Here is a 68,829-nt window from a genome sequence, read left to right as displayed (position 1 = left end):
AGGGGCAAGGGGAGCAGGCGGTGCCGTGACTCAGCCGGGGGCGGCAGCGGGTGAGGTGTTTGTGTTTAGTTTCTAACGTTACGGTTTCCACAGCACCGGGAAGCAGCCCTGGGGGGCCGTGGGGGCCCGGCGACACTGAGGGCGGGATGGGGCAGCAGCTGGACCGGAGAGGCTGTTCTGTCACTGAGGCCACAACAGCTAAAAATACTGCAGGCCATTGTCACCGGCAACAAAGCCACTGGCGTGTTTTCAGCATTATCTTGGTTGCCATCAGCTCTGCCGCCCTCCCGGGAAGTGCTGTGCCCACTCCACCCGGGCACTGCTCTCCAAAGAGTTGGACAGGGCCTCCCACCTGCCCCTGGGTGTGCCTCAGTTTCCCTCCTGCACACTGGGCTATGATGCCACCTCCTCATCCCACTGCTGTCATCTAATTTCCACCCCACAAAGAGCCGGGAGCTGCCACCCTCATCCCGTTCACGTCCACAATGTCCCCTGCCCCCAGTGAGTGCCTGGGGACACATGGCTTGCAGGACAGCCATCTCCATCTAGGCAGCTCCAGTCCGGCCCAGGCAGCTGGAAGGGAACAGAAGAGACTGGAAGCAATGAGTTGGCCAAGTGTCACCAGGAGATTGGTGACAGCCCCTCCTCCCTGCTGGGGCACCAGCCCTCCTCCTCTGCTCGTTCCAGCAGGCAAAGCCAACAAGGCTGCCAGGCTGCCCGGTCCAGCCACGCTCAGCAGGGAGCTGTCATTGCTCGCCCTGGGTGAAGCGAGTTGGCGCGGTCTCAGCGCAGCGACCGGGTGGCCAGGGAGGGCTGTGCCACGCTGTGCAGGCACTGCCAGCAGCTGGGCACTGCCCCAGCCCCAAACCACCAGGATAACACTGGATTTGTGCAGATTTCCCCACTAAAGCAAGGAGTGAGAGGGGTTTAACTTGCCTTTCCCTTGCCAGAGCAGCTCAGCTTTCCTTCCTTCCAGAGTCATTCTCCACCACGGAGAGAGCAGATCAGCTTCAGCTCGTCTGCAGCAGCTTGGGGAAGGGACAGGGTGGTGGCAGTGACCCAGGACTGGGCTCGGGAGGTGGGTGGCCAGAGACAGGTTGGATCTGTGGGTGGCCTGTGGCTGCCCACAGGCACTTTGCCGGGTGGGGGGCACAGCCAAGGCAAGTAAAGAGTCCGTCTGGTGGCGCTTGAATTTCTCAGCACAGTCCTAAGCTGGGACTGCTGTGGCCCTGCTGGGATCCCTCCCCAGCCAGCTGGCTGTGTCCCTCTGTCGCTGTATGGGAAGCTCGAGACCAGGGCCAAGCAGGAGGGACTGGTCACCCCTTTCCTCAAGTACCTGCTGCACCTCCCTGTCCTCATAACAGCCCCAGCACGTCTCAGCTCACACGGGGAGACCCTTTTGGTTTGCATGGCGGGTGGCTCTGCACCCCTCTGCCCTACCCCATGCCCCCTTGACATCCTCCCTCACTCTCATCTTGGGGTCTTGCTTGCTCCAGATGCAGATCCTTGAGCAGCCTCTCCCCACAGCACAGATGATCCCTATGGCAAGGGAAAAGGGAGGTGAGCCCTGCTTTGTGAGGGGCAGGGAGCCCCACTTCCCTGGGGGAAGACACACGGATAGGGCTGTGTCTGTGGTGGGACTGAATGCTGCTGCTGGGCCTGTGGCCGGGGGGGACAGGTGCCACCCCAGAAATGGGACATCTGTGGGCCACCGCACCAGCAGCACCCCTGGAAGTAGAGATTGAAGCATGGGTGGAGGAAAGGGGTCTGGTACGAGCAGAACTCTTCACATAGCTAGAGGGAGATGCTGGGGAGCAGAGACCAGAAATATGGGGATGGCGTTATTGTGGGGGGCGGTGTGGGGGCCAGGCAGAGCTTGCAGATATTTGGGGCGGGGAGGGAGGGAGACCTACAGTGAAGTGGGGTGCGTGAGACCAGATCCGCCACTGCAGTGGGGATTGAAGGGCGGGGGGAATCGGGGTCCTTGCTCAGCCTTAGTCCCGTTCCCCGTTCCCCGTTCCCCGGCAGCGGGGCGGGGAGCTCGCAGCCCCCCCGGCCGGGCCCCGCGGTGGCGGCCCGGGGGAGCGGGAGGCAGCGGCGCGGGGCGGGGAGCGGCGGAGGAGAGCGGCGGCACCGAGACCGGTCCCGGCGGCTCGGGCACCGCGGTGGGTCGGTACCCGGCAGGCTCCGACGACCCCGGCTCCGCGGTGGCTCCGGTACCTTTGGGCGGCTCGGCACCTCCGGTACCCGCGGGCGGCTCCGGTACTCCTGGCAGGCTCCGGTGCCCCGGGTGGCTCCGGTACCGCTGGAAGGCTCCGCTGCCCCGTGGCGGCTGCGCACCCCGGCAGCTCCGGTGTCCCGGGTGTCTCCGGGCAGAGGCGAAGGAGGCAGCGGCCGCAGCCAGGCGAGCGGACGGGGGCGGCCGGGCCGGAGCTCGGCCCCCCGAGTCCCGGGACCCCCGCCCGCGCCCCCTCCGAGGGCAGCGGGGCCCCCGGGGGAGATTCGCTGGAGGGTGAATCCGGGGAGGGTAGGGGGTATGTGCAACCCCCGTGCCGAGAGCGGGCCGGATCCGGGATTTGCGCAGAACAAAGGACCATGGAGGGTGTGTATGGAAAAGTACCCGCGGGAGGGGAGCGTTTTTCGTCTGCAAACCGGGCTGGGGGCGACGGTGCGTGGTGCGAGGGCTGGGTGTGCCAGGACAGCGTTCCCCCCTCGCCGGGCTGGGGGCTGCTCAGGGCTGGGGGCTCTGCAGGGAACAGGGATTGCAGCCAACCCCACGGCTGAGGGGTCTCTGCCCCCTCAGTCATCCTACCGCAGGTTTAATGGTGCAGAGGGGCTGCAGGGTTTGTCATGGGCCAGGGGGTGCAGAGTGCCCGGAGTGCGGCAGGGAGGGGTGAATGTGTAGGGGGGCGTGGGGGTCTCATGCAGGGCATTTGTGGTACTGTATGAGGTGGCCTTAGGGGTGTTGTGCTTGTTAAAGGAGGGTTGGGGGTGGCTGGGGGGCAGATGGGAGATCCGTGGAGCTGGCATTTGCCACTCTCTGTGCTGGTGACAGGAATGTCGCCTGCGCTTGCCCACATGATCCACCCACTGCTGTGCCGGCCACCTCTGGGCTCTGCACCCCAGTGCCCTGGCCGTGAACCAGGACATGGGGGGACCTGAGGCAACAGGGCTGTGCTGCTGGGCACCGAGGCTCGGAGAGCTGCAGGAGGGCAGCGCTTCCCCTTACGTGATCTCGGCTGCGTGACCGGGTCTCGCAAGGGGAGATATTTATAGCACTGCTCCACTAGCCCGAGGTTTGCACGGCCTGGAACGGGGCTGGCAGCGGCTGCCCCCCCATCCAGAAGCCTCTGGATGCAGCTGAGCCGTTTCCCCGGCAGGGCTGGGGTGGGTGGGAGCCCCCGCAAGGCTGAACGGGCTGCATGGAACGTGCTGGGGCTCGCAGCCAGGCTCCAGGTTGCTGCCTGCAATGCTGCCTGCAATGCTGCCTGCAATGCTGCCTGCATGCTGGGTGCTGCGGAGGCCTCACAGGGAGGGTGCAGGGAGCAGCTTTTGCTTTTGCTTGGGCCAGCCAAGCTCTGGCAAAGGAATACACCTCTGTGCAAGGATGGGGACAAGAGGGAGAGTTCATGTTTTGGCTTTGCCGTGAGACCCCGATTGGCCAGAGGTATTGTGGAGGAAGGTGAGAAGACAGGTGGGACTGCATATCCAGGAGTGTTTTCCACATGCTTTATCCCTGTGACTCCAATCACCACGTGTTCCCAGACCCCAGCAAAGGGAAATGAGAGGTCTGGGAACTGCCCTGAGTCAATCCATGCTGCTCCATACCCTATGCATGGAGTAGCCTTCTCTTGGGTCCTGCTGGAGCCACCAGCACGTGGTGACAGCCAGTGCCAGAGCCATGTTCCCTCTTTGTGTCAGATGGTCCCACAGACATGGTCCATTCCTGACCAGACATCTGCTCTGCTGATGTCTCCAGGCTCTGGCTTCCCTGGCACAAAGCCTCGCAGTATGTGGGGACGCCTCTGTGCATGCCCCGGCTCCTCTCCCAGTCTCCTGATCCTCCCCGTTTGCACGTGCCAGCCAGATGCCCTTGCTGTGCTGCTGTCACCACCCCATTCCAGACCCCCTCTCCATCTTTTTTACCCCCTCCACCCAGAAATGCCAGGCCAGCAGCTGTGTTGTGCCCTCCTGCCGTGCTCACTGCTGCGTGGCATCTGCTCGCTGTTGAGTGGGGGGAAGGAGTGGGGCAGGGAGAGGCAGGAGTTGGAGATCAGGGCGAGGGATAAAGCCAGGCCTATTTTTATACTGCAAAGTAATTACCAGAGCTTTCCAATCCTTAATCTGCCGAGAGCACCCTGGTGTGATTGGATCCTTTCCCCAAGCCTGGCAACAATTCCCCCATCACACATCTCCTGCGTCAAAGCCCCGTAAACTCCCACACTTGGGCTCACACTGGGATACATGTGCTGCAGAGCTGCCAGCACGTCTGCCCCCCACTTCCAGCAGCCCCTGGCCCAGGAACAGGGATGGGGACCCTGGCTGGGACCCTGGTTTACAGCTGGGAGCATCTCACCACCAGGCCAGCGGAGTAGGATGCAGCCTTGACCACCTGGCTCAGCTGCTGGCTAAATTTGGGTCCCAGCACTGTCAACACACTAAATCCATGTTATCCCCATCAGCTGCCTCCCAAGGTGTTTTGGTCGAGATCAGTGGCCCACACAGCACCCTCCAGCCCTCATCCAGCTTGGCCTCCTGCTGGCACAGACAGGGTCTGGGTGCGTCTTTCCCAACGGCACACAGGGCGGTTCTGGATGGCAGTGCCAAGTCTCTGCTGGCTCCTTTCCCAGCCTCTCCCTGTCCTGTTGCTGAGCCAGGGGCTTGCTGAAGAACCTGTTCCATAGCTCCCGCCATGGAGGAGGAAATGAAGGGTGATGTTTGCGGGAACACCTTTCATCCTGGGGCTGGGGGACTGCCTCACCTCTGCCTCTGTGCAGAGGCTCCAGGGTAGAGCATGGGATCTCAACAGCCCAGGGATGGAGGCGAGGACTCGCCTTCCTCCGCCCACCCTGTGCCCATCAAGTCTCCAACACCTCACCCCAAAGTCTGACTGGGCTGTTCAGCCCTGTTCCATAACAGGGAAAGGGGCTTTTTGTGCCACAAATCCTCCACTGTGGAGTTTGCAACACCCTTGCCAAGTATTTGGGACTAGCCCTCGATCCATCTGTCTCAGTGCACGGCAGCAGGCACAAAGTAAACCTGGAAGTGTACAGGATGCAGTGCCCCCACAAATGCTGCTGTTCTGCAGAAGGACCTAGTGCCAGGGATTGCAGAGGGTGAGCTGCCTTCATGGCATCTCCAGGTGACCCTACCAGTGTCCCTTCCCCCTGCCTGGCAGGGACCCAGCACCCTGCCTGAGGCAATGGCCATAAAAGGCCCTGAAATGGAGAAGATGGGCGGGAGGCTGGGCTGCTTCTCGAGCCTGAATGGGATCTTCCCGTCTGCCCACGCAGGTCAGGCTTGCCAGGAAGTGGGAACGGGAGGCTGGATGGAGGGGAGCAGCCCTAGCAGCCTGGAGCGGGTTCAGGAGGCTGCGGCACACGGTGCTCCCCTCCACCCCCCTCTGCTTCCCCAGGGAGCACGTTTGGACCACGGCCCGGGATGTTCGGGATCTGCATCACCTCCCACAAAGGGCTCAGGGGGATAAAGCTGCCTTTTCATCGGCACCTGAGCTGTGGGGGCTGGGGGCGAGGGGCACTCAGCGGGCTCCCCCGCCGACCCCCCACTGCCTCTCCCCAGACAATGGCCGCCCTTTGTTGGGGTTTTACGCGTCCGACCCCCTTCCCCGCGGCCCAGCTGGTGACATTTTACCACCTCCACATTCTCATGGGGATTCAAAGGGCACAGATGCACCGTGAAACCACAAAGCGCAGCCCTCAGCGCTCCCCCTCCCCTGTGCCTCAGCATCCCCAGGGAAGCAGAGCCGGGATGCACAGGGGGGATGCTCACACTGGGAATCTTCCTTTGGAGCTATTTCAAGGGTGACCTGCCAGCCCTTGGGAGCTCCCTCCATCTTCCCGCCCTTCCCTTGTCATCAGCCCTTCATTCCTTTGTGACTCTGTTGAGAGCTTTCCCTTCATCCCTGTCCCAAGAGGGCTTGGCATGCCTGACCCCCACTGATGGGAGGTGGTGGGAGGCGGCGTAGGCACCATTTCCAGGCTGTTCACACTTGACCTTTTGGAGCTGGAGCCGTGTGTGTGGTACCCACCCCTGCCCTGCAGGCTGCCAGGGCAATGCCAGACGAGGCTGGTGGTGCCAGATCCCGCGTTGCCCTGGGCTCCTGGGTGTAGCCAGTTTGTGGGTGCAGCCAGGTTGTGGGATACACAATGGCCTCTGTCCTTTCAAGAGAGGTCCCAGCGTGCAGGCGTGCAGCCCCTGCCCCTTCCCTCCTGCTCCCAGACTTCTGGGGGCTTTCCCTCAAGGATCTGGGCAAATAGCCCAGTTCCTCCCAGCCAGTCGTTGCCTCCGCAGGGACCTTGGGAAAACAGCCTGTAAACAGGCAGATGGAGAGCGTGAGTCACAGTGACCGAGAGGGAAATAAATGCATGAGGGGAATTTGCAGCATGCACTGGGTCATGGGGATGAATCCAGCCTCTCCCAGTGATGGTGAATGGCTGGCACGTGGGTGCTCTTCTGTGGAGCCAGCTGTCCCAGGAGGGGTGTTTATCCCACTGACGGGAATGTGTCCAGATGAGCTGCAAAACAGATCCAGTCCTCTTCCCCCACCAAAAGCATCCCCTGATCCTTGCCACTTTCATCCCAAAGGATGAGCAGCCACTGCCCTGGAGGCAGCAGCATTTCAGCACGCAGCACCCTGCCCGTAGAGCCATGCAGATCATTTCCCCGCTGAAAGTCACCCCGCCGTGGTTATTTTTGGCTGCCGGCGGGGCCGGAGGAGCTGGCTCTCTCCCAGCCACTGCAGCGCGTCCCGTTTGGAATTGCGTGGTGGGTAGCGCTTGGGTGAGCAGGCTGCCTCCAGCATCCCGCTCCCTGCTGCCAAGTACCTGCCAGCTCCCTCGCCCGTGCGCAAAGCAAGAGTGCAATCTAGTGGCTAATCCCTCTGGGGACACCGCTGACGCTGGGGATTAACTTCTGCAAAAGCCTCCAGGTGACACCGGGCGCCTCTCTGAGCGTCACTTCACCATCCCAGCTCGGGCAGTGGTAGCCCAGGGTGGTGAGACCTTTACCGAGGGTCCAAACCCGCAGTCCTTTGAGGCTGTGCGGACACGCAGGGCTGGGAGCCAGGGCAGAGTGAGTGCAGGGCCTGGGGGGTGTTTGCCAAGGTGAGAGGTGCCCTCGGCGGGGGAAGGATGCAGCTCCCGAGGATGAAGGGTGCACTGAGGGCAGGAAGCAGCTCACTTCAGGCGCTTCGCCCAGGACATGCACTCACCCGGCTGCACCCAGGAGCACCCAGCCCAAACCTTTCCGTCCTTCTCCATCAAAAGCCGCTATTGCCGTGTGCCCCACAGTACATCAGCTCCGTCCCCTGCCCGGCATGGGGGGGACCCGGGGCGGGGCTGGTGCTCCCGGGCGGGGTTGAGGCGCTGCAGAGCGATGCCGAGAGTTTTGGGGGCGAGGGGTGTGCGTTACCTCTTTCTGCCCCCCGAGGCCCCCGTGAGGTCCGGCTGGGGCTCATTTCCCGCTCTGCCCCCCACGCCGTTGGCTGCACCGGGGTGACGTCCCTAAGATATGCTGATTTATTCACATTAACCCTTTTCCCGCGGGGCTCGGGGCATCTCGGGGAGGCGGTGGCAGTGGGGTGGGGGGACCTCTTCTCTGCCCCGGCCCCTCCGGCCCGGGGTCCCCCCGAGAACGGCCCCTGCCTCCCTCCCTGCCCCGCGGGTTGCCGTGGGAACCGCACCGGGCTTCTGATGTCACCGGGGCTGTTGCTACGCGACCGGTCCATCCCCGTGTGAGGTCACTGTCGCCAAGGCGACGGCCGGTGCGGCGGGGGGGATGCGGGGCCTCCCCCGGGGCCGGGGGGCGGTCCCGGGGCCGGAGCCGCGGAGCTCCCTCCACGCACCCCCGGGCGGGGGGCGGGCACGAAGGCGGGGAGGGTGTTGTCCTCCCAGGGGAACAGCAAAAGCTTCGCTGGAAAAGAGTGAAAAAAGGAAAATAAAGCGCTTTTTTTTTTTTTTTTTTTTTTTTTTTGGCTTGTCCCGAGTTATTATTTTTAGAAATCCTGGCGGAAAAGCTGCCCGCGTCGGGAACGTCCTCTCGTTCCACGGGAAACGCGCTTCCCCGTGGAAACAGGCAGAGGTGGGGCTGGGCTCTGTGGGGAGTGGGCAAGGGGGAAATGGGGGTGATGGGGGGGCTCAGCCCATTTTCTGCTCTGGTCCCAGTCCCTGCGGGGAGTGGGGGACTGTGGGTTTTACATCTCCCCAGCTCACATTCCTGCTGGATGTGATTTATTTCTAAACCCTGGCATCTGCTCCATGGAAATCGATGGAGCTGCTCCTTCTGAAGCACAAATCCCTGCTCCGGTGCTGCCACTGGCTTTGGCACCCTGGCCAGGCTAGGCACCATCACAGCTGGTGCCTTTGCTCATGCTCCTGTGGGCATGTCCCCTCACTGCCCCTTTTTGCTGGGGACCTGCCCCATGCCTCCACCCTGCTGCCCCCAAGGCTGCTGCCCACTCTGGTGATCCTGCTGGCCCTGGAGCCACGGGGATAAGCAGCTTCCTCTGGACGGGGATTTAGCCAAAGCTCCTTAGTGCCAGAGCGGGCAGGCAGCAGCCAGCTTGGTTGGAGAGAGGGAGACAGGGAAAGGCAGGACATGTGGCCTGAGCCCTGCTAAGGATGCTCTGAGTAGGAAAGGCGTTTCCTGGGGCTGATAGCGCAGCATCTCTTGGTGAAACCCTGCTTTGGCCAAACCATGTGCTCTCCAGTTCTTCCCTTGCCCTGGTGAGCCTTCAGCCTCTGTGTTATTTCCAAAGCTTTGTGGAGATCTTTGAGCCAAATGTCCATCCTGTGCAGGGAGGCTGGCGAGGACAGAGGCACGGGAAGGGGCAGATGCGGCTCATATGGCACTGCCAGCCAAGATGCAGGACAAGAGCTGGCAGATGGAGGCGGGCACACAGAGGAGTGGGAGGCTGTACCGAGACGCTCTTTGCTGCGACGGGATCTTGGCTCACTGCTGGTTCAACAGCTGCTGAGCCTCCCGGGGCTGGGGGCGCTGCGGGGACAGAGGACGTGGGAATGGGGAGCTCGGGTGGCTCCCCAGGGAAAGGGGCAGCTGGGGAAAGAGCAGGCAAAGCCTTTCTGCTGAAGCTGTGGAGATGAGGGGTCTGGCTGGAGCTGTGGCTGGGGGATGGAGCGGGGGGAGGGGGCTCACAGCCCATCTGGGACACGTTCCTGTCCTGGATGGCATGGGGAGCACCATGTGCATTGCTGCTCTGATGGACCTCCTGGATCACTGCAGAGACCACAAGGAAAGCTCCACACCAAGCCTGTGTAAACTTTGCAGCAGGTGAAGCTGAGAGCAGTGGAAAGCCCCCACCCACCTGCCACAGCACCTGGGCAAAGCAGAAGCTCCATCTCAGGGACCCTGGGCCAACTCTAGGCTCTTCAAAGTCCCCTCTGGTGGCCTTACCCTCTGCCAATAGGATCCTCCTTATGGGGAGAGGCTCAGGGGAAAATCCGGCTGCAATGAAGGGACAGGAAGGAAATCCTGTTTTCCTAGGGAAGAGGTCATCAGGTAAAGTAACCAAGGGAATCCTGTCCTACAGCAGCCAGAGCAGAGCAAAGGGTTGCACCGGTGTTGAGAAGAGCCTGACTGCCTATGGAGAGGTCTGGGGTTAGTCCTGCTGGCACTGAGCCTGTGCAGGACCTACTGGGACCCTGTGGTTTAAAGAGGTATTTGCAGGGTCACCATTATTGCAGTCCTTACACTGCCAAGCCCGCTGTGATGGCTCCAGCCTAGCTCCTGCTCCTCACTCAGACTATTATGGGACAGAACAGGATGGTCAAAGCCCTCATCTGCCAGACCCCAAGCAAGGAATCCTGGTCCCCACTGAGCAGCCCCCAGGTGCCCTGTCAGCTGCTGGAGGACAAGGCAGGACCCTCAAGCTCCAGCTCCCCTGCATCCACCTCTTCCACCCACTGCCTTCCCCTCTCCCTCCCAGGGGAGGGGCTGTGGTTTGTCTGGAGGGCAGAGAGATGGGAAGCTCTGTCCCTGGCAGAGGAATTCCCTGCTAGGCAGGGCAGCTCTGTGCACACCTGAGCCAGGTGAGGCTTTGAGAAAGGGGGCAGAAGATGAAACTGTGGGATGAGGCAGAGAAACAAGGATCAAGTTTTAGATACTTCTCCTCTGTTTTACACCTGGAGCAAAAGCAGGAACATCCAAAGCTGGAGGGATGCTGAGAGGAGCTTCTGGTGGGGAGCTGTGGCACAGCTCTTACCCTCGAGTGAGGCACAGCCAAAAAAGCCATCATCGCTCCCAGATGCAGCAGCACGCAGCTCTGAGGCTGGGGACAGGGTCCTGCCGTGCCACCGTGGCTGGGGACACTGCTCCGGGTCTGGTGCCATCGTGTGGACACACGACACTTGCACGAACCCCTTGTCCCCTTCCCTGGTGGAGAGACCAAGCTTGGCAGCATTGCTCCCCCAGGCTGTACCGAACACCAAAATGTTTTCTGTCCCACTCCCACCACCCCAAGCCTCCCAAAATCTTGCCCACTCTCTGGATCTCCCGCTCAGCCATCAGTGCTGTGCCTTCCCTCCCCAGCCCAACAGCCCCATTGCTGTACCACACCTGCTCTGGCCATCCCCAAATTGTGACTGCATTGAGGGGTCAAGTACCTGCTGAGCTGGGAATGAATCCCCCAAGCCCCCTGGGCAAGGGAAGGAGGGAAAATAAATTACCACAAGTGGCCAGACATGGAAAGATATGATGGGACTGGGGGGAATCTGCTCTGCCCCCGGAGTCTCAAGACTCTCTGCCACATGCAAATTTTCTCTCCAGATTTTACATCCCTTCTCCCCCCATTTAACATTCTTTTTTGCCCATTTCCCAGGAAATCCCGCACCCCTCTCCACGGACAACCCCAGATGTGCTCCCCCTTTTCCCCAGGGTCACCGTGCCAGCACATCCCCGGGGTGCCCCATCACCGCGCCCCGCCGTGGGGCTCCCGGGGCTGCAGGGAGCGGGCACAGCGCAGTCCCCACCGCCCTGCCCGGTGCCTGCCCTGCCCGGAGCCCCGTCCCGGCGGGGCCCGGAGGTGGCCCGCGGTGGCCCCGGGGCTGCGGGACACGCGGGAGCGGCCGCGCGTTCCCAGCAGAGGGAGCCCAAAGGACGCGAACCGGAGCCGCCGCAGCCCGGGAGGCAGACGGGGACTGTCACCCCTGCGGGCGGCACACGGGGACTGTCACCCCTCGGGGCGGTTCGCTGATGTCCCGACACCTCCTTCCAGCCGCCGCACAGCCCGGGGAGAGATCCCGCGGGTCTGTCCCTCCGGGAGCCATCCCTGTCCCGGGGGGCTGCACCCCCTGCCAGAGCTCTCGTCCAGCCAGGGCGCCTGTGCAGGGAATTTGAGACCGGACACATCGGAAAACAGCGGCTGTGGATGTTCCCACACCTCGAGGCAGCCCCGAATCATCGCTCGGACACGTGGATTTCCCCCAGTTCAAACCATCACCCGACACCAAACTCAGAACACAGTGAAGCATCTCTGCTCTAATCACTTTATGGTGGATGTAGTTAGCCTAAATTAATGCAAAGCACCAGAACGGGAGGGTTTGAAATGATGCTCGTGGTGCTTTTGGAATGTCGGCTCGTGGCGCTGCACCAGATGATTTCCCGTTCACACCTCGTCGTTCCCCAGGTTTGGGTACTGTTGGACACATTGTTGGTGGGAAAAGAGAGCAGGATGGAAATAACCTGCCAGATGGGGATGGGAGATGGGTGGAGTGAGAGAAAAGAAATATCTCAGGCAGTGCTTCATGATGTCAGAGGAAAGTCCCTCCCATTTGCCCAGCATTTGCTCGTTTATTTAAAGCTTATCATTAGTGGAAGGGGATTTAAACCAGTCCTGAGTGAATTAAGTGCCACGTTTTGACCATGTGTCTAATCTACCAGAGTCCTCTCCAATTCCTGCTTTCCAATGAAAATTGCTGCTTTCTTCATCAGCCAGGAGGTCTGGGGGCTCCAGCCCTTCCCCTGCATGAGGGAAATTTTGGCCACATTAGAGGCTGGGGCTGAAAGCAGGAGGCTGCCACAGTGCCAACAAGAAGTAGGGAGGCTGTGGGCCAGGGAAAATCATGGAATAAATGGGATCTGGGCCAAACCCAGGCAGACAGTGCCAAGCTGCTACTCAGCACTGCTGCCAGAGCAGTCTGGCACAGACAAGGAGAGGAAATCCCAGCCAGACCTGGCATTTAATCCTGACTTCCTGGTGAAGTGGCTGAAAATGTTCAGCTCTTGGGGACTTTGGGGAACAGAAGCAACCAGAGGCCAAGACACTTGTGGAAGGCTGTCAAGCCTGGCTGGGAAACCCCAATGTGGCCATCAGGAAGAAAACACTTCTGTGGTTGAGTTTGTGCCCCAGATTCTTCACAGCAGTCCCAGAGATGCTGGAAGCAGGGCATGCATGTCCCAAACCTTGTGGTGAGACAGCTGAGATGGGGAAAGTTGCCTGTTCATCTGGGAAACAGCTCAGGAAGGGGAGAGAGGAGAAAACAGGAATTTCCTCAGAACTGCTGTGGCAGGCAGGAACACAAAGGGGAACTGAGGCATAGGAGGGGCTGGTGGGACAGGGCAGTTGAAATGTGTGGATGCAGAGCTGTCCCCAACCCTCTATAGAGCTGCTGGTGAGGGTGGCATTAGGTACTGGCATGTGTAGGGTTAACCCAGCCCATCCCTCCACAGGTGTCAGGAGTATAAAAGGGCTGGGGGCAGGGTGGAGGAAGGGCTAATGGGGCAGAAGGGAAGTGCTGCTGGCTTCAGGCTTGAAAGCTGTGGCAGCAGAGCTGTGCTGCCACACCAGGGCCCGTTCCCTGGCTTGAGAGTGTTGTACTGGACAGCACTGGGAGTTTTCCTGTGGTGTGACTGTGCCAGCCTGATGGCTTTCACCCACTCACCACCATCCTGCTGGAGAGGGGAACTGGACTGGCTGGACCTGTTGTGCTTGTGAGATGTGGGGTTGGGTAATTATCCTTAGTGGCTGCAGGTGGGATGCTTAATTATTCCTTCCAGTTTCCTTCAGTGTGTGAAAATCAGGCTGAGAGTCCTTGAACTTAGAAAAAAAATGTCATCCCTTTTTATCTTCCATCCCCTGGCCTCTATTAAGGGCAGGATGACTCTGGCATCTGGCTGTGGTCCCCAGGGGTGGCTGTCATTTGAACCTGCCACCCTGTATCTGTCTGTTTAACCTGTCAGTGCCTGTGTCCCCATCTCTGCTTCCCTCCATCCCTGTGCATGTCACACCACAGCCAGGCTGATGGAACTTGGCTTCTTGTTCAGCCCATCCCGAGCCACACTGAGTGACCTCTGCTTGCTGCTGGAGGGGGTGAGGTGATGCTGACAGCCCTGAGAGGTGCAGGTGAGTCCTCTGGAGATGCCAGGCCATGACATTTCTCACAATTCTGCTTCTTGCCCATGCTGGTGTCGTATATCTGATCCATTCCAGAGCAAAAATCAGACTCCTGGATGCTTCAGTGTCACTGGCCTCTGCGATGATCCCTTCCCCCTGAACCAAAGGGATGTTCAGGCAGGTTACGCAAAGAGCTGGGAGCTCACTGTGGAGCTCTCCTCACATCCAGCTCCAATTTGCTGGCACCAAAACACAACAAGTTTCTGAAGGGCTGGATCCACTGGAGCCTGAGTGTGCCCTGTTCTCTGGCACAGCACTGCTGGCAGCTGTCTCAGAAATTTAGGTGCTATTTGCTGCCTGTGTTTGGAGATGAACCTTGCCACCAATTTGCTGGGTTTCTTCTCTCAGTGGACAGAGTATTTCAGGCTGTTTATTAACATTTGTGGAGTGTTTTCTTCCTCCTGGGGCTCAGGAAACTTTCATTCATGCTGAAGTTTCCATGTTACTATCTCTGAGAGCTCATGAAGTTATTTGAGCTTTAATTCTCTCTATATGCAACATAAACTTTCTGATGGAAAAAAATGAACATCAGCACGTGTCCCACTTTTTTTTTAGTTGAATTTCTTTTGGATGCAAAACAAGAGTGGAAAAGTACAGCCCTGAAGTTTATTGGTACCTGGAAATTGAGGCTCAGAGTAAAATCCTGTCACAGGGCATGGAGCAGAGGGTGGTATTCTTGCATAGGGAAGGTCCACCCCAGCCCTTTTTTCTTCCAGTGCAGCAGCAAAAGTGCCAATGACTGGTGTAAGATGCTCCCACCCTTCCCAGTTGCACTGCAAAGAACAAAGGAATAAGGAAAACTGTGGTGTCATTAGTGTGATGAGTAAATTGGCATCTGGGGGTGTTCACATGAAGAACAATGCTCTCACATCCTCATCCCTGCCACCCCCATGGTCCTGCCTCAGCCCTGTCCCATGCCAGACCTGGTATTTGCAAATAAATTCACGTGAAAGTGCTGCAGGCCCTGTGATGAGTTTCCCTCTCTATCCTGCATCTCTATTTGCTGCCATGCTTGTGTTTCCCTGGGATGTAGTTGTGGCTGATTGGGGTTTCTTTATGACTGGAGGTTTCGATCTTGACTTGGAGAGTGAGTCACTACGTGGCAAATGGGATCCCATCCCAGAAATGTCATTTCCTCACCCGGTGTTCTTTGCAAATGAGGTTTTGCAGAGCTTGAGCAGCTGTTTTTCCTTCCAGCTGAAAGCCTCTTCCCAGGCACATTTAAAGACATGAACTGGGTGCTGAGAGCTGTGCATAGGCAGGGAATTAATATCTACCATGGCCAGTGGGAGATGTAACAAGTCCTGGCAATCAATCCTGGGAGGCCTGGGGGCCACCATAAATCAACCTGTGAGTGCCAAGTGGCTCTGAGCCAAGGGGAGGGGAGAGAGGCCATCCCTGTGCTGTGCCATGCAGTTACATATTTCTGATAACCCAAAAAGGAGGAGACTTGGAGAGTAACAAAGCCATGAAGTGACTTCTTGGTGCCTGGTCAAATGCCCTAGACCCGTGCTCCATTTAAATGTATTTTGGAGGTGGGCTTGGTGTAGAGGAGGTGGTCCCAAGCTCATTATGTGTTGGCCAGGGTGTTTTCAGCTGGCAAAATGCTCCTTTGGCTGTCCCCTGTCTTGGCTGTGCTGCTGAGGAAAGGCAGGGCTGCTGAGTCCCTCCTGCCCACCGAGTGTGCCACAGCTTTGCCACAGAGCAGATTCCAGCCAGGATGAGGGATTTCCATCACAGCTTGCTTGCTGCTTCTGGGGCTGGCAGAGCACCCTGCTGCAGCCCTGGGACCTGCCATGGGCTACCTCTCATCCTCCCCAAGCTTGGCTTTTCAGGTTAAGGAAAATGTGGTGGTGGCTCTGCCCTTGGTATGGGACAGAGGCCCACAGGACACCCCCTTCTTCCTGCAGCTGCATCTGTCATATCCAGGTACAAAATGCCATTTCCATTACTGGTTGCAATCCCAGTGTTGCCTCTGCCACCTCTGATGACCCTGCATGGTGCCATGGAGCAGCATCAAACAGGAGCCAAAAGAGGTGACAAGGGGGAGACAGCAAAACAATGTGCTATTAGCAAAGCCCTGGCAACAGGCACATCCACATTCATTGGGGTGAAATAATCTGATCCTTTTGTGATCCTGGGTGGTTTGTTCTGACCTCAGTAAAAAAACATGGTCCCCAGCCTGGTGATGGATGGAGGGCACAGAGTTGGAATTGTGCAGATTCTTGTCAGGATGCCTTGGCCTGCAGCCAGCCCTCATCCAGTTCCATCACTGCCCAGGGGCCACGGCCAGGGCAGTGCCCCTGGGCAACTCAGCCTTAATGGCAAAAGCCCAGGGCTCCTGCCAGGTGAAAAAGCACTTCAAGTCTGTGCCGGCCCTGATTAGCAAAACTATGGTTGCCATGGAGCCTGAATACCTGCTCACAGAGTGCCTGCCTTCCCTGTCCCTCAGCAGACCCAGGGGACACAAGCTGTGGAGCAGAGGCCAATTTTGCTGTTCCTTAGGAAGCTGATTACTTTTATCCCAGTGAATATTGAAATGGTCTTTTTTTTTTTTTTTCCAGCCTCGTTTGTGTCAGAGGAGAAACGTCCCTCCCCAGCTATTCCTCAGATGAGCTGTAGGGCTCTACGTGCAGAAGTTGTTGCAGGGAGAAACGCCAGGCTGTGAGCAGGGCACCAGCCCTGCATCCCATAGAAACGTGGCTAGCTGTCCCAGTTTCCCTCTTGGCTGCAATGTCACTCTGTGCTTGGTGGCTTTTCACGTTCAGAACCAAAAGGTGTTAATTAAATCTGCAAATGGGACAGAGAGATCTGCTACCACCTGGAATTCTGGATCTGACAGCCTGGAGGGACTAGTGGTTCATTTTGGAGGGAACCAAGTTTTGTCTTGTCCTTGCTCCTTGCAAACCATCCTTCCTACATGCCTGTTGTCCTCAGGAAGGAAAGGAGGCTTTAGGGAAACAGATGTTGAAGTTTGTCAAAAGCTCAGCAACATCTCCACTGCTTTGTTCCAATCCAAGCAGCCTCCAAACATCCCAGTCCCAGGAGACATCCCCTCATCCTCCTGGGAGTACAGGACACATGAGCCGTGGGGGTTCTTGCAGGGACAAGGACAGAGGTGCAGAGCTCAGAGGCTCCCCTGAGCCTTGAGGCAAAGCCTGGACAGAGATGAGGAACAAGACTGATGAAGGCATTGTGGCTGCGTACAGGGAACAGCCTCTGCCCCCAGGATGGGGAGATGGCTGCACAGGGCTCAGGAGCACCTGGGACTGTGCTGGGAGCTGACTGCATGTCACTGTGCTCACCAGGGCACTCAGAAAACAGAGGGAGACAGATGAGGGATGGAAGGGAGTGAGATTTCCTGGAATGCTTCTCTCCATGTAGCATTCCCTGAAGTGAGCTCATGCTGAGGCTCCTTGTGCCTCTGCACTGGCACAGATCTGTTCCCTGCCTCGGGCGTCCCCCAGGGAAGACAGCCTGTGCACAATCTGGAGGCAGGGAAAGAAATCCCTGCCTCATCACTTACTGTTTGTAGCTCTGCCACCCAGGGGGTGTGACCCGCAACGTGCCAGTTCCCTGGCACTGTCACCCATCCTGGCATCTGCCGAAACAGCCCTGCTGAGCCCTTGCCAGCATCACCCGGCTGCTGTCCCTGTGTCCTGTCCCAGCTGTCACCAGCACTATGCCATAACCCCGTTTCACTGTGTCTCCATCCCCGGAGGGGATGAAGTTTCATTTCCTCACTTCCATAGGAGCAGGCAGCAACTCTTCTCCCTCCCAGTTTCAGACACTGTTCCCAGCTTGTTGATTTCTTCCCTTGAGTAGTGTCTTGTTTACACTCATTTACCCTCCAGGCTTTTGGCTTCAGCAATTCCTCTACTCTGGGGGAAAAGATGGTTTCCTGAGGAAAGTCAAGGTTCAGGGCAGCCACAGACCCTTCCTGGCCCTGGTCTGTTTGCTGTGCCAGCTCCCCTCTGCTTGGTGCTTTTTTGCTGCAGGGAGCAGAGGTAGGGCCAGGTCAGGGCTACCACGACAACCCAGGGCTTTGCTGGTCATGTCCTGTCATCCCTCACCTGCTCTGGAATTTCTTTGAGCAAAACCAACGAGGAGCGAGTGGTGCTTCTCCATCTGCTCCGTGCTCTGGCATCAGGAGGAGGAGGATTGGGCTGTGCAGGACCCCAGGGGCTGTGTCCTGGTGCTGGAGGCTACCAGATCTGGGTAGGTGCTCACGTCCTGGCCACAAGCACCAGGCTCGGCAGGGCAGAGAGCCGTGCTGGGGCTCAGCCCGTGAGGGAGGAGGGGCGTGGGGCTGGCAGCAGGTCTCTCCTGGCAGGTCTCTCCAGGTTCCTTCCCCAAGATCCCTGTACTGCCTGCTAAATTCAGCCCTGCTGGGGCTCTGTTAGCTCAGCCTCTGTGCACGGTGGGATGGTGCTGGGGCGGGCAGAAGGAGTTAAGTCCCGGGATGCCAGAGCCCTTCAAGGTGTCATCCCGGGGGGGATCGGGTCCACTTGAGGGGATGCAGGGACCGGAGCGTGTCCCGTGCCCAGGGGTGCCTCCCCGTCCCGGGGGGCGGCAGTGCCCGGGGCCGGCGCACGGAGCTGCGGAACGATGCGCTGCCGACCCCGCATCCCCCGCCCCCTCCTCTCACCTGCGGGGCTGGGGCGAGCTGGAGAGCCCGGGGCCGCGGAGCCCCCACCCGCAGCCGTCAGCCCGTGGGCTTCTCCGGCTCCGGGCGGTCTCGGACCGGTCCAGCACGTGGAGGAGAGAGGAGCCGCGGGCGGAGCGGGGACGCGCAGCCCCGACACGCGTCCGTGGGGCTCAGGAGCCGGGAGCGGGTCTGTGTGTGCACACGTGTGCGTGCGGGTCTGTATGTGTGCACATGTGTGTGTGCGGGTCGGTGTATGTGCACACGTGTGCGTGCGGGTCTGTGTATGTGCACACGTGTGCGTGCGGGTCTGTGTATGTGCACACGTGTGTGTGGGTCTGTGTGTGTGCACACGTGTGTGTGGGTCTGTGTATGTGCACACGTGTGTGCGGGTCTGTGTATGTGCACACGGGTGTGTGGGTCTGTGTGTGTGCACACGTCTGTGTGTGTGCGCACACGTGTGTGTGTGCACACGTGTGTGTGGGTCTGTGTGTGTGCACACGTGTGTGTGCGGGTCTGTGTGTGTGCACACGTGTGTGTGCGGGTCTGCGCTCCTGGCACGGGGCGTGCACGGAGGACAGGCGGGAGCGCGGACACAGCGGGCACGGCCGGGGAGCGCAGCCGGACTCGGAGCACGGCGCGATGCTGCGAGCGCAGCAACTTCCTCGCACCCAAGTGTGACAGGAGCGGCTGGATTCACCTGCCTCACGGGAGAGTGATTCGGGTGACCCAGGCATTGCACATGTGGAAGTGGGAGACCTCAGGAAGCCGCTGGGTCCATCTGCATTTCCCGAGATGAGCCCGGACAAGCGGTGCTGCCCAGGCTCCCTTGCCGGACGGTGCCAGGGCGCCCGCGGGGCTGATCGATGCTTTCCTCACCACCGAGGCCACGCGAATGATAAATGCCGGCGTTGCGGAGGCTGCCGGAGGGGCAGGAGACGCCTGTGCCGCCCCTCCCGGGGACTCTCAGAGTCAATGGGGTTTATTACCTTAACGTTATTTCCTCTCTCTGAAGGGCAGATTTTTGGCAGTGCTGCTTTGCAGATAACGAGCCAGCCCCTGGCAGGGGCAGGGTCTCGGCACCGCGATTTGTTTGGCCAGCGGTGGGAAAGGAAGCCCCCGGCACAGCCCCCAGCCTCTCAGCTGACGGCGGACAAGAGGGAGAAGGTGGATAAGGGCAGGCGGCTTCTCCGAGCTGAGCTCCGAGGGGAAAGCAGCGGCAGGATTTCATTTGCCTGCCTCTTAAGGCAGTGAAGACTCCATCCCCTCCCACGCTCCCTCCCCAGCCCTGACCCTGTCCGGCGCAGGGGTGGTGGGACCTCAGCGTTCATCTGGAGTTTCCCAGCAAGCCGTAAGTCCTTATCATGTTGGAAAATCAATTTTCCCTCTGGCTATTTTATTGGTTGCCCTGCCAGCCGTTCTACATCTCCGGCAGAATTGCGGCCAGGAGAGATTTTTGGGGCTGGCTTTTTGGGGCTGTATCCTGCTCTGCTTACAGAGCAGGAAAAGAGGACAGCCCTGCTGACATTCCCTGATGGGGCAAAGGGGCTGAGGTAGACTGGGGAACTGCCAGGGTTGTGTGCAGATGGGAAATGGGACAGAAAGCACTTGGGAAGCCCGAGGGAGTTGAGGTGGAGGTTTTGTGTGGTTTCCCAAAGAAAAGGCTGTGTCTGGGGCAGGATGGGCATGCGAGTGCAGAGCCCTGGTGGTCAGCAGAATCCCGGCACCCTGACACCAGTGGGGAGACGGACAGTGGGAACAGGGGGAGCAGAGAAGTTGGGAAAGCATCCCGCAAACCTCTCCATCTCTCCACAGCCATGAATCCCTATGTCAACTGCTCCAGTTCCGAGTTCCCCCTGCCCCAGCAAGACTTCCCTGTGGAGCCCATCAGCCCTGATCTTAGCAACAGTACTCACCCAGAGACCTTGTTCGACCCTAAGGATGCCAACCTGACAGAGGAGCAGCTGCGGGACAAGTACCTGGGACCTCGACGCTCCAACTTCTTTGTCCCAGTCTGTGTCATTTACCTGCTGATCTTCTTGGTGGGGGCTGTGGGCAACACCCTCACCTGCATCGTCATCCTCCGGCACCGCTTCATGAGGACGCCCACCAACTACTACCTGTTCAGCCTGGCCGTGTCCGACCTGCTGGTGCTGCTGCTGGGGATGCCACTGGAGCTGTACGACCTGTGGAGCAACTACCCCTTCCTGCTGGGGGCCAGCGGCTGCTATTTCAAGACACTGCTCTTTGAGGCCGTCTGCTTCGCCTCCATCCTCAACGTCACGGCCCTGAGCGTGGAGCGCTACATCGCCGTGGTGCACCCGCTCAAAGCCAAGTACGTGGTGACCAGGAACCACGCCAAGAGGGTCATTGTCACCATCTGGGTCTTTTCGGTCATCTGCTCCATCCCCAATACCAGCGTCCACGGGCTGCAGCCTCTCTACGTGCCAGGACGGGGGCGGGTGCCCGATTCAGAGATCTGCACCCTGGTGAAACCACGCTTGACCTACAATCTCATCATCCAGGTCACCACCATCATCTTCTTCTTCCTGCCCATGGGCACCATCAGTGTTCTCTACCTTCTTATTGGCCTGCAGCTCAAGAAAGAAAAGATGCTGGAAGCCTTGGGAGCCAAGAACGGCAGCAGCCGCAACTGCCACAACTCCCAGGGGCAGAAGAAAGTCAAGAGGAGGCAGGTCACAAAGATGCTGTGTGAGTCGGTGCTGGGGATGGCAGAGCCAGGGAGTATCCCCCCAGGCTGTGTTGGGAGGGTGCTGGGGGGAAACTGAGTCATGGACAGTCCAGAGAACCTAGGCTGGGTCATCCCAGATGAAGGTTGTGGATCTGACTTGCAGAGTGTTGGGGCAAAGGCAGATCTGGTAATTCTAGTCCAGCAGTAAGGACTGCTTGGGCCAGCTCCCTCCAAGCCATATTATATCCCCTCTTTGAGGGAAGTGCAGGGTGAGGAAGGAGCTGGGTTGGGACGGGGTAACCTGGGCCCCATCCCTCCACCCAGATGCTGGTGGCAGTGTGTGATTTCCCAGAAGGGCAGCACTTCTGCCCAGCCCCACAGCCTCTGTGACTCTAACGGGGCAATGACCCAAGGCTGGATTGAAACATCCTCTTTCCCTCTGCTCTTCACTCTTGCTCCCCTCCCAGCCCGGCTCCCAGAGCCTCTGGCCCCCTTCCCAGTAGCGGGAGCTGCCTGTCCTTGGGTGGCTGCCTCTCCCCAGCATGGTGACCTCCACACGCTCCCAGTCCCGTGATGGCACAGCCGTGGCAGATTGCCCAGCCCAGAGGCTGCTTCTCTGCCACCTCCCAGGCAAGGGGTAACTCTGCTTCCCAAGGCACTTGGGCTGGGGACAAAGAGGGACCTGTCCCCACATGCCACAGAGATATGTTGTGGCATGGGTATGGCAGAGGACCCCAGGACTGCTTGTGCATATACATACCTACACCCTGTCCTTTCCATCAGCAGAGCTGGGTTATAAAACAAAAAAAAAAACCCCAAAATCAAAACCGGAGCACAAGGAAAGGTCTCAAATAGCTCGTGCTCCTTGGACTTTGCGGGTGAAGGTGGCAGGTTCTGGAGCTGGATGCCAATAGGGGAGTGAGTCCCCCAGCTGTGCTGCATGGCTATGACAAGGCCAGCTGCCTGCCAGTGAGGAGTGAAGTGTAGCACAGAAGGGCCTGAAGTAGCACTGGCAGGAGATGGAGGGAGAAGATCCTGTCCAGACCTCCAGGCCAGCCATGACAAGTCTAGAAGGCACTGAGAGGACCTTTCCCCTCTCCTTCTTCCTCTCTCTCATTCTTCTTTGCTATGGCCAAAGCTGAAACGGGGCAGTGCTTGGCCAGAGACTGGAGATCTCTGTGGGGTTGGTGATCCCCATCCCCCCAGTAACACCGGCTCTTTGTCTCCCCACAGTCGTGCTGGTGGTGGTGTTTGGGATCTGCTGGGCTCCCTTCCACACCGACCGCCTCGTCTGGAGTTTTGTCTCCACCTGGACCAGCAACATGCTCCACATGTTCCAGTACGTCCACATCATCTCAGGCGTCTTCTTCTACCTGAGCTCGGCAGCCAACCCCATCCTGTACAACCTGATGTCCAGCCGCTTCCGGGAGATGTTCAGGGAGGTGATGTGCCGCCCCGGGCGCCGCCCGCGCTGGGCACAGAAGCGCTCGCCCAGCGTCACCCGCGCCACCACCCGCAGCACCGAGTGTGAGCCCGCGCCCGCCTCCGCGCTGCCCCTCGCCGACGCCGAGGAGTACGAGCTGGAGGACATGGACAGGGGCCAGGCTGCCACCCACGCAATGTCCCTGTGCTAGAGTGGGAGGAGAGGGAAGGACTCTGGGACCAGCTTTCCTCACCGCCAGCATCCAGCTGACTGTGGCACTTGTCCTGCGGTGGGGAGCGGGGCAGGAGTGATGGAGGGATCCCAGCCCCTCTGTGCTGTCCCACTGGGTGGAAAGGCTGGTTGTATCAGCAGCACTGCTCCAGGGACATGTGGCAGTGGCCTTGCTGTGCCCTGGGTGCATTGCAATGCATCCCACTGTCCTCAGCACCAGGCCTGGCCAAGGCCAGGGCATCCCTTGTGTGGGGACAGTTGATTTCTACATCAGGGATATGTCAGCAGTCCCTAAAAATGTTCCATCCCTTCTGGCCCGGTGGGGTGAACCCGCAGGTACTGGAGCGGGGGACTTGGGCATCCCACGCTGTTTTGGGACACAGGGATGGATGGGTGCCCCCAGAGGTGCTTGCACCTGGGAAGAGATCCAAGGGGGTGTAAGAGTTTTGCATGGGACTACAGAAAAATCACATGGGGAGAAATGGTCTGTGGGTGCCTTCTCCCTTGGGACCTCTTCAGGGCTGTCTGGTACCAATGTGACCCTGATTTTCTGGCACATCTCTTCAGTGGTGCCAGCTGGTGCCTGGCTGCAGGGTGCTGGTACAGCTACTTGCTCCCAGCCTTCCTCGTGCCCTGCATTCCCAGCCCTTTGAGGGCAAGGGAAGGAGCACGGCTGTTCCCTCCAGAGCTGGAGTCCATGGGGGAAAAATATGAGACAAAGGGATCTCCAGGCTGTCTGTAGTGCCAAGGCAGAGCTCCATGACTGTCTGTTTCACATGAATATGCTCCCCTCTCCCCCCTCTGACCAGCCTGTGGTGGGTGCCAATCTCCTCCTCCTCTGCCCACCATGGCCACCTGAACTGCAGGGAATGCGGGGAGCCCTCCTCCATCCCTGCCCTGTATGGGCTTAGCCTCACTGAGAATTAAAAAAGCCACTGGCCTGATTTGTGCCCTGTTTGTGTCCCCCAGCACCCAGCTCTGCTCCCAGCATGGGACTGAACCCAGGCCATGCTCCTGGGGAGGGTGACACATGGGCCACATGCCAGGGTGATGGACACCAGGGGTGTCTCACCAGATCTCCCTGGGGGCTCTGCTGCTGTGGTGGGTCTCAGGTCCAGGGGCACTGAGGGCATGGCAGGGAGGGCACAAGTGGGACACCTGCACCCTCCCTGGTCTCTCAGGCTGAGCTGAGGCTGGGGCCTTTGCAGAGGGACAGCTGCCTCTGGAGCCATGGCCATCAGTCCTTCCCCAGACACACGGCTTGGAAATGTCACGAAAATGCCAGGGAGCGTGGGCTGGCTGGTCATGCTCTCCCAGGCTGGAAGGACCCATCGATTTCCTGTCTGAGATCAATGCTGCCTCCCCCATGTACACCAGGTCCTGCAGGATGAAATATTGAGGATCTGAAATGGGAGCTGAGGGACCGCCCAAGCAGTTTGAGCTCTTGTTTTGCACTGCTTACTCAACCCCTACTCCCTCACGGCCAGCTCTGGAGGCTCCCCTGGCTCAGCATCACTTGGCTGTGCCTCTGGTCAGTGTGGGCTAGCCTGGGGCTTGCTTGAGCAGAAATACTGGGTGAGCAAGCTGCAGACAGAGCACTGGTAGCTGCTGTTCTGCTTCCAGCCCCTCCTAAGCACATTCCACGGGACCACAGCCAGGCCAGTGACCAAGAAGAGGTGGGGTTTAGGGCTTGCACACTCCCTCCAGCCCCCATCTACTCCATCTCTAGTTCAGAGGCAGTGCAGCTGGCTTCCCCTGCTCCCTATCCCACAGCCAGATCTGCCATGGGCAAAGCCCTTCCTTGGCCCTTGAGGGGTCCTGATGGGTGCTGCTGGGTGAGGGGGAGCATTAGGCTGCAGTGATTTTGCCTTTCAGGGCCCTGCAGCCTCTCTCTGGAAGATGTCAGTGTGGCTGAGAGCATTGAGATCCTTTTATTTCATCCTCTCCCTCCTGTTGGTGACAGTCCTGGCAGGGGACAGCACCCTGGCAGCCGTGTGGGGCCCTTGTTGCTGCTGCGTGGGTGGATGTGACTGATGCCTCCTTGATGGCCATTATTGCCCCATCTCACTTCACCCAGCTGCTTCCTCAGCCACAGATCCCCAGGGAATGGCTTTTTAATAGATAGTATTTTATAATGCAGTGACAGACGCCTGTGTGGAGCTTTGGGGTCCCTCATGCTGCACATCGGGCAAACTCGTCCTGCTGCTCCTGGACAGCCAGGCTGTGCAGGGATACAGCTGTGGCTGCTGCAGCTCAAGCTCCTTGGTCAGTGGCAGAGTGTGTTTTTCCCAGGGTTTTTTTTACAGGATCCTTGGTTGCAGCACAGCTGGGATGGAGTCCAGAGCAGCCAGAAAGGTGAGGCACTGGCTTTGCCTTTGGCTTTGCCTTTATCCAGCCTTGCCTTCCCAGCTGCCCAGACATCTCCTGACGTGGGACTCCCCATCCTCCTTGGTGATCCTAAATTCTCCTCTCTGAGATGCACGAGGGGAATACGCAGCTCAAGCCCTGATATTTTGGTGATGCTGGGGCTGCCCCACCACCCGTTCCACACGCACAGCTGGGCTAGGATCACCCTGGAGAGCATCCCAAAACTGGCAGAGATGTAACTGCAGCATGGCTGGTGGCAATTCCTGAGTGGAGATATATGGGCACACTTTGCTCCCCTGGCTGGGTTTTGATGATGTGGAGACTTCCTGGGTACCACATATCAGCCGGGCTCCCAAGAGATGCTGTAATCAAAGGCTGCCGGGCAAGTCTTTTAATCCTATAATTAATAGTAAAATCTGCATGAAACCTAATAAAAAAGGAACTGATCTCCTCAGGGGTTTCATGAAGATCATTTTACACCTCTCCACCACTGGGAAGGCAGTGGTTGATGACTCCTTCCTGCCTCAGGCTCATTGCAGCCCCCAGGAAGGGAATTACAGAGCTCTTTGCTCCAAGAATGATGCTCCTCACTGCTCTGAGCCCTCAGGATCAGCCTGGCCCCTGCCACCTTCCCAGTATAAATTATAGAGATTATTCCTGCCAGGGAGGTGGTGTAGAAACAAAAGGACCTGTGGGACAAGGAAATGCAGCAGCAAGGATGGGCAAGTTGTTCCCACTGCTCCCACCCGTGTACGTGGCCGGGGGAATGTCTGGTGCCTCAGGACAGCTGGGCAGAAGGAACATTCCAAAACACTGCCTGGCAGTCAAGTAAATATGTCAGAGCCCAAGGAACCCCAGATGGGTCAGAGTAGGGGTAAATTGAGGAGCCGGGAGATGCAAGGAGTGTGTGGATGCCGTTGCTCTGTGTCTTTGCTCAGGGCAGGCAGAACCATCTCTCTGTCCCTGCAATATGGAGCACACGGTCAGGTTGGGCTCCATGCCACCACCTCCTCTCCAAACGCTTTGTTTCTGAAGAGCTGTTCCCCAAAACTTGTCCATTTGTCCTCCCAGACTTCCAGCAGCTCCTGCCTAATCACCTGCTCCCAGCTGCAGGAGAACCTTCCTGCCCCCAGCCCGTGCCTGCTCAGCCCTGGAACTGCTTTCCCCCCACGCTGCTGCATGCCCTGAGTGACACAGTATCTCCAGAGTTTCCAGTGAAAAGATTTATCACCATAGCTTTGGGGATTAAAAAGCAATCCATCTATGAGGCTGCCCCAGCCTTGTAAGGCTTTTTTTTTTGTGCTGTGATTGTTTGCAACAAGCATGGGGTGGGGTTTTTTTTCCTTTACAGAGCCAAACTCAAGTTTTACAGCAATTGCCTTGTATATTTGTAGCCATGATAAATGGCTCCAGAGTGTGCCAGCGGATTTTTTGCTGCCCCTTCTCAAGGCAAAATGGTTTCAAGGGAAGGGTTGTTTTTTCCTTTCCTTCACACAGCCATGGGATGGGGAAAACTTGCACAGTGTGAGTTTGGCAAAGCCTTTGTGGGCCTGGGAATGAGCAGCCCCTGTCTAGGGCTGGACAGGGGGGCAACTTTGGGCAGCTCAGCCATGGATGCAGCACAGCAGCCTTTGCCACCAAGATCACAGCCTTTGTTAGGGGAGGAAGGAAGCAGGAAAATGCAGATGTCAGGAAATGGTGCTGCGTTTGAGCTCAGGCTGCTGTTCAAACCATATTTAATTTATTCTCCTTATTCCAGGCTAGTGGTGGTGATGAAAAGACAACACATAGTCCCTACAGATGGTGATGGGCAGCACGAGATAGGCAGGGGGGCAAACAGAAAAGAAGAAATCACACAATCATGGAATAGTTCAGGTTGGAAGGGACCTTTGAATGTTTTCTAGTCCAGCCCCTAGTGTATATATGTAGAATTCTATTCTGCTCCTCAGGGACACTTCTGGGCTCAGTTTTTAGGCCCATACCAGAGGCAGCCCATCTTCCTGCCTGGCTCCTCAGTGACTTCCCCAGAAGCCAGGATTCTCACAAAAATCATCTTCGAGGCACTGCAGGGAGGCTGGGAAAGGGCAGCGTGGGGAGCACAGCCCCGCCAAGGGCTTGGATGGAGCAGCTCAGGTGCAGCTCTGGATGCTCAGGCTGACTCAGCAGTGATGCACTGTGACTGTCACCTGCACTAGGGACAGTCTCCTCTGTGTCACAGCAAACCCAGCAGCCCCAGAGGGATGAGGCGATGTGCAAGGAAGTGATGAGCTCCTTGTACCCCACCTCTCCCCACCTTAGGGCACACAGGGAGGGAAAACACCAGAGCTAGAGGGACAAAGGGCATCTCTAGGAAGTGAAGGACTTTGTACTGTCCCGTGTCTGAAATCCCACAGTCCTGCTGGCAGGGTGAGGGAAGGACAGAGGTGCAGTGCACAGTGCCCTTCACCACAGTCTAGCAGGGACAACCCCTTAAAGCCACTGGGGCACCTTCACAGCTGGGGCAGGGTTAAAGCCCCACCACGAGGGATTAGGAGAGAGGGACTGGTTAGCCCACACCTTCTCCCATAGCAACTCTGTGGTTGCTAAAGATGGCAGAATTTATGTCAGAGAAGCCTGTGTGTGATGCTTAATTTTGTTCATGGGGACACTTTGGTTAAGAAATGAAAGTGAGGAAAGATAATTAGCACTGCAGTAAGTGGATTAAAGTCGGCTGGATGGCTGAGCTCTGAGGCAAGTGGGGACTGCTAACAACTGGCTGTGATTGCTGGCAGGACTGGGGGATTGGGCTCAGGGCCCTGAGACTGACCTGGAGGACAACAAAGTCTGCAAAGGGCTTTCCTACAGCCCTCCAAGCTGTACTGAGGGTCTCCAACATACACATCCCAGGGTCTGTCCTGGTCCCTGGGTGGGATGTGGTGGATGAGGGGGCACCAGCCCTCTGGGTCTCATTGAGATGGAGCAAATTCCAGCATGAAGAGGAAGGCTGAGAAGCCCAGACTGGAAAAACCTAACTTTTATCTAGTGTTATATGTATTTAAGACCAGTGAAACTGGTCCCTGACTAGTCCCTGTTGTCCCTGACCAGTCCCTATTGCCCCTGGCCAGGCTCCTGAGGGCAGTGGTGTAGTACCTCAAGGGGGAATGCCTCCCTTTGAACCATGTGCTTTTCTATAAGGTCAGGTCCTCTTCAAATATGGTTTCAAGGGTATTAGCTTCTGCTAAGGACTTCCCTGTGTTACAGCCAGGAAGGGAACTGCAGCCCTTGCTCCTCCACTCCACCATGCCCAGGTGGCATTTCCCCCTCCCTCCTGGCACCCGGCAGTGCTTGGGCTGAAAATCTCCAAAGAAGTTTGAATGAAAACAAGTAAAACCCAAGGTATGGACCCAGGCTCAGGGCTAGACTCCAGCTGTCTCTGGTGCAAAGTTATTACAGTGGCAGACTTTAATTACGTGGGTTTATCACTCTTTGTGCTTATCATGGCAGCCAGGGCGAGTTTGTCTTCTCAGTTCAGGACTATTTAATGTGGCACATTGGAGAAAGCTGTCTGAGAGGATTCAGAGGCCAAATTCATCTTTCTTGTTATCTTTCCTGGGCGGGTGGAGTGACTGTGATGCATTAATGACCATCTCACATTAAGGATGCTGAGACATGCCCTCCCCCCGGAGCTAGCATCAGGCACAGGACAGTTCCAGATGGCCCTGGGGCTACAAGCCAGGTCAAAAGCTGTGTATTTCACACAGGAATGGGGCTGCCAGGATGGAAGGACACAGGTTCCCAGCAGGTATTTGGCAGGGACTGATGGACGGGTTCTCCATAACCCTCTCCATGACCTGGCAGGGCAGGCAGTGCCTCAGGGGCAAGAGCTGCCAACAGGCGGCAGAAAATGGAGACACAGACATAGATCTGTTTTTCCTCAGTTCCTGTGCCTGGCCTCTTCCAGGACAGCTGATAAAAACTCCTTGCTGCCTGACACTTGCTTGTACTGGCTTGCAAAGAAGCTCAGCAGCACTGCCCTCCTTCATTCCCAGGCAGGGAATGTTCCTCTGACGAGGAAATCCCTGAGGGGCTTCCATGCGTCCTCTTGCATGGCAGCAGCCTCAGCACACACAAGACTGTTCTCTCCCCAGACAGACCTCACTGTGGCAGGCACCTGCTTTTCAGTGTCCTGCTTGCAGTGAGAAGCATGAGCCCTGAGCCCATTTCTTTCTTCCTGGCATTTCCCACTACCCCTATGACAGCATCCCATCCCATCCCATCCCATCCCATCCCATCCCATCCCATCCCATCCCATCCCATCCCATCCCATCCCATCCCATCCCATCCCATCCCATCCCATCCCATCCCATCCCATCCCATCCCATCCCATCCCACCCCCCCCTTCCTTGGCATCTCTGGCCCAAAGCACCCCCTTCCCTGCACACCAACCCCTCCAGCACTCAGCTTGTTTAATTCCTTTTAATTTGTCATCCCTTGCTCAGAACAGCTGGGACCAATTTGCTGCTGCTGTCATCAGAAAGAAATCAAGTTAATGACAAGAAAGATTATAATTTAGGAGACCCATCAAGCCTCACTGCTGTATTAATAAGGAGCAGGGAGGATATTGCTGCTGCCTGCTCTGCTCTCCCACACCTACAGCCCCAAGCCATCCTGGGAGCCTGTTAGCAGTGCCAGGCTCAAGCTGACTTATTGCATCGTGGTTCGCGAGCTTTTCGCTCCTCTGGTGTTTTCCAGTGATTTCTGCTCTGGCTAAAGGAAGATCCAGCTCCTTCTGCAGCTCTCCACTTCTCCAAACTTCTTCTGGCGTCAGCTCCAACCCTCTCTAGCAGCGCTGATTTAAACAACTGCCTTGCACAGATGGAAAAGCAAATGGTTTGAGCTGGGGTTTGTTCCTATTTTTCTGTGGCAATCCCGACTGACAGGCGGTGAGTCCATCTGGCAGGAACCTGAAACACAGCAGCAAGTGCTGTGCTCAAGCATCGTCTGCAAGATGAGGGCTGGGTGAGGACTCCTTCAGGCCCTTCCCATGGAAGGAGGGAGGTAGATAAGATGCATTTCTGCTGATTCAGTTAAGGATGGTTGAATGAGATATACAGCAGCAAAAAGCTAAAAGAAAGAAGACACAGTAAGTGTTGCTAATTGGACTGAAAAGCACCCATTTGCATTTATTCTGCAGGCGTGTCTAGGGAGAGGCTGGGGTCAGCAGTGAGGCACCCTCTGCATCGCCCATGGTTTCCTCTCCAAACCTACTAGAAATGGGTTTGGGGATCTTCAGCCCCATTCAGGATGTCCCAACACTCAGCTTCTCTGTCACAGTGATGATTTTGGTCACTGTGTGGAGCTAGGAATTGGGAGAACACTTAAGAAAACAGGAAAGATCAAGTTAAGCAATCTGATATCCTTTAGTTTAATACCCAGAGGGAGCCAGAGCATCCCCAAGCACAGACTGCAGGTCCCACTGCAGTCCTGCTGTGCCAAGGGACTTGCTTCAGCTGTGTCCCCTCCTGGGTGGTGAGGGCAGGTCCCCTCCTGTGCTGCAGCACCAGAGGGTGCAAATTCAGTCACCCCAGTGCCTGCTTTTGGCAGTTGGGACACTCATGAGTGTGATGTGGCCAGAGGGCACTTGTTGGCATCTTGAGGACCTTCTGCTCTAATTTTCCCTCCTCCAAGAGGCTGCTCTGTACCCCACAAAACCAGACTTATCCCACAGGAGAAGGATTTAACTCTTTTTTCCAGAAAACAACCAGGCATTTGGCTGTTAGCCCCAGGTTGCTGCTGTACCTCTGAACCTCTGTGTTCACTGCCTTCACTCCAGACTCAGTGGTGGGAGGAGCAGGATCTCATTTCTGCAGATGAGAACAAGGGCAGCAGAGGTAGAAAAATGGGTCCAGATATGTGCCTCTTTGGTCTGAGGCACTGGGCAAAAGAGAGGTGACTAAATAAGAGTAAGCTAAGTGTGACTATTCCTGCTTGGTGCATTTCTGCACCCTCCAGTAATTTCTGTGCTAAATGCACCTTTCAATACCAAGAGGGTGAGGCTCAGGCTGTGCAGCCCTGCACTAACCCTGCAGTCAGGACAGTGCAAGGACAGCTTGGTGCTCTTTTAGACTCACCTAGGTCTGCCTGTATCTGTTTTTCCAGCAGAGCTGGTGTCAGGGCAGGGACCTGGGGATGCACTCCCCTTTCTGTGTTAGAAGTGGGAACAGCTCTTGGTTCCCTACACTTGGCCAGTCTGCAGGACCTTTTCTATTGCCCCAGCCTGGTTTTTTGGCCAAGGCTTTGGCAGGAGATGGTTGTGAGACCAAGCTCTGTGTAAAGCCCTGCACTGCTGCAGGTGTTCCTGAGGGCCTAGGGCAGCCCTGGACAGAAATTGCCTTTCTCCTCTCTGCACAGGCAGCCTTCACCCACAGTGTGATGGGGCCAAAGACAACCCAATAAACTAGAGAAATCTGGCACCAATGTGGCTGGAAATGTCTAGACTTTCCCTTAAATTTCCCCTTTTCCTTCTAGACCTTTCTCCCAGCGAGATCTCCTTTTGCAAACAGGTTTACTCCCTCCCAGGCTGTGGCTTGTCCACTGGGGATCTTTTATCACCTTCACGTGGTCGATGCTGGCCCTGCACTTTGTGTGGAGCTGTTTCCCTGCAGTGATACCTGGAGCCAGGGTGAGGATGCAGGCACAGGATGAGCCCCAGCAAGGCAGCAGGACCAGTTTGGGCACTCCTCAGCCCAAAGGCACGGGGTGATGCCACCTGCACCACTTTCAGCAAGTTTAGGCACGAGGCTCTGAGGCTCCCAGCCCGGAGGGTGCAGGATTTGGCACCCACAGTGGTGATGATTCATTCTGCTCCTGGAAAAGGGTGCAGAGCAAGCACAGCCCCCAGCCTCTGCACATCCTGAAGCCTCAGAGCAAAGGAGTGTGGAGACAGAGAAATGTGTTCCCTTACCCTCACAGCATCCTCAGGAAGTGTTTCTTTCCTAATAACCCAGCAAACCCTTATTGAGGCTGTTGTACATACATAGGTACCAACGTAGGTGTGTATTCTCAGCCTCAGAAAGGCTTTTTTAGAGTAAATGCAGCAGCTCACCCAGTCAGGGCTGCCTTTCCTGGGGAGGTGGGACACTGAGAGCACCAGTGCTCCTTCTCCCCTGGCTCAGTGTTCCCCTTCAGGTATATCCAAAGCACCAGAAGCACCTTCTTCCTCATCCCTGGGGCTGTAAGAAAGCACCTTCCCATCTCCTTCTTTCCAGACTTGTTTTTTTTTTTTAAGACTCTGTAAAGAAATATACTTAAAGAGGTTCAATTTCAAGCCATGAATCAAATGTTTGGGAGAATTGCAACCTCACGAAGATAAATCAAGCTACAAACAGTGCTCAGAGGTTATTTACCCCACTGAGAACGACTGTAAAATCCACACTTTTTCCAATTGACAGTGTACCCAGGGAACTCACCAGACAAGGCATAAGGTGCCAACTACTTGTAAATTATATTCATGGGCCTTTTATTGGGCAGATGCTGCATTATTGGACTATGGCACAAGGCAGAGAAAGTAATGAAGGCAAACAGTGCAGAGCCACCAGAAAAACAAATCAAATAACGGTTTGACAGCATGATCTGTACTTGGATTTGCTCAGAGAAAATTGCAAGTGCTTTTGGTTTTCATGCTGGAGGTCAGGAAGGGCTGTGTGGGCTCCCCTTATCCTTGGGCAGGGGGTTGTTGACATGGCTTTGAAAGCTTAGGTGGAAATTTTGCCTCTGATGGCTTTTTAGGCTGTGTCTGCTCTGTCCCTGAAGGGGTTGCAGATGGGGTAACCCAGCATGCCATGGCTGGAGGGACAACACCTCGATCCTGGGGAAAGAACTCAGCACAGGATGGTCTTGAAAAGGGTTGCTCTCCCCATGATGCTGCAGGTCCTTCCTTCCTCCATCTTCTAGAAATGGCCCTTGAGCATCCCCCCTGTCCACGGGACATGGGATTCCTGCCACGTGCTGGGCTCTGAGCTCCCTGCAGCCTCCTCCATCCTCCACTGGGTGAGGCCCCCTTGGGAAGTGTGCAGTAGCCACCAGCACACCATGTTCTGAGGGTTGACTCTGCTTCTCCCAGCAAGCAAACTCAGCTCACTTTTATGTGCTTCATCCCAGGCAATGTGTAGGCTCTGCCCTGTGCTCCACATCATGTGCATGATAAATATGCTAAAGCAGACGGCTAATTATTGGGAATGTAGAGCCCGGCAGGAGGTGGGCAGACATTCTCATGCCTTTGCCATGGCTTGTTATAAAAGGGTTGCACTGCTCAGATTCATCTTCCTGATCCCATGGCTGACAGCATCCTAGAGCTGTGCTGGGGGCACCACTGATGCTCAGAGCCCAGACTCTCCTCCCACTGCCATGGCCAGGGGGCCTTCCCTGGGGTAGGGGCTGCCCCTCCTTCATGGTCCTTGTAGCCCTTCCCCGTTCCCCTGCTCCCTGGGCAAAGCTCTCACTCCTGCAGGTTGTCAGGGCATTAATTCAGCCCCTGAGGTTTTTCACTGTGTGCTCCCATCCCACGTAACTATTATGTTCCTCAGGAGCAGCTTGTGCCCCTTCCTTGCCATGATATAAGCGATTATTAATGCATTAGTGTTGGGCTGCTGGACCATAATGTCTTTATAGTCAATAGCATTAAGCATTTAATTACCCAGCGGGATGAATCGATGGGCTTCTTTCTTTGCTCTACAATTAAAACCGAGCAGGAGAGATGCAGTGTAATTTTCAGTGCAATTTTCAGTCTGCTCTAAGCTTCCTCTGCCGTTTCGTACACAGGGAGATGAGCTGAAGCCTTGTGCAGGATGGGAAGGAGAGGACTTTTCCCCAAGAAACCATGTTCTTGCCTCCCTCCCAGGATGCAGACATCATGATCACAGCTTGCCCAACTAAATGAGACACCACTGGGTCATTCAGGACTAGGTTTTTCAGGTCTGAGGCACCAACAGTTGGGAAATTATTGCTCTGAGTCTTATTTTTAACTATGGTCGTAGGAAGTTTCGAAGCAGTGGTTTCATCTCACATCCTGCAAGTGGGAATTTCTGTGGTGAGAGCTGGTAAGTGAAACAGCCCATTGTGCTTCTGGGATGAGGCAAAAACAGCCTGAGAGTGGTCTGGGCTGGAAAAGTACCTTCAGCTCTTATTTTTAACCTCCTTTTGATGAAGCTTGCTGCAGGGGGTCAGACATGAACTCTGGATGGGCTCAGTCTCCCTGATGGCCTGGCTCTGACCTCTCCCAGGCTCACAGGTGGTCTGTACCCCTTGCCCAGGCTGCTTCAGCTCTGCAGGAACAGCCAAGTGCAAAGTAACCCTTTCCAAAAAGCTCAGCCCATGGCTGGGCCACACAACCATGAGAGCCCTTGGGGTGGCTGTTCCCTCAGGGAAGCAAGCTGGGACAGGGGCTTTGCAAACTGCATGGATGGGGCTCAATGGGCTGGGAGAACACAGGACAAAAGCTCACTGGGGGAGGGATAGAACATTTCCCACTGAGCTTAAGCCAGCCAGCACTTCCCACTGGCACTGATGCCTATTTCCTAGGGCAGTTTTGGCTCTTGCTCCCTGGCAGAGGCTGGGACATGTTATACTGGGGACACGTGTGTTTGTGTGGCTCTGCTCTCCCTGATGTTATTTGGCTCTGTTCTGCCCCTGGAGGTAAGGACACAGGGCAGCCCCAGGTTCACCATGCCATGCAGCTCACTGCCCTTGCTGAGTGATGGGTGCATGTGGCTCCCAAGCAGGGATGAGCTCACCCTCTTACTCAAACACAAACACAAAAATAAACTTTGATATCACAGAACCTTCTGAGTTGGAAAGGACCCACAAGGATCATTAAGTTCAATTCTTAAGTGAGTGGTCCATATGGGGATCAAACTGGTGACCTTATCAGGGAAGTGGAGAGAGAGTCCTGCTTTTCCAGTTTAAACTCAACAAAGATTTTTTTTTTTTTTTTTTAAGAAGGAAAAAAAGAGAAGAATCCCCTGTTTTGGGTTTGTTCCAGGCAGAGCGTCTGCCTTCTGCTGGCCTTGTGCCTGGGAGCTGCCATGAAATGGAAATAGCCCAACACAGGCCTGGGAGCAGAGGGAGCTCCCAGCAGGTAAAATATGAACAGAGACAGAGCCCCAGGTCACTGCTCCGTGGGGCTGTACCAAGGGGCAGATGTGCTGAGCCACCAGAGTGTGCAGATGTTTTACTTGGATGTCTTCACAGTCATCCCTGGAGACCCAGTGCTTGTCTGGATCCTATTCCCTATTGCCTCAGCTCTGGGAGATGAGTAGGATGCACAGAAATGCCCATGCAAAGAGGAGCTTCCCCCTCTGGGCTGTCTCCACAAACGTCCTGAAAAGCCTTCCCAAATGCTGCAGGGCAATGCAGGAAGATGTGCAGCTGCCTAGGACTGTGATGTGCTCTGGCTGCTGGCTGGGCCTTGCTGAACTGGGATCACCTGTAGCTTCTCTCCAGACTGACTTCCCCTGGGTTATAAAGGATTTGCATGCATTGCTTCAAAATGCCTGCCTATTCCCATCTCACTGACTTCTCCACTTGGAGAGAGAAGGGTGCTCCCAAAATCTCCTCTCACCTAACCCTAATGTGCTCCACAAATTGCTCCACATCTCCCAATCCTGGTTTGTTTTCATCTCACACCTACTGCAAGTCCTCTTCCAGACCCACTTTTCCCTCACATCCTTTTTTTTCTAGAGCTGCACTTGTTCTCCTGCTGAGCAGATCCAGAGGGGAATCCACCTGGCTGGGAGACTCTGGGTGGCTGTGTGGGCTTGCTGGGGGCTCACAGGCAAACCACAAGATCCTGCTGCCAGCTCCAGGCAAGGGGTGCTGGGGAGAGGAACTGGCTGCCAGAAGGGACATCTCAGAGGAATGGCTCTTGACTCCTTCTGGAAACAGAAACCCCCCTTTTCCCTGCAGTGTACCAGAAATGATCACTCCAGGGAATACTTGGAGGTCATGTGGAGACTAAATCTGCATGTACAAACTCCCCGTGAGAGTCACTCGTAGGTTTCCTGGTCCATGAACCCCGGGAAATGGCACAAGGATGTGCTGGGTTACAGCATCTGCCAGAGTGACAATGGGTATGCCTGGCTCCAGGGGCCCATGCCAATTCCTGCATGGAAATTTCCTCAGGAAGGGATGCTTCCCAGAAAAGAAACCCCATGCACTGCCAGGCACTGTTGACTTTCATCCCTGCAGGGCAGCATGTCCCAAGCTGCCCATTTGAAGGCAGAGAATGTGCACTTTTCTGTGGCTACTTGAATTAAGTGCCATTTGTCAGAGCAAGCCCTGCACCCACTTCATACTCATCATCCTTGAGGACTCTCCTCTTGGCACAGACAGGAGATAATGAAGAAAAGACTTAATTAGACTACTGTATAGTCCCATCTCATTTGGTGTCCTGTACTAATCATGGCCTGGGGAACTGTGCAGTTGGGAAGAGAGAGGACAAGCCCTGAGTGCCTGGTGCTGCTGGGTCACCATCCATCAGCTGTGGTACCTGCTGGCACAGGAGTGGCATGGTGGGGTGAGGTGGGCACCAAGGGGGCAAAAGGATTTGTCAGTGAGACACGGCGTTGTTCAAGAGGTTTTGAGCAGCACCTAGACCTGGGGATTGGTAGATTTGCTTTTATAGTGTTTTTGGTGGAGTTTTTTGCTGTCACCTTTGCCTTGCCATGCCATACACATCGGGCCACTGCTCAGACCACATAGCAGGTGATGTCAGCCTAGGGTACTCAGGGACACGTTTGATTGCTTTCCTAGCACGTTTCCCCCTTCTCTGAGCACCCACTGGGTGTTTGCTGAAGATCTTTTGGCAGCAGACGCCTGCACCAGCCACAGGTAAAACTTCTCCTCTCCCGACTGCTCTTGGCTGCTGCTTATATCCGGCGAGTATCAGACGCGTCCCGGGATCTCCTGGGCCTGCGAAGGAGGCAGGGCAGGATGGATGTCCCGCTCGGCTGCGCCCAGGGCAGCGCTTTGGGGCAGCCGGGTGTACCCGCGGGCTCTCACTGGGGACAGGCAGCCTTTTGTCACCACCTAGTGGAAACACGCAGCCGGGACCGGCCTCGGGCTGAGCAGGGCGCTTGGGGACACGCACTCACCTCATCTGGGATTCCCGTGGGGTTCCCCCTCGGGCTGGCCGCCCAATTTTCCCGGCTTTTGGGCAGCCGCGTTTGCCTCGCAGCCCAGTTCCTCCCCAGCTCTGAGCAGCAGCAGCCGGGTAAGGTGTTCCCAGCGCTGCAAGGCCCGGGAAAGGCACAGGGGTGAGTGTCTGCTATGCCAGAAACTGAGAATCCATGGCAAATCTCTCCTGGGTCTCCACTGAAGCAGCTAAATTCCCTTTAACTGTGGAATTACACCAGCACTCCCAAGCCACAGACATGCTACAACAAGAGACAGCCGTAAAAGGACCTAAAGTATCTTTACTGCACAAATAGAGCTGTTAAACCTGCTCTTTTGGCCAAATTACCCTTCTCACTGATGCTTCTCTGTGAGACTTCCCTCGCTGAAATTCCTGGAGCTGCCTGCAGAGGAGCTGGGCTGTGCTGTGCCATTGGCACAGCCCTGCAATGTGGTGTGTCCCAGAAAAAGGCTGGCTTTGCTCCACTCTGGCAAGTCAGTCCTCCTGCCCACTGCTAGGGCTGGCTGGAAATCCCTGGCACATGGGATACAGGGAACAGTCCAGCCTGAACACTGGCATCTCCAATGTCCTGGCTAACTTCCTCCCTGCAGCATCCTGGGCCCTTTTTGGCCATAACAACAGCTGGCAGGGTTGGGCCACATCCCGACCTGCTCAATGGTGTGTGGATAACAGTGCATGGATTGCCATGGAGCATGGATTTACACAGTGCATGGATTAACAGTGCATGGATTGCCATCCAGCATGGATTAACAGAGTGCATGGATTGCCATGGAGCATGGAATAACAGCCCTGTGGGGCTGGCTCACTCCTCTGCCCAGGGTGCTGTGCTCCTTCCTCCAAACGCTGGGTTCTGCTGCAGCCTCAGAGATGCCAGAGGCAAGGACAACCTTCCAACACACTGCTGGGGAAAGAGATGGAACACAGGCCATACTGAGAAGTCCCCTGCCAGGGTTGGGAACCAAGACTGGCCGGCTGCCGGCCCAGCCCTTTGCAGATCCCACTGCTGGCACTGTTATTGGACACATGCAGTGTCCCAGCTGCCAAAACTGCCCCTGGCTGAAGCAACAGTTGTACCTTTCTCATGGCAAACCAGCCTCTCACAGCACGGGGAGGAACCAAGGCCAGCCCCAGCACAGGCAGCAGAGCTGTTCAGGCAATCATGGTACACCATTTTATTGCACTACATGCATGGTGAGGAGAGTGCAATCAGCTCTTGCTTCAGACAGCTAAAAGTCATTTTTAGGTCTCTCTGTCCTCCATTCCATCACTCTGCAACCCCTTGGGCCACACTTGGTCTGTGTCACTTCTTCCCCAATGTCCCCACCTGGGGACAGCTCCTACAGCACACAGTGGGACATGAGCCAGATATTGCTATTTCACAGGCAGAGCCCAGCTGCCCAACACAAGGGGATTTCTGAGGTGGGATCCCCATCTGCCTGCATGTATGTGAATGGGCAGTCCCAGCTGTTCCAGCTCCTTCCCTCCCCATTATGGCTGATGGTGGCAGGCTCTCCACAGGCTTGGCTTACTCCTGGAGAGGCTGATTGATCCCATCACGTCTCAGTGAGAAGGTTCTTTTAGCTATGACTCAGCTTGCCTGGAAACCGCCTCTCCTTACCCAGCAGAGGAGAAAGAGGCACTAGGACAGCCTAGCAGCCAGGTATATTGCCTCACCCACAGTGTATCCCTTACTTCAGGTGGCACTGAACAATCCTTGGGTGTCCCCTCAAGGGCATCAGGGCCATGCAGGACAGCATTCATTGAGAGTCTGCATTTTTATTCTAGGGCTCACTAGGATCTTGTGTGCACCAAGTCAGGTGCTTATCTAAAGTAGGGCTTGGAAAGGCAAATTGCTAGAGTCACCCATGCCTGAGTCAGGAGCCCCCAGGAACTGGCTGAATGCCCAGTCTGAAGTGGTAGGGGATGTAAGGCTGTGGGGAAACCCCAGCACTGGAGGCCACTCTGTGCCAGGTAGGGGCAAGGCAGCACTCAGCCCTTCCCGCAGAGTGACAAATGAAACAGGGGTGCTGATTCTGACTCTGGGGTCTTTTCCCTGACTTTACAGCCACCAGGGAAAAACTCCTCAGGGGAAAAGGTGGTGTCTTCTTGCAGTGACTGAATTCAAAAGCATCCATCAGGCAAGCACAGGCTTATTCTTTTCTTCCCTTTTGGGCCTTTTCTCCCAGCCTGAAGCCGTGGAGGATACCGACTGCAGAGTGCTCCCGTGCCAACTGCAGCCTCAGCAGCAGCACACTGACCGGCTCCTACGGATGCTTCTCCAAGCTGTCCACGGGTGCTTAGTGCCTCCCGAGGGTCGGGGAGGGGATGCGGGGAGAGGAGGAAGTGCTGCACAGACAGCACCGGGGAGAGACAGCGCTGGGGCGAACCCAGTCCCAAAGCCGAATGCAAAAGCGTGCTCGGGCAGAGCTCCACGCCGGGCGCTGAGCTGCCGCAGGGCCCGGCCGGGGCAGCCGGGGCTGCCGGGGAACGGCAGCGCCTCCGCCGGCCCCGGGACCGGCGGGACCCCCGGACCCCCGCCCGGCCGCACCACGTGGCCGCCGCCCGCCACGTGCTCTGCCTTGGCCCGGCCCCGCCGCCCAATCAGCGCGCAGGCGCCGAGCTGCCCCCGTCCCATTGGCTGACGCCGAGCCCTCCCGGGCGGGCGGTGCGTGCCCCCGCGCTCGCCCCCCGCCGCACGGCCCCGGCGCTGTAACGCGCCCTCCGGTTGGCTGATGGCAGAGCGCCGGCGATTGGCGCAGAGGCTCGAGGGGCGGGAACTGCGATTGGCTGGGCGGCGCGGCGAGCGCGGCGATTGGCCGGGGCGGGGGCGGTAGGGGCGGGGCCTGACGCGGGGCTAGGAAAGGGGGCGGAAGGGGCGCGCGCTCGCTCTTTCGTGTCAGTGCCCGGCCCGGCCACCCGCGCGTCCCCGCCGCTCCCGCCGCCCGCCCGCGGCCCGATCCCCCCGCGCCGCCGCCCCGCCGGACGCGCCCGCCCCGCTCCCGACACAGCCCGGCCGCCGCCCCTGCGCCGCCAGGCACCGCCGCCATCATGGTGAAGATCACCAAGGTAAGGGCGTCGGACCGCAGCCGCCGGGCGGGCAGCGGGCGGATCCCGCCATGATGGGACGGGTGGGTGCGGATGGCGGCGTATCGGAGCGGGAGCCGGGCCGCCGCCTCTCCGCTATGCGCTCGGGCCGCGCGGTGGCTCCGGGCCTGCTTTCCCTCGCCGTGAAGATGGCGGCGAGGGGAGGGGCCGCGGGCCCGCAGGCAGCGGTTTCAAGCCCCCCCCGTCCCGCTCTGCTCCGTGTGCCGGCCGCGGGCGGGGGCGCGGGGCGGGAGCGGAGCGGGCCCCGGGGCTCGGGGTGCGGGTCCGCGTGTGCGAGGGGCGCGGGTGGGCCCCGCGTGCGAGCGCGCGCGGGACGGGGGGCGGGGCTACGTCACAGTGCGGCCACGTGGGGCGCGGGGACAGCGAGCACGTGGGAGCGCGCGGCGGCCCCGGGCAGGCCCCGCGCACCGGCGCGAGCGACCCCGCGGGCCCCGGAGCGCCGCCAGGGCCGGGGGCCGCCACGTGGTGGGGACAATCACCCGCCGGAGCGAGCGCTCGCAGGCGACACGGGTGAGCACGGAGCTAAACGTGCTGCTCACGCTCTCTTGCAGACCCCGAAGAATCAGATCAAACAGAAAAAATCGGCTCCTCCTCCGAAAAAGTTCGAGGAAAGTGAGGAAGAGGAGTCCTCCGACCTAGATGAAAGCAGCGGAGAAGAGGTGATTGATCTAGAGATGGAGTCAAAAGGATGCACGTGTTACAGGAGTGTCATGAGGGTTGTGGGTTACAGTGTAACATGACATTAATAAACAGTCGGTGTTCCTCACTAAACTGTGGCTAAAGAATAAACTGGATTCATAAGGCCAAAGCAGCGTGGGGAAAAATAGCTCAACTGCTAAGCCTGTACTTCCAGGCTTTTGGAAGTACTGCTAGGTCCTAAAGCTGTCTCAAAGCTGATAAGCAAGTGAGTACTTACGAGATTTGTCACATGCAGATAAATGTGCAAGTAAAAATTCCAAGATCCTGAATGCTATTAGACATCACTGGTCTTGGGTAAGGACCAGAGAATTGGGAGGTGCTTTGATGTTCCATAAGTAGGCTCTTGAAAGCATGAAGAAGCTGGGTTTGAGCTTTATTGACTCATCAGGGTGGGCATTTGAGGTAACTTAACAGAAACTGTCAGAAGGATATGCTTTAGATTTCAGTTGCCATATGTTTGTCTGATAGTGAAGTAATGATAACTTAAACAGGCTAGCATGAGTCTTACACTAATGTGTCTTTCAGATGATCCCCCAGAAGAAACCACAAAAAGTTGCTGTTACCCCAGCCAAGAAGGCTGCAACTCCTGCAAAAAAAGTTGCTACTCCTGCGAAAAAGGCAATTACACCTGCAAAGAAGGTTGTGGCTACTCCACAGCCCAAAAAAGCTGTTACTCCAACTCCTAAAAAGGCTGCTGTCCTAACCAAAGGAGCGAAAAATGGAAAGAATGCCAAGAAGCAGGAGAGCGAAGAAGAAGATGATGAAGATGATGACGAAGATGATGATGATGAGGAGGAAGATGATGAAGAAGATTCTGGTAAGTTTTGAAATACGCATTGACTAAAGCTGGTTCAATCAAGTCATTAAATATGAATACCTTTGAAGTTAAAGTATTTGTATGATTCTAAGACTAGGGGGGGAGAGGGGTGTTCATTGATTAAAGATGGGTTTAGAATTAGAGGTGGGCAATGGGTGAAGTTTGGAGGAGAGCTTGGGCTGCAGCTGCCTTACAGAGCCTGTAAAGCATCTCCTAGTTTCTCCATTGCTCTTTCCTAAACTTTGGACAAAAATTTGGGAATATCTAAGTACTTTTTAACTATACCACTCATCCATTGAACCTTAGTAGTAAAGACTTGTTGTACTGTTGGTGCAGATGAGGAAGAGGAACCACCAATACCTGTGAAGCCTGCAGCCAAAAAACCTGCAGCAGTACCAGCCAAAAAGCCTGCAGCTGTGCCAGCAAAGCAGGAATCTGAGGATGAAGAGGATGATGAGGAGGATGATGAGGATGATGAAGAAGAGGATGGTATGTTTATTATTAAACACTTACAGGGAACTGGGAGAGAGAGGTAACTAAACGGATAATGGGAGTGATGCAGTGTGTGCTCAGCTGGTTTTAGCTGGTTGCTGTTGTCCTTATTGCTGAATGGGTGTTAATTTCCCCATTGTTAATAAAACTTACAATTGGTGAACAGGTATTAGAGGTTTTTTTAATGCAGTACAACTTGAGGGAGAGAGAGAACTTCTGTGAAAATTAACTGTATTTAACTTTTTTTACAGTTAAAATTTAACTGTATTTAACATAGAAACTTTAGGAGGCATGAGAAACATTTTGCCTAACAGCATTTTGTTTTTCTTAGTTTCAAAAGGAGCTTAACATGGAACTGTCTGAAAACTGCTCATCTTGTTTCAGAGTCTGAAGATGAAGCCATGGACACAGCCCCTGTTCCAGTGAAGAAAACCACTCCAGCCAAGGCTGCACCAGTGAAAGCCAAGGCAGCAGAATCTGAAGATGAGGAAGATGATGATGAGGAGGATGAGGATGATGATGAAGAGGAGGAGGATGAAGAGGATGCTGAGGAGGAAAGTGAGGATGAAAGTGAGTTTCAGTGTTTTTGAGACCATAACTCTTTAATAACAGGAAAGATGCCTGAGCAAAACTGTTGTCCTATAATGGTCTGTTTTGCTGAGGAGCAGCTGCTGAGTGACAAGAGAAGGTCTTTTGTATGACTGGTGTAAAGATTAATGCTCCTGTGTTGATTCAGTGTAGGAAAAGTTCTGTATTTTTCAGTGTTATTTTGTTTTCTGTCACAGAACCTGTCAAGGAAGCACCTGGAAAGAGGAAGAAAGAAATTACCAATAAAAGTGCACCAGAGCCCAAGAAAAAGAAAACGGATGGTAAGTGGTGTGGGATCATCAAATGATATTTGTTTGATGGGTATGATTGGACTCTGCTGCCTGAGGAATGTAACTATGAAGGTCCAGGATGTCAGGGGTGGGATTTCCCAGCACAAATGATGATTATAAGGGACTTAATACTGAAATATGATGTCACTTTTGAGCAAAAACTGATGTGCTAAAGCTGTCTGGAGTCTGGCTCTCAGTTTTAAAAGCTGCCTTTAAAAAACCCCACTTTATTATCTTCTCATTGAAAGGGCCCACATCAGCTTTCTCTGTATTTGTTGGAAATTTGGCCTGCACCAAGGAGTTTGACGAGCTGAAGACTGGCCTTAGAGAATTCTTTGGGAAGAAGAATATTGAAGTTTTAGATGTCAGAATCGGTGCTTCCAAGTGAGTTCCTCAGTAAAATTTTGCTGCTTATTCCTTTTATTTGGCACTGCTTTGTTCAGGGGCATGCTGGTGCTGGTTCTTCTTAAGATGCTGGGGTGGTTACTTGGTAGTGATGAGGATTTAACTTTGCCTGGAATTTGACTAGAGGGGACCCTCTGTGGTGTTGGGTTTTGTGTTCGTGGTCTCTGCTGCCAGAGATGGGTGAGCTGAGATCTCAAGGATGCTGTTCCTTCAGGCGGTTCGGCTATGTGGACTTCTCATCTGCTGAGGATCTGGATAAAGCTCTCCAAATGAATGGAAAGAAGTTAATGGGTTTGGAAATCAAACTAGAAAAAGCAAAGAGCAAGGAAACCATGAAAGAAAACAAGAAAGGTATGGCCCAATAAAGAGTTTCTAAAATGCTTACATACAGATATACAAGTTCAGACTGGAATATCTGCAAATGTGATTCTAAGAAATAGTGCATACTGGGAGGGCTGAGGAAGAAATGTGTTTCTTTCTGAAGCCTTAGAACCTGTTTTTTGAACTTGATGCTCTTAAGAGAAGTACAGTAGTTTCATTAACTTTATTTACAGTTGCTTTTGCAACTTCTGATAATGTGAATGTTGTTAATTTCTGCTGGATCAACTTGCTGAGTCTCACTTAAGTGGCAGTGTGGATGAGGAGGGATTTTTAGCTGGTAACCTGAGAGTAACTTTGTCTTTGCAGAGAGAGATGCCAGAACCCTGTTTTTGAAGAACCTGCCCTACCGCATAAGCGAGGATGAAATCAGAGAGGTGTTTGAAAATGCCATGGAAGTCCGGATAGTGATGAACAAGGACGGGAGCAGCAGAGGGTGTGTAGCTGAGAGGACTCTTGTGTGTTTGCTGTTCCTTTAGCTCTTGGCATACTCTGATAAGCTTACGTGTCCTTTGGCTGCCTTAAGGAACCTGATGCATTAGTTGTCCTACTTTTTGCAGCATTTTTCTTTTGCATCTTTCCCTCCTCATTCACAAACTTTGTCATTCCTGGAAGGAGGCATTTGCTAACGTTCTTTTCTGTTCTGTAGGATGGCGTATATTGAATTTAAAACAGAAGCTGAGGCAAACAAAGCTCTGGAGGAGAAGCAGGGCACAGAAATTGAGGGTCGTGCCGTGGTCATTGACTTCACTGGCGAGAAGAGCCAGCAAGAACATCACAAAGGTACTTTCCATGCTGATAACATGCATACAGATGACATACAGGATTTATTTCCACTTGTTTCAGAAGTCCCAGGGGGTGTAACACCTTAAAATACTGCAAGAAAATTAAGATAGCAAACCTTTTGCCTGACTTATATTCTGCATCGTATACATTTTATGTCTCTACTGCTTGTTTCAGACAAGGGGGGACAACTGGTCTCAGTGAATAAAACAGGTTTGGATTTGGCTTTCTGCCTCACCTTGAGGTGAGGAAAGGGCAACAAGTATTCTTACACCTTGGCAGAGTGGTGACTAGAAGAAGAGAGCTCCCTTTCTCCAAACTTGCACTTAACACCACTTTTTTTCCCATAGGAGAGTCAAAGACCCTAATTGTCAACAACCTCTCGTATGCTGCTACAGAAGAGAGTCTCCAAGAAGTGTTTAAGAAAGCTTCTTCCATCAAGGTGCCACAGAACAACCAGGGCAGGCCTAAAGGGTAATGTTGTGCCTTTCTTTTGACCCCTGGGCTGGCATTGGAAATTACTTTCCTCCAGGAATCCCTGGTTGCTCCCAGGCTGACTGGCATCTTCCTCTCCACATAGGTATGCATTTGTAGATTTTGCCACAGTTGAGGATGCCAGAGAGGCATTGAATTCCTGTAACAACACAGAGATCGAAGGCAGAACGATCAGACTGGAATTCAGTTCACCATGGCAGAAAGGGAACACGAATGCACGAGGAGGAGGAGGAGGAGGATTCAATCGTAAGTGTTTCGTGTTTGATCTCCAGCTGTGGCAGGAAGGCACCGTCCAAGCAATCCCACCATCTGAGGCTGCTTTAAAAAAACAACAAACAAAAACCAAAAAAACCCCATGCCAATCATTGTAAGCAAGTGTGCTGGATATGATGACTGATTATCTGAAATACTGATGAAACTGTTGTCAAATTCCTCTAGATAGTCAAGTGCTGATCCAGCAGTGTCTGTACAGTTACTGTCACTGTTGATAAGGTGCAAGCATCTATTTTAAAAAGGGAGCAGGACAAACTTTCTTCGGCAGTATCAGGTTGGCTGATGGAAATCCTTTGATGTCAGGCTCTAACTGCAGTCCTGAAAAGATTTTCATGGATTTCAGATGCTTGAGCTGTTCTTTAAAAAAAACCCCTTTATCCGTGAGAGCTGTTCTGGGAGCCAGTAATGCAGTGGATGTGATGTTATGAAGCTGAAGGTTGCCTTGCTCAGGCTGAATGACTTCTGAATGTGTTCCCTTTTCACAGAGCAAAGCAAAACATTGTTTGTCAGAGGCCTTTCCGAGGACACCACAGAGGAGACGTTAAGAGAATCATTTGAAGGCTCAATCAGCGCGAGAATAGTCACAGACAGAGACACTGGATCATCCAAAGGGTGGGTTAAACATCACCTGAGCTACATTCAGGTGCTACAGGGCACCTCTTTAGCTGATCTCTGCAATGCACGGTGTTTTCTTGTGCTCATGTTCATGTGGGTGGTTCTGTGAAACTGGTAAATAGGGTGGGAGCAGAGAACACACAGCTTTGGGTCCACTGGTGGAGGGCAGCATGTTGTTTACTTCTCACCTCTTCTCAGTGAGCTCCTTCCTGCCTACAAATCTCCGTGGCAGCTGATGGATTCGCACGAGAAGAAAATTAACTGTTCAGTACTGGCAAACTCACAGTGGGGCACTGCCCATCGATTGTGATTAGCCACTGCTGGCCTACAAGTGACACATCCTGTGCGGTGCAGAAGTGCTTGTATTTGATTTCAAAAGGATTTCTGTCAGGAACCTGAAGGTGGTGCTGCTGCTTGTGGAATGTGACTCACTCTTAAAACCTCTTTCCTAGGTTTGGATTTGTGGACTTCAGCTCTGCAGAAGATGCCAAAGCAGCTAAAGAAGCCATGGAGGATGGAGAGATAGATGGAAACAAAGTGATCCTCGATTTTGCCAAGCCAAAGGGCGACTTTCAGCGTGGTGGTGGATTTGGTGGTCGTGGTGGCAGAGGAGGTGGCCGGGGAGGAAGAGGTGGCTTTGGTGGCAGAGGTGGTGGCAGAGGTGGATTTGGAGGTAAGAGGAAGCAAATGCTGCTGTTTGCAGGGGTTGTTGTGCTCAGAAATTAACCCAAAGCCATTCTTGGGTTTATGGTGTGGGGCTGCCACAGAGCATTGGATATGAATTTATTTTCTGTCCTGTGCCAGGATGGGTTTGGAAGGGCAGTGGTTATAGATATACCACTGCAATATATTTGTATACATATATAAATGTATATAGTAAATACTATAGTGGTAACTCTGATTTTTACAATAATTTTCTTTCTAGGTAGAGGAGGAGGTGGCTTCCGAGGAGGCAGAGGAGGAGGTGGAGATCACAAGCCACAAGGGAAGAAGATCAAGTTTGAATAAACTTTCCCTTTCCTTTCCCTTCTCCTGCTCTCCAAGACTATCTGAAAGGACTCCGGGGGTTTTTATTCTCCTTTAAACTTGGCGGAGCCTTCGGAGGACATTCCAAGAAGCGAAGCAGTACTGTGAGCCACTTGGAAGATAAAATTTTCATTTCATGGAAGAGAGAGCAAGCCATTTTGACTGCTTGCCTGTTCAAGTGAACTTTTTAAAACAAAGAGTGGTAGATGTGGGAATTTACCCCTTGTCTGTGAGTTGTCTTGAATTTATAATGTTTTACCCATGTAAAAATTTTTTTTTCCTATAAACTTCTGTAGCATTTTTGCTGTAAAAATGCAGAATGTTTTATCATTTGTGCTTCAGCACCCTGTCTTGGACAGATTAAAGGACCTAAACTGGTTCGTGTTACTTCTCTACCACTAAATGAAGCCAGGCTGTGAGGAGCAGGCTGTATGTAGCCTTCCCTCTTTGGATTAAGGTCATTGGTGTCACAGCAGCAGCTTCTGTCCTGCTTTGCTCTAGCCTGTGTCAGCTCCCAGCAGTGTGTTAGCAGGAAGTATGGGAGAATATGATGGCCAAGGTAAGCGCTGTAACCACAACCATATTTTGTTAAATTTTTTAAAATTGAAGATGCTGTGATGGTGCTTGCTAGCCAATTGCTTTTCTACTTTCTTTTTTAACAAAGTAAATGAGATCTTGTACTAAGGCCCTGCCATTCAGTTGCTCTCTCCTACAGGCATTTTCTCCTGTGCTTCATTAGAAATTGTCTCCTCTTACCTGTAAGTGTGAAGCAAATATATAAACAGGAGTTTGGGATAAGTGGCTGCTTGTTTGTAACCAAACTCAGGCCTGCTGCCCTGGCCAGTCTTGTGGCAGTGGTCACTGGCCAGTTTTTCTAGCCAGGCTTGGGGTGCTGTTCTGTAAGTGGCAGTTATTGGAGTAGGTGGTTTTCTCAGACCTGTGGGTGCAGAAAACATGGCACAGAAAGCTGGACTGTGTAGCTGAGCCTTCCTGGGCACAGGACCTGCAGTGTCAACTGCCCCTGCCCTGCTGAAAGGTCCCGGCCTGGCCTTTGGCCTGTGCCAGTGCCCTCAGCTCTGGCCGTGCTCACAGACTGCGCCACTGCTGGGACCTTCCCTGCCCTGCTGAGCCTTTGCAGCCACTCCTCCCTGGCTGCCCAACATCGAGCCCTTCGCCAAAGCCCATTCCCTGTGGCTATAACTAAAGGCAGTGGTGGGGCGAGGTCGCTTCAGCTCAGGGTTGTGGTGTTGGTGTGCCGTGTGTCACCGGCCCAGGGCTCCCCAGCCCTTCGCCATCGGCCATTTTGGGGCCCTACCCGCGGCCGGCGGCAAATGGGCGGAGGGGCGCGCGCGGCCGCCAGGGGGCAGCACCGCCCGCGCGCCGCGCCGTTCCCGCCATGGCTGAGGGGGCTGCGTGAGGGGAGCGCCGGGCAGCCCTCGGCTGTGAGGGGAGCGCCGGGCAGCCCTCGGCTGTGAGGGGAGCGCCGGGCAGCCCTCGGCGTGACCCCCTCCGACCCGCACATGGGCCATAATCCCGCACACACAGCGGCATGTGACAGCGTGGGGTCACGCTGGAGAGGGAATGGGCAGGAGTATCCATGAGTGCATCCACGCAACACTGGAGTTTTGTCCATGCATATGGAATTTTTGGTGCCTTGGAGAAGCCAGCCCAAGTGGGAGATGGCCCAGCCTGCCAAATACAGTCTGTCCTGGTCCCCTTTGCTGGCCTCTCTGCTCCCCAGCACTGGGAGTGACCCAGCTGGGTGCCAGCCCTGGAAACGGAGCCCCTCAGTGCCCCAGGGCCAAGGTGAGACCCAGCGGTTCACCTGTGGCTTTCCTCCTCTTCACCCCAGCCACGTTCAAACCTCATGACCAAGGGTTGTGTTACCCCATGGTGGTTCTTTGGCTGTGGAAGTGAGCAAGATCCTGCTGTGGGGAGGGTAACAGGGACAGGAGGTACCCATCTTCTGCACAAGGAGAGAGTGCTTGACAAAACTAGTGGGTTTCCAACCCTGCTGAGGTGGCTTTTGCCACAGAGGTTGCGATGGAAAGCTCCTCCCTGCAAGGCACCAGGGGGATCTGAAGTTAAGTTTGAAATTGAGGTGGAGGAGTGCCTGCAAGAGAGAAAATACTTACCAGCCTTGTTACCATGCCAGGCTCCACAAGGAAGCTGTGCCAAACTGGAACAGGGCAGCTACAGTACCCAGATGCCCACTCCAAGGAGTAGTTTTGTCATTGTAGCCCCCTGCCAGGTTTTGTTCCCAGCAGAAACTCACTAGTAATGAAACAAAGTCAAGGCTTGTAGGATTTTTTTCTTCTTCTTTTAACCTTTATTTGGAAACTAGAATATTCACCAAACTCTACAAGGTTTCTCTGTACAGGTCCCACCAGGTGAAGAACAACACTGAGAGATGTCTGCATACAGCCCTAGCTCACCGTACACATTGCTACAGAGAGTGAGAGCTGACCCTGTATTCAGGATAAATGTACAGCCTAAAGTACTGTACCTGACATAAATTACAAAGGTATCAATTTGGAAAGTGTTTCTGAACTCACTCCTGTTGGAAGGAGGGAGGGGAGAGGAAAAGGAAAGAGTTGTGTGCTGCCTAAGCCCAGTGGGTACCAAAAATGCCCTCAGGATGCTGCCCTGCTGCTCCAGGGACCTGGTGCATTGTACATCCAATTTCACAGTATCACCACCAGCTGAGCATTGGGCAGCACTGGCTTTTTCTCTTCCCCCTCTTTAAATCTGCATCTCATCTGTGCAGGGCCATTTTGAGAGTGGTGTGGCTTGGTGTGTGGGTGCCCTTTTTGACTGGTTTATGCCCTTTTTTAGTTTGTTTTTTAACCTGGGGAATGTACTTGGAGTAAATGAAACAGGCCCATTTCCAAAATGCATTAAGAAAAAGAGAGAAAGGGAAAAAAAAAAGGCACTGCACAGGGGGACCTTTGAGGTAGTAATTTTTTTTTCCTTTCAATGTCTGGCACCAGAGAGGGAGAGAGGGTAAGGGCATCTGTGCCCGTGTTTTGCTGTGCGTGGTCAGGGCCATGGATGTGGCTGTGTGTCCACCCCCTGCAGGGACATCTGGGCATGCCAGCCCTACACACAGGGACATCTGTGTGTGCAGACCCTGTGCCTGGGAGCACGTGTGTGAGTGTGTGAGCGTGTGTGGCTTTGCACATTCCTGTGGCTTTGCTCATGCCTGCAGTCAGTGGCTGGAGAGCATCCGTGGCCCTTGTGTGGCCACATGTCTCTCTGTTGGGTGATTTTCACCAAAGCAGCCAACCCAGGGCTCCCCTCAAGAACTCATGGCTCTTTCAGCCCAAAGAAAAAAAGGCCATATCTTGTGGCACCATTCCCTGTCATGCTCCTGCATCTCAGCCTGTAGAATAAACACTCCAACAACCCTGAGAGGAGCAGATGTGTGAAACACCAGTTTTCCTTCACTTTGTCCCCTTGGACCCTGGTTCTCATGCCAGAGCAGGACCAATTTCTTCAACCTAGCCTGGAGAATCACAGTTGCTGACAAACCAGGGCTGAACCCAAAGCAGCCACACACAGGGCCTTTGGGGCTGTTGTCTCCTGCAAGGCAAAGCCACGAGGGCAGCTGTGCAGCGTGAAGAGGGTCTCCCCAACAGCACCCCCAGGGATGCCCAGGAAGTAAGGTCCCAGAAGTGACAAATCCCTGGGGTACTCCAAGGGGGGGCAGCAGTTTTTTCCACTGCTTCCTTGGCCACAGGCAAGAGCAGCTGGCCTAATCTCTTTCCTGCCAGGAGGAACAAATCCCTGAGGAATTTCAGCTGGGTGCATTCCTCTGAGGACACGTAAGGCTGCAGAGGGGCTGGGAGCCAAGAACAGCCCAGGCTGGTACTGGAAGCCACCATTGCCTGGGATCCTCTGACAGGGACAAGGACCCCAGTCCCCTGACTACCAGGCTAATGCAGACTCAGGGCTGTTGAGGGCCAGCCTTGGAGAAGAGCCCCTTTCCCCAGCTGCATATGGGCACACAGAGCAGTTTGGTGGAGGTGAACCCAATGCACACAGGGTCAATGTTACCAAAACCTTGCATGGAGGAGAAAGAAATTTGAGATGACAAAATCACATGATCTTTGAGTCGGGAGGAGCCAATGCACTTATAATTGGCTGAACTCCCTTGAAGCAGCTTCCCTGGATAGCCTGAGTATCTCCAAAAAATGCCAGTGCCACATCCCTCCCTGCTTCCCTCCATCCCTCCATTCATCATGCTGCTGTGGAGGAAGTACCTAAAGCAGAGCACAAACCTCTTTGCCCTCTCTCCCTTTTGTGCTAGACTTGTCATATTTTGTTGGTTTTTTTCTCTTTTTCAGCAACCCCCAACCCAGCTGGAGATACATGAACCACAATACAGTACAGGAACAAACAGTATTGCAAACCCTGTCCATGAGCACAGTGTCTCTGCCCTCCTTACCCCGGAGGGCAGTGCCCCTGAAGGATTTGTGTGCCACCAGCAGAGGCTCACCCCACCCCAGAGCAAGGATCAGTTGTCCCAGCTCCTGCAGTCCCAGCTCTCCAGAAAGATGGAGTTAAAGGACATTGAGTTTTCTTGAGCATGTCAAGTTACTGTGGACCAAGTCCCACATTTGGAGCAACTCTGGAGGCAGCAGTTTATGAACCACCAACATACTCCGGTAAAAACATGGCTCCTTGTTCATCTTGCTGTTCTTGTTTTTCACAATGCCAAAAGTTTTGAAGCCCTCGTGCCCAACAGGTGACACTTTAAGGACCTCCAAGCACATCCCTAGGAAGACATCATCGATGGGGTACAGCTCCAGCGTCTCTGAGGCCTTATGCAGCCTCTTGGCCAGGGCTCCATCCATGATGAAGCCCCCACCCCCTGCATAGGGTGGGTAGATGTTTTTGTTGTAGAGGGCGCTGGGGATGTAGTACTTGTTCTCCTTCTTACGGATCGGCCTGGCCTTGTAGAGGACATCCCCCACAAAGAGATCCTCTCCCTCCTTCTTGTCCTCCAGGAACTCCAGGATATTGCTGGGACTCACAAACACATCGTCGTCACCTTTGAAGATGAAGCGGACATTGTCACAGTAGATGTCGACCCACTTCAGGAAATGGACCTCTTTGAGGGTGAGGTTGAAGAAGCTGTCCAGGAAATCCCACTGCAATATGTCCCCATAGATGTGGTTCTCATAATCTAGCAGTTTCTGGTGGTTGGCTCTCTCCTCCTCCTTGGATGCGGTGCCCAGCAAGAACAGCGTCCTGATCCTCTTGCCCTCCACCTCCTTCTCCTGGCCCCAGGTCCTCCGGATGGCTTCGCGGCGGTCGTGCTGCGTGATGATGGACTTGACCACGATGAGCAGGTACACATCCCCGCTGCACTTTTCTGCGTGGTTGATCAGCATGGGGAAGTAGCGGCAGTGCCGATAGAGCAGGAACTGCTGGAAGTTGGGCTCCAGCCCTTTGAACCACTCCACCTTGCTGAAGTTCTGGTTGGCTGAGCAGTTGGTAGTGGTGACATCCCAGGATTTTGTTTGCTTTGCCGTCACGCTCTCCTCCTTCACAGGAGCCTTCTCTTTCTTGGTCTTCCAGAAAGTGCTGCTGATGGAGAAGGCGTTGTCTCTCTTCTGCGATTTCAAGGGCTCTGAAGGGGGAAGTTCTTTCTGCTGCTGGCCCTGCATGAACTGGTTTGGGGCCATTCCACGCTGCAGCACCGTCACTGTAATGATCAGCAAGAAGGACAGACAAACTGTTTTGTAGATAGTCTTCTTCCTAAAGGGAAGAGACAAAGGTTAAGGAGAAGAAACTACAGGCTTCAAGAGGTTTGTCTGCAAAAGCACTTTCTTTAGAGGTCATGGGGTGCTCATAATCTGTGTTCCATCACCTTTTGAGGAGCAGAAACCTCATGGGAAGAGCTGTTGGACATGTCCATGCATACTTTTCCCAGATGCATCCTGCTTGTGGGGTGGCTCTGGGGCTACACTTCACTGTGGGGACAGCACAAGGTATGTGGGAGGGGCTGCAGTGTCATCTGGTAACCCCAGTGCTAAGATCAGGGGAGATGAAAATGGGCTGAGACAGAGAGAGAGAAAAGTCAGGGTGAGAGTTTCAGCAAGGCAGATGTTTCAAAAGAAAGTTCCAAGGGAAATTGCTGTTTCAGCCATCTGAAAATTGCAGTTTAGGACAAGAGCAGGAGGAAATTATATTTTCCACAGAAGCCTTAGCTCCAAGACAGACATACTATCCATGGCCTAGACTGGCATCACAGGTTACACAGCACTGAGAAACCAGAGCTGAGAACACCACAAGAGTCAACATGAAACCGGCATTGCTGTTCATTTCAAAATGGCATATCAGGGAAAAAAAAAACCACCACCACCCCAACAAAAACAAAACAAAAAACCCCATTTGAATCCAATTTTGTGGTTCAGTGGGAAAAAGACATCCCTACAACCACCTTGGGAACCAGTATTTCTGGGGGCACCCCTGGGCGTTTTGGCAGCTCGGGTCCCATTGATTCCTTTGTGGTGTTAAGGAGCAGCAGATACAGAGCAGATTGGGTGGGCAGATTTTCCCAGCCTGAGACAAATCAGGTGTCTGCATGTCCAGGGTGTGCAGGGCATGAGTACATCAAACCCAGTTCTTGCTGGGGCCATCCTGCTTGCTTTCCTCTGCTGCAGACCTATAGCTCTGGGAAGCTGCTGGCTCATGGGACAGACCCTGGGTGAAGCTCAGGGGGGGCTTGAGCAAGATCCTCCTGAGGTCCTTGGGACTGCGAGAAGGCTGCACTTGGAGATTCCTGATGCACAATTCCTCCCCAGCCTGCTTTTCCACACAGCTAAAGGTGGGTTTCTCATCCCACTGCCTGAGAGGAGGGGACTTCCCTCTCTGCCCAGGTGCACAATGTCACTCCTGAGTGCTCAGCTTTGATCCACAGCTTGCACATGTGCACCAACTCCCTTCTACCTCAGTCCTGCATGTTCCCACGCCTTGGGATGTCTCCCTGTGCAGATGAGCACTGGGCATGGAAGGATGGCAGCTGAGCTCCTCGTCTCCACTCCCAACAGCTTCCCAGGGGCAGTCCCATCTCTGTCTGCTCCTACGGAAGGTGCTTGGCAGTCCCTGGACCCCTTTTTCCTGCCACTGGGTTGTGGAGCTGACAAAGGCAGATGTGGCACTGGTCTCGGGACACCCCTGTGCCTGTCCTCTTAATGTTAGAAGCACATCCAGCCTAGGGACACTCACTGGGGACAGCCCTCAGGCACCTGCTGCCATTAAAACCAGAGAGAACCAGAATCATCTCTAGCAGAGAGATGGCAGATGGCACCTTCACTTCAGGACAGTCCAGAGAAGGAGCTTGGGGCTGAAACCTGAAATATTTAACCCAAGTATTTTAAAAGCCATGAAACTCTCGTAGACCCAGGGACTGAATTGTGATCAGAACCACCATGAAGCTGCTGGAGTTTTGGGCCTCAGGCTGCACCAAAGCACCTGCTTGATGGGACACCCCATAGGTGTCAGATTCCCCAGGACAGGGGACAACACTGTGTGAGGGATTCCACTCACCCTGAAATGCAAAAATCCCAGACAGGAATCAGGAGCTCCTGTCTTTGGCTTCGCCCTGAAGCAAAAAATCTTTTGAGCCCGACGTTGTCGTGGGAAAACTGTGATCACTAGTGTGGATTGTGGGAGCGAGCGTGGAAATAAGTAATTACGGGTAAACGGATAGATATTCCTCATCCGGTTTTATACGTGGCCACTCATCTGAGACTGATGAGGGAGCAGTTCTGATTAGATCTCACCATTCCATTAACCCTCTCCAGCCCTGCCTGCACAGCCTTGAGCTTATTCTTACAAACCCTTTAGTTCCAATACAACTTTGCTCCAAGCACAGCCAAACAATGTTTAAAACCTCTCATCCATACCCGGCACTGCTGCAGAAATAACCCGTCACCCCTGAACAGTAATTTCATTTGCATCAATCCCATCCCATCCTGTTCTGTCCCACCACATTTTTACACTCCCCACCACCCAAGGACAACAAGCAATAAAATACCCAGCCTGAAGGATAGCCAAAGGTTCCCCAGAAGCCAAAGGGGAGGGAATTACTGATACAAATTTTTAAAATTTGCATAGGTAGGGCTGTCACTAACTGGCACAGATGGTCCCAGCCTTGGCAGGCTCTGCCTAACAGAGAGGAGCTGCATGGGTGCACTGACCCCCAATAATCTCCTTGGGTCCAGACAGATGGTTCTGACCCAGAGCTGAGGGGACAATTCCAGCTTGTATTAAGAGAGGGAGCGTCGAGTGGCCTGGGTATATTTACAGGTGAAGTGTTACACAACACCACAGGAACTTATTCCTCCTTCCTTCAGTGGACCCTGTTTCCCAGTTCTCACCAGTGTAATTCCTGCTTTGTTACAATAGCCTGTTTGGGATTTTTCCTACCGGTCTGACTGCAAACCACAGGGTCCCACCAGGTCCAGCAGGAACCAGGAGCCCCACAGCCACCTCTGCCCTGTAGAAACCCTGTCCCTGCACTGCCAGGAAAGCGATGGGGACTGGGAGGACCCTGAGCCACAACTACAGACAATTCCCATATCAAACCAAGGATTTGGGGGGCACGAGAGCGACAGTGTTGGTGCATCTTTTCAGATCATGAGTCTTTCTGCTCGGTGGTCTCCTCAGATGAGAAGAACTTTAGGTACAGGTGAAAAAGTAACTCCTGCTTTCTGGGGATGCATTGACAAGGAAGGTGCTTTGGGTTTGTTGCCACCACAGAGAAGTCATCCTGCCAAGTCCCAGGACCCTTTTTTGGGGCACAGCCCCCAACCAGTCCCTAAAATGTCCCCAAGAGTTGAGGGCGCCCAGCAATACAGGGTCCAAGGGTGGCAGCCACAAAGGGAGCTCCCATCGGCGCCAGCCAGGTCTGTCTGCCCCAGCTGCTGGTTTTGCTGCCATCAAGAGAGCTTGAAAAGGTCTTAACACGTGCCTCCTCTTCCCTTTTATCCACCTAGAAAACTTCCAAAGCCTCCCCTGTGAGGTGGCTGCACCACAGGCAGTTAAACATAAGCTCCAAATTAGAGGTGGGCAGTATCCCTTTCAGGTGTTGATGCTCGAGGGCAGATGAGGCGCCGGGAGACAGGGGCTCTCTATCCCTATCCCGTTCACTTTGGATCCACGTGAAAACCTCTTTGATCCGCCAGCGCTATCTCTTTATGTGATAGGCTTTTTTTCTGGCCCCTCGATTAGACCCCGTCACTAGAGGCACCAGTATAGAATCCTGTCTGTTAGCAATGCCAAGGGTTTGGAGAGGGGCTCTTATAAAGGGGCAGATGCTGGGCAGAAAGCACCCGAACGTCCCCAGAAGTAGCCTGTGCAATAGCTAGGTACCAGCACCAAGTGGGGCCGCAGCTCGCCATGGGGGCGCCCGGAGATGCGTCCCCTCCTGATAAAAGCAGTCCGGTTTAAATACAAGGCGGTAAAAACACGCTTCTGGGGAAGAGGCAAGAGCCGAACCCCCGGGTGTTGCCCCCAGCGACAGCATCTGCCCCCAAGTTGGCGTTGCCGTGGGACAGGGACCCCACCGGGCAGGGCTGGAGGCCCTGCTGTTCCTGGCCCCACCACACAAACCAGCTCTTTTCAGGGAAAAGCTGGGAAAGCACCTCCAGGGATTGGCGGGCACCAACCGGCCGCCCCTGCCCGTTGCCCTCATTCTGCCTCCCGCCGGGCCGGAGCTCCGGTGCCCCGGGATGGGGAGAAATTTGTGCCAGGAGCGGACCCCCAGAAAGCCTTCCCCGGGGTACCGCGGTCAGGGAGACCCCGCCTGGGGGCCCCGCAGAGCCGCGGCGGCGGGAGGATGGCTCCTGAGATGGGGACAGGCGGACAGGGGACAAATGACAAACTCCGTCCTTCGTCGCTTCGCCATGCCCACCCTCCCCACCAGAGCTGCCCTTCCCCGGCCAGCCACCCCCGAGGCGGCTCCCGAGAGGGAGCCGGTGGGGAGGGGACCTCGCAGTCCCCCGGCTCCGGGCAGGACGCAGAGTCGGGAGCAGAGGACAGGGGGACAGCGGCGCCAGGGATACCGGGATTCGGTGCGGGAGCGGGGCTCGGGCTCCGCGCTCCCCGGAGATCACTCACCACTGGAACATGCTGGGAGTGGGACGGGGCGGCCGCTCCGCTGCTGGCCGGGCTGCCCGCGGTCCGGGCGCGTCTCTCTGCGCTCTTCCTCCTCCTCCTCTTCTTCTTTCTTTCTTTCTTTTTTTTTTTTTTTCCCCTACTTTTTCTCTTTTCCCTCCCCTCTCTCTCCGAGGTGGAGCCTAGAGATGGACGGCAGAGCAGGTAGGTTAACTCTTGCCCTGCCCCTCTGTCCCGTCCCCCACGCCCGCCCTAGTAAGACGGACACCTCCCAGTGCTCCCAGGGCAAGGAGTTTAAGGGTGACACCCCACACGTGCCCCTGAGGACCCTCCCCGCTGCTGATGGGACACTCACCAGGATCTGGGGACTCGGGGGAGTCCTAGTCCAGCTTCTCGTGTACTGTGCCCTCTCTGGGGTGCATTAGCTCTGCCCCGGAGCCTTTAATGCACCTCCTGAAATCCCCACCTCTCCTGGGACCCACCCTTCCCCCACGACCCACATCTCAGTCAGGGTCTACACCTTGCCAAAGACCAATACTCTGCCCAGGACTGCAGTCTCACCAGGCATCCACGCTCTGTCCAGGAGTCACAAATTTCCTGGGACCCACAGCTCACCTGGGGATGTAGGGAGTTTGCAGGGAGTTGCTGCAGTAGGAAGGTGCCTGCTCGGCATGCGGGGACCTCTCATGGGCCAAATTTCCAATAGCACCACAGGCAGGAGAGGTGTCCTTCCAAATTGTTCCCTCAGCCCTGGTTCGAATACAGTTTCACCAGCATTCCTGCTACAGCCCTATCAGCATGGGACAGACCATTGCCCATTAAGAAGCAGATTAAAGACCTTCCTTTCCTTTTAAATGTAACATTTCAGTTGCAGGTGTTTTTCAGCCATAAAAATTAGTCCCTGTAATTTCTGATATCTCCCTTTTTTGTCACCCTCCCAATCCCACCAGCTGCTCATGTCTACCATGAAGCCAGGCTGGGAAGCCTGCAGGAAATTCACAATATTTCCTTTCCTGTTCAGCAGAGATATCCCAGTCCCTTTCTGAATAGTTCCTCTGCATTTTTCACAAATGATGAGGGTCAGGGTCTCCTACAGCTCTCACAACCCACTGGACACACTGAGCTTCTCATGGGAAAGACTCTTCTTTCCACAACTGGCCATACAGAGGAACCCACACAACCTCTGCTACTCAAAGAGCACCAAGAAAACTCCACATCCAGCTCAGTTTGGGGAGGAAGATTGCCTTGCTTTCTCCAGATCTGTTTCTCCTTATCTCAGCTTATTGCTTTCCCAGGTGCCCTGCAGCTCTGTGTCCTGGGGGCTGTGAAAGCTCCCCAGGAAACATTGCCCAAACAGGCTGCACCAGCTGTACAGCATCCCATGTCCTTATCACCACCAAAAGTTCATACATACCTTCCCTGATTCCTTTTTAGCCTGTTCCCAGAACTATGGGAAAATTTGCATTTGCTGCACTCATGGCCCAAGAAAATCACGGCCATGAAATTCACTGAGGATCAGCTTGATCAGAACAGGCTGTACGAAGGACCCACCTCATCCCTGCAGCACAAGGGATGGCAGGTGCATGCCCACCCATGGCTGGGAATTCACCCCACTCTGCAAACAGGGGCCCACAGTGGAGGACCCCACTGGAGAATGGCCCTTGCACAAACAGGCATGAAAGGATTTGAGCAGGAAAGCCCTGGGAGCACAACAACCATTTCATCCTTGCAATTCATCTGCTTATGGGGAGCTGCAGTAAATCCCAAACCACAGCCCCAGGGTGACTGCTGCCATTCCAGGGCACCCAGCAGCTGTGAGTGTGGCACTGCTGCAGGGCAAGGAGGGCTCCTGGCAGCCTGGGGCAGGGAGCTGTGCCAGCCATGCTCCCAGCTTCCTGCCCCTCTGACGGCTGCTTCCCTGCAGGAAAACTGTAGGGCCTCAAGCACAGGACTTCCCAAATGATTCCATGCAGCTGTGCAGGGTTTGGGCTCAAATAAGCCCCTGCCTTCCCCTGTATGGGAAAAAGATGCACCTCCCACTGCATGAGAGCACTGCAGGCCTGGGGTGTGATTGCTGCATGAAGCTTTACCTCTTATAATCATTAAAGGCTCAAATCCTGTCAGGTCTGGGGCTTCTGATGCATAGGATAAACACAGTCCTGGGCATCCCTGGCACCACCAGCTCCTGTTTCAAGGATGAACCTGAAAATGAAACAGAATTATTTATGATTTTTTCATGATTACATAGAAAAGCTTAGGACAAAACCAAGTTTTCAGCTCTTCAGAATCACCTTGGGAAAGCAGAAAAGCAGCAGGAAGAACAAAATCCGACTGAAAGCATATTCCTTTAAAAAAGTCTTACTCCACACACATTCCCTTTGCCTCTTTCCAGCACCCAGCAAGAACAGGTTTCACATGAGCAGCCACAACCACTCTGCTGAGAATGAAACATGAAAAAGAGAAACCTGAATATTTTTATTCACCCCAGCAGACTTAGCCAGCAGCATATCCCTGCCATTCCTGCCCAGCCCTGCCTCCAGCAAAGAATCTGTAGCCCTGCCCCTCCTTCTCTGCAGCACCATCAACTGTATTTCTTAGGTCTGAGCCATTAGACTGAAATTTGGAGGCACCAGGTGCCTTTTTGGCACTGTGGGCAGAACTGTGGATTTCTGGATAAGTGCTCTTGGCTGGCAGGTGCTGCTTGGGCATGGAAAAGCCGAGTTCCTCTGCCTTGCACAACACCAGTGGCATTTGAGGTGTGCCAGGCCACTGCAGCCCTGGGAGAGCTGGCAGGGCACCTGTGAGGAACAGCATTTGGACACGCTGGTGTTGCATTGGAAGGGGATGTAGAGAGAAAGGATCTTCCTGGGTGACACCTGAGTGACAGCCAGGGTGACACCAGCTCCTGCTGGCAGCAGCCATCTCCACATCTATGGCTCCTGGGACCCATTTTTGGAGAGCTAGTCCCAGTGCCACACACTCACCCCCCACCCGAGCATTATCCCAGCTGGTGGCACTGCCAGAGATGGGGAGGAGCAACCTGTGGGGACAACACGACTTTGGAGCTGGCATCAAACAGGGCTCCAGGACACTGTCTGGATTAAGAGGAAGGATGAGGACTGGGGCAATGCCCAAGTGGCTCATTTAGATGTTCTCAAAGTGAACCACAATGTTTTTTTTGTTTCAATAATCCTCTTTTAATTTCAAAGTGGACCTGAACTAAAACGTTTCATTGAAAAATATAGTACAAAGAAAGAAGTGAGCTTTTTTTATGAAGTTGATGTAATCCCAGAAGACTGGTTTGTGGCAGACTGACCTAGCCAGTGTTTTCCCACTGATGGTTTAGAATTTGTTTCACTGGGGAAAGCTGCACTGGTTTCTTTGATATGGTTTTTTCTTTGGTGTGTGTGAGTGTTGTTTTCTGATTTATTTTCATTCCAGCAAATTATACATACACAGAAAAAACTCTCACTTCTTCTTCCAGGAACTCTGACACCTCCTGACCACTTGTGCCAACACTGTGGTCCCTGGGCTGGGTTTCCCACACAAGCCAAGGTCCCGTTGCCCTGTGGAGACACACAAACCAGCCCTCCCAAACCTCTGAGTGCCTGGAGCAGGACCAAGGGCTCAGCCTGACCCAAGACCAGCTGCACAGGGTGGTCACACTTTTAGGTTTTTCTTTGTTAAACCACTCACCTGTGGTGTACCCTGGAGCAGGGAGGGAGGTCAAGGCTGCAATTTGTTTGGCTGAGCCAGACTCGCACCACATCAAGACTTTGCACACACTCAGGAGCAAACATCCTGGATGAGATAGGACAGGGAATGTTCCTTTCTTCTTCCATGTTTGTTTTCTAAGCACCTTTCATGATGCTATGGTAAAGAGCAACCCTGTGAGACTCGCCCATCACCGCGGCTCTCACGTGGGATACTGGGAGCTGTGACCAGGACCAGCTCTGCCTTGGTCCCAGGGAAGGTTCCCCAGGCAGTTGGAATTAATTATTAACCTGATTTATTGCTGCATCTTGGAAGGTGGATCAGACGTCATGGACTGACCAGTCTGACGTGGGACACTGGGAAGGACGTCCACCCCCACAGAAAGCTCCCTCTGCTTGCCCGTGCTAACAGGGCCATAAACCAGACCCTGGGCGGGGGTGAGTTATTTCACTCATTAACCCCAGTGCCCCGTGGCTGTTTCCATCCCAGCGCCTCTGCCAGAGCGGGACCACGCTGCCTCCCAGGATGCAGGAGGAGGTTTTCTGCCCTCCCACAGCCAGCTGCTCCACCCCACTCCATCGGCCTCGGCATCTCTCACACTGAAACACTGGGGGCTGCCGAAACACCTTGAGCCACAGCTGAAAGCCACACTCTCTGTCCTGCCTGGAATCAAACACTCTGGGGATTTGCATGATTTTTTCCAAAGATGGGGGGGGAGTGTAAATTGCTCCGGGGTCCACAGGCTGCTGTTGTCTTTTGCAGACCCAACTGTGGGATGCAGCTGGGGCTGGCAGGGCAGTGCTGTCCTGGTCATTGTGCCAGGGGCCACAGGAGCAGGGGGAAGCACTCTGCAAACCTGGGTGAGCAAACCCCAGGCCCAGACCCACCCAAGGGTTTGTGTCCTTGTGCTGCCCCTTCCTCATTTTCCCCAGTGAAAAGGCTCCCTCCAGGCTCAGGGCTGCCCAGTGAGGATGCTGCCTTCTCTTCCCTGGGACTTAAACCCCTGGGACACCTGGGTGTCCTGAGCAGCCACGTGTGGCTGTGCTGTTGCTTTAAAGCAGCAGCTGGATCCAGCTGTGACTGCGAGTAACCCTCACTGCAGCCTTGCCCAGGCCTTTTATGCATTTTCCAGTGGTTCCAGAGGCGCTTGGCGGCAGCGCACAGGGGAAACCGGACTCACTCGCTGCTGGCGAGCAGAATGGGAGGGGAAAGGGAAAACATTTCCCTTCCCAGAGGAGCAGGGGGAGCCCAGTGCTGCAGCCTGGGCAGTGGGCACAGAGGGGGCAGGCTCTGGGGCATGACGCAAACAGCCTGAGGGTGGGCACAGTGAGCCACAGCCCCTGGCTTGTCTCTCCCACCTCAGCAAACCCCAGTGAGAGGTGCTGACCCCAGCATGCCTCAGTTTCCCTTGTGCAAAAAGCCCAAGGGTCTGGGTTTTTCCTGAGAACTTATGGTAGGATGGCATCCAGGCACTGAAAAAACCAAGCCCATGAGGACATAAGACGGAGAAATCTTAGGGGATGTGAATGTGGGGTTTGAGGTAGTAGACACTCTCATGCTGCCCAAACCCAGAAAAGAAAGAGGAGGATGGGGTGCTTGGCCTTGGGGAGGTAAAGACCTGTCCTGGTGCTGAAGGATGATCACTTCCCTCCTGGACCCTCAAAGAGGTGGAGAAGAAGAAATCGGGAGTTTTGGGCAAGCAATGTCATGCCAGCAGTGAAACCAGGAGCTCTGCCTGTAGAGATGCTCCAGCCCATCGCAGGGACCCATCGCCTGTCCTGCCCAGCCCTTGCCACCCTGACTGTTCTGCCACGCCGGCTGTGGGCACAGCCTGAAGGTAAAGCCCTGGCTGGGCATCATCCCATGGAGCCGCTCTCCCAGCTCCAGCCTGGCAAGAGCTGGCTCCAGGTGCCAGCACAGCCCTGGGAAGCTGTGCTGCCTGGGGCCTGGCGTGGGCCCAGAAGCCATGAGCTGCAAAGAGACGTGTTTTCCATTGGGCAGGAGAGCGCTCGCAACGTCTCTCATGAGTCAGATGGAAAGGGCGGCTCAGGAGTCACCTGAGCCCAGCGGCTGCCTGCCCACAGCCCCTCTCCAGCCCAAGTGGAAAAACATACAGCCCCATACATGCCTGCTGAGACCCTGAGCTCTGGCCTGGCCCCCTCCCCAGCTGGCAGATGCAGAAATGCTCACATTGGCCTTTTTTGGCCAAATCGGTTTGGGAGAGAGGCAGAGACAACTCAGACATCCCTGGCTCTGTGGCTCTGCTCAGCATTAATCATCACTCTGCTGCTGCTGCTCGCCAAAACCTGGGCTCTGCTACAGCCACTGGTGGATCAGTCTCCAGTAAGAGATGGAGAGAGGGAAAAGGAGGGCATGTGGAGTGCAGACTTCCCCTCTTTGGCTGGGGCTACTGGACTCAAGCCATGGCAAAGCTCCCTGCTTCCACACACGCGCGAAGGGAGGGCAGCAGCAGCAGTGCCACCCCTGGGCAGGCACCCGCTGGGCACAGGGCATGACCCTTGCATGGGCACTGCTCCCCAGCCCAGCTCAGGGAGCTGGTGGGAGAGGTGTCAACAGCAATTTGTTAGCCTGGGAGTAGTTGAGACATAAGAGAGCCCTCTGGAGAGGAGAAGAGAGTCGGCACACCCAGACGCATTCCTGAGGTTTGGTTTCCATAGTGGGATGTTCACCCGACGGTGAAGTCATTCTGTGCTGTGGGCTGAGATGGCCAATGAGTTAATGCATGGATCCAGCTCCTTCCCTGATTCACAGCAGGCGCAGCCACAGCCCCGTGCCATCCGCTGGGCTGACGGTTCTTACGTGGCTCTGGCATTTCCAGTCTTGGTGCAAGGGCGGCTCCAGACACTGCTGCTGCATTGATCCCTGCCTCACCATGGGAAAACAGCTCCTGCACAGGGTGGAGAACAAACTGATGGCTCTCCTGGGCCCTTCCAGCCCATTTGTATCATCACACTGTGCTCCCCATCATGGTTTACTTTCCCTTCATCCTCCTGCTGCTACTGGTGACAACAGGACAGAAATGCACCACCCTAAGAGGTCATTCCTGCAGGGCCAAAGCTTTGAGGATCTGCCCAACACTAGAGAAAGGTGAGGAAGGATAGAGAACTGGGCATCATGGAAGGAGCAGGATGGAAAGCCCATCAGTCCCTGGGGCGAGGTGGCAGGGACACTCCCTGGCACAAGCAGCTCGTGGTGCCAACACCAAGCACGTGGCTGCAGAGTTCAGCAATGGGGATCCACAGATCAACAAACCAGAGGTGTGGTGGGTGAAGTAGCCCTGAAATGTCAGCCAGTAAGTTGATAGGATTATTCCCAGTCTCTGGGGTGGATTTCTGCAGGTCTGGAGGCACAGGGATGTGGCCAGGCTGCCCAGAGCCATCAACTGCCCTCCCATTTGCTCACCAGTGAGACCCTCTGCTTTTGGGCTGTTTGTGCTAAAGGGAAATATCTTAGTCTGACTGTTCATCAGAGTTCAACTCCCTCACAGTCCAGTCAGCTAAGTCCCCATTTAAAAGCACATCCCTTTAGGATGTATCTCCTGATCAACCACCACTGCAAGTGCTTTCTGCACACTCTGCCCCAGTGGCCCCCTCCTGCTCTCCCCAGCAGCTGTGGGCTCCAGGACAGGGGCAAGCTGAACCCCAAGGGGCCTCTGCTCTTCTCTTCCTGGTGTCTTACATGAGCACATGATGCCTCTGAAGACAGCAGGACATGTCTAAACCTCAGACATATCATGGGAGACCTCTCTGGGTGGTAGCACCACACCATGTGCAGAGCTGTTTGCTTTGGAGATAAAGCCAGATCTTCCCATGCACGCTGGCATCCAAACCAGAAATCCCTTCCTGCTTCTCATCTCACATGCAGCCAGGCACAGAGGTCCTAACTGGGGCCACCAGGAAGCCACTCTCCCTCTGGGACTGCCCAGAGCTATGAGCAATGTTGCTTGCTCCAGGAAGCGACAGGCCACCTCCTGGCTCTGCCACTGCAGGTGACATCCCTGGGGACAAGGAGATGGGGATGTGTAAGGTGCTGGCACAGCCTGGCAGCCGCCTGGGTGTGTGTCAGCCAGACTGGGGAGTGCACAGCCAAACTGAGCCAAAGAAAACCGGCAGCTCCAGGGATGTTTTACACCAGCCAGGATGGAGCCCCAGCCCTGCAAGCCAGTGCTCGGGGCACCAGAATGTGACACAACATAGCTCCCTGTCTCAAGGACCTCAAGGATCTTTCCAGGGTTTTCCCAGCCCTTCCCCAGGCTTTGTTTGACACCCAAAGCCACATGGAAGTCCAGTGATGGGTGCAGACAGACCCAGCCTCCACTGCCCCTTTCCCCTTCTCGTCCCTGAGCCCTCGCAGACACCCAGGTGTGATGCGAGGCTCCCTCAAATCCCTCCAGCCCTGGACGCACCACTTCCCAGCCTCCCTCCTTCCCCGGGCCCTTCTGCCTCCACTCCAAGCTAATGAGATCCATTTCGCCGCCTTTCCCCGGGAAGCCGGCCCCTCCTGCGGGCTCTCCCCGCTCTCTGCCGGCTCCCAGCTGCCCTCCGGCCCGGGTGAGTCACGCTCGGCACACACTGAGCCCTTTCAGCAGCCTCGGCCCCGAACACTGTCCCAGTCTTCGCAGCGCCGGCGAGCCGAGCCCCCCCAGCTCCCGCTGCCGGCACAGGCTCCTGGCCAAGGGGAGACATCCACCCCTCCCTGAGAAAGAGAGCGCCTTTCATGGCCGGGCAGCCAAAGACCTTCCCGGAGTAACCGGGGCCAGGATGAGGCACAGGCAGGAGCTCCACCGAATGGGATGGACACGCAGACCAGGTCGCTTTGAGCAGCAGCCAGCAGTTAAAAAAATAAATAGATGTATTTGAGAAGAAAAAGGTTTACAAGCTTCTAATGGGATCATTCTTGGCTTGGACAGATGAAACCTGTCAGGAATCTTTTCCTCCTTTCTGCCTTCACCAAACTTCCTGTGACCAACAGCGGGGCTCTGTCTGCTCCGAGGGGATGGGGCCAGAGAAGGGGCTTCTCTGTTGCCCAGCTCCCAAACTAGCAGGGGGTGGGCATCACCACCCAAACCGCCCTCTCACCTGAAAACATTGCAAAATCCTCCATCAAAGGAGCTGCTGGAAAAGCCACTTGCACTTTCTCAGGGCCAGGGCTATGCAGAGTGGGCTGGAGCCACACTATCTGCAGGGCAGCACCAACCCCTGCACTGCACTGGGGACTTGCTGGCCCTCCCCAGTCTTGTGTCTGATGGCCAGGGGTGAAGTGCTGGAGGCTGGGAAAGTCCATGCATGGAGTTGTAGGGGAGGGTGGTGCTCAGCTGTACCCCAAAAGGAGCCTTCCAACCTGCCACAGCCTAACACCAGGGCTTTTCAGCTGTCACAGCCTCTCCAGCAAGGCAAGCGTGCCTCAGAGGACACAAAGAGCAAGGTGAACTCTTGTGACCCTGGGTGACACAGTGGGGATGTGCAGCAACCTCCGGGCATGAGGCTGCATGAGTATCTTCTGCCTCTTTCCTTCCTGCCTCTTGCTGTGTTTTTCACCTGTCACCTTCTGCTCAGTTTGCCAGAATACCCAAAGTCCTTGACAAAACAGATTCCTCTGTCTGTCCAGGGAGATCACATTAGCACAGCTCTCAGTGCAGACTGGACAAAGGGGACAAAGGGGTCTCATCCTCACACCATGGGCAGCCTGGCAGAGTCACCAGGGTAGCTGAAGCTGTGCTGATTTACACCTGTGCTGATTTACACCTGTAGAGCATTTGGACCTGCACCAAGCTCAGCTCTGGGCTTGGGAACAGAGTTAATGGGAAAAACCTGGAACCCTGACTGTGCTACACTGCAAGAGGCAGCTGAACAGGCTCAAGGGGAATCTCCACCAGGAATTTGCAACTGACTGCTTGACAAACCTCTGCTCTTGCCCAGGCATTTCTCCTTGGAGGGTTTGTTTGTCCTTTTCCACAAGTAGGGCCAGAGAGGGGAAATCTCAAAATCTTGGTGGGAGGAATGCAGTAGCTGAAGAGCTGAGATGTGCATCACAGCCGCCCTCCCCTCTGGGCGCTTGCCAGGTTTCGGTAGCAGTGAAGTCCCTCTTCAGCTCCTATCGCAAATGAAACAATAAATGAGTGAGTTTTATAAGCCTGGAAAGAGGCATGAGGTTTTGCAAGCTGTGCTTAACCCGGAAAGGTCACCTGGGAACTGCACTCCTGGCTGTGGGGTGAAGCCGTGTGTGTGTGTGGACACCAGCACCAGCTGCCCCAGGGGAAGGACGTGTCTTGTCACAGACACTGCACAGACACTTGTCACAGACACAGACACAGATGCTGTGGTGAGCACAGCCCACAGACTCAAACTGCCTTGGAGCAGAGAGCTGGTGCCTCTCCATCAGGCTGCAGAAACCTTTCCCACTCCTTCTCTCCTCAGTTATCTTTCCAACGTTGCCTCGTTTTTTTAAGGAGCAGGGGGAGGGATCCTATGAACCCCTTAGCACAGCCCAAGGAGTGTGTTTCAGGGCAATGGTAGCTGTGCCAGATATGCACGAGGAGGGTGGTGGCAGCCACAAGGGGACAGTTCATGGATGAGGTTTAAATATAAACAGAGCCCCGAGGTTCCTAGAGCCCAGAGGGACCCCATTTCCCAGGCCTGGTGCTACTGAAGGGGAGGAAGGGCCGGTGAACATTTCTCACGCCCAAGCCCTGCAGGGCACTGTGGGCTGGGGTCAGCAGGGGAGGGAGGGGAGCCCTGCCCCTGCAGGCAGCTCTGTTCTGGGCTGGTCCCCAATCCCAGGTGGGTCCCAGTGGAGCAATCTGCTCCCAGGGCTGACGCAAATATCTCCACTGCTCCCGCTGGCCTTGGGATCACCCATCCAGCAGCAGAGCCTTGGGCCAAGCCGCAGCTCTGCCAGCAGCATTATCTTCATTGCTTGCAAAGGGAGAACCAATACATTTCACACCCAGGAAACACAGAGATTCTTTTCTCAATAATCTGGAAAAGCAATTGATATATGTGTGGAGGAAGGGGAGAGGCAGAAGAATGTATTTATGGAGCTTTATTCGTCACTGGTTCCTGCATGGCCAGGCTGGACAGCTCTAACCTGCTCGAACCTGCTCCTTTGTGGCAGAACACATTGTTTGAGTAAAACCCAATACTAGCAAACTCACTGATGCAACAGAAACCTGACCAGATGCTGCCTACGCAAAACAATACAGCAGGAAAAAGTGAGGGTCAGGTTTAGTGCAAAAGGAACAGTGCATGAGGAGATGTGTAGCACTGGCACTTTGCACCCCATTAACTGGGGGTGGCACAGCAAAGGAGAACCTGGGCTGGGTGTGCACAGCCCCAGTCTTTGGCGTGGGTTGCACATTCAGTGGATGTGGAGGAAAAGTCAGATCCCACGTAACAGCTCTTAGCTGATGTGGGCACAGCATGGGATAAGTGATTGTAGAAGCAGGATCGAAACTCTTTCAATTTCACTGTGAAGTTAATAGTTTGTAAGAGCTTGCCTCCTGAACCACACCGTGGGGGAGACATGTGGTTGTCCGGACAAACACCAGCTATTTCTCAGGGTCAAGCATGTTAGCTTCAAACTGTGCCTGGAAAAGAAAATAAGAAGCTAGTACTGATCATGTTGACATTTTAATTCTCCAGACAATCTCAGCAGCCCCCCCTAAGCACGACACTGCTGCTCTTCCCCGAGCTGCTTCCTCCCTATGCACAGTGCAGTTCTTGCACCCTCACCCTGCCCAAATCATTTCACTTTGCTGCAAGGACACAAAAGACAGCACCAAGGGATCATAAGAATCACCCCTACCAACATGAAGTGGGACCCTCAG

At 55.0% G+C, this 68,829-nt stretch overlaps 3 protein-coding genes and 2 non-coding genes across 5 annotated transcripts; 4 read left to right on the top strand and 1 right to left on the bottom strand.

The window, feature by feature from the left end:
- Nucleotides 1-18,889: 18,889 nt before the first annotated feature.
- NMUR1 (neuromedin U receptor 1) lies at nucleotides 18,890-25,420 on the top strand. The gene is made up of 3 exons (XM_063408594.1): nucleotides 18,890-19,644; nucleotides 20,109-21,005; nucleotides 22,219-25,420. Exons 2-3 carry the CDS (start codon nucleotides 20,111-20,113, stop codon nucleotides 22,617-22,619), a joined length of 1,296 nt encoding a protein of 431 aa, XP_063264664.1. The 5' UTR covers nucleotides 18,890-19,644; nucleotides 20,109-20,110; the 3' UTR covers nucleotides 22,620-25,420.
- A 14,590-nt stretch (nucleotides 25,421-40,010) lies between these two features.
- NCL (nucleolin) lies at nucleotides 40,011-47,519 on the top strand. Its single transcript, XM_063408235.1, has 15 exons — nucleotides 40,011-40,241; nucleotides 40,832-40,939; nucleotides 41,505-41,796; nucleotides 42,133-42,285; nucleotides 42,673-42,858; nucleotides 43,074-43,157; nucleotides 43,415-43,550; nucleotides 43,786-43,922; nucleotides 44,259-44,385; nucleotides 44,599-44,732; nucleotides 45,083-45,206; nucleotides 45,313-45,473; nucleotides 45,986-46,112; nucleotides 46,568-46,788; nucleotides 47,041-47,519. Exons 1-15 carry the CDS (start codon nucleotides 40,224-40,226, stop codon nucleotides 47,121-47,123), a joined length of 2,091 nt encoding a protein of 696 aa, XP_063264305.1. The 5' UTR covers nucleotides 40,011-40,223; the 3' UTR covers nucleotides 47,124-47,519.
- On the top strand, nucleotides 43,267-43,336 carry LOC134556599 (small nucleolar RNA SNORD82). The gene has a single exon (XR_010081887.1). It is a non-coding gene; the product is annotated as a small nucleolar RNA SNORD82 (small nucleolar RNA).
- On the top strand, nucleotides 45,609-45,685 carry LOC134556601 (small nucleolar RNA SNORD20). Its single transcript, XR_010081889.1, has one exon. It is a non-coding gene; the product is annotated as a small nucleolar RNA SNORD20 (small nucleolar RNA).
- A 1,920-nt stretch (nucleotides 47,520-49,439) lies between the features above and the next one.
- B3GNT7 (UDP-GlcNAc:betaGal beta-1,3-N-acetylglucosaminyltransferase 7) lies at nucleotides 49,440-57,533 on the bottom strand. Its single transcript, XM_063408149.1, has 2 exons — nucleotides 57,273-57,533; nucleotides 49,440-52,904 (listed from the first exon to the last, which is right to left on the bottom strand). Exons 1-2 carry the CDS (start codon nucleotides 57,281-57,283, stop codon nucleotides 51,704-51,706), a joined length of 1,212 nt encoding a protein of 403 aa, XP_063264219.1. The 5' UTR covers nucleotides 57,284-57,533; the 3' UTR covers nucleotides 49,440-51,703.
- Between the last annotated feature and the right edge of the window lie 11,296 nt (nucleotides 57,534-68,829).

Source organism: Prinia subflava, chromosome 11 (genome assembly GCF_021018805.1).
Source record: "Prinia subflava isolate CZ2003 ecotype Zambia chromosome 11, Cam_Psub_1.2, whole genome shotgun sequence".
NCBI lineage: Eukaryota > Metazoa > Chordata > Aves > Passeriformes > Cisticolidae > Prinia > Prinia subflava.
This window is presented reverse-complemented; position numbering and strand designations above follow the sequence as displayed.

Bases quoted from the DNA above. Each gene is read 5' to 3' on its own strand.
- NCL (XM_063408235.1), top strand. The intron at 41,797-42,132 runs GTAAGTTTTGAA...CTGTTGGTGCAG, and splicing joins AGATGATGAAGAAGATTCTG to ATGAGGAAGAGGAACCACCA. The intron at 42,859-43,073 runs GTGAGTTTCAGT...TTTCTGTCACAG, and splicing joins GGAGGAAAGTGAGGATGAAA to AACCTGTCAAGGAAGCACCT.
- NMUR1 (XM_063408594.1), top strand. From the start codon at position 20,111: ATGAATCCCTATGTCAACTGCTCCAGTTCCGAGTTCCCCCTGCCCCAG. The intron at 21,006-22,218 runs GTGAGTCGGTGC...GTCTCCCCACAG, and splicing joins GCAGGTCACAAAGATGCTGT to TCGTGCTGGTGGTGGTGTTT.